The sequence below is a fragment of the Pinus tabuliformis genome, chromosome 8, assembly GCF_031772625.1.
Source record: "Pinus tabuliformis cultivar Carrire ecotype Pingquan chromosome 8, CPIR1, whole genome shotgun sequence".
Lineage (NCBI taxonomy): Eukaryota > Viridiplantae > Streptophyta > Pinopsida > Pinales > Pinaceae > Pinus > Pinus tabuliformis.
In genome coordinates, this window is record NC_142294.1 from 106421777 (window position 1) to 106493865 (window position 72089).

Consider the following 72089-nt stretch of genomic DNA (forward strand, 5'->3'; position numbering starts at 1 on the left):
GAGTTGGTAGAGTTGAAGTTGCAATTGAAGGAAATTTTGAATAAGGGATACATTAGGCCAAGTGTATCACCATGGAGCACACCAATATTGTTTGTGAAGAAGAAGGATGACACTCTTAGACTATGCATTGATTATAGGTAGTTGAACAAAGTGACAATCAAGAACAGGTATCTGTTACAGAGGATTGATGACTTGTTCGATTAGTTGAAGGGAGCAACAATGTTCTCAAAGACTAATCTGAGATCCTGATATCACTAGGTACACATCAAAGAGGAGGAAATTTACAAGATAGATTTTAGAACCAGGTATGGGCATTATGAGTTTGTTGTAGTTCCATTCGGTTTGACTAATTCTCCAACTACATTTATGTGCTTGATGAATAGTGTGTTGCGTCCATATTTGGATAAGTTTGTTATTGTGTTCATTGATGACATATTTCTATATTCTAAAAATGAGGAAGAACATGTTGAGCATTTAGCAACAGTGTGGAGGTTGCTGAGAGAGCATCAGTTGTATGCTAAGCTCAGCAAGTGCAGTTTCTTCCAAACTGAGGTACATTACTTGCGACATTTTTTCTCCAAGGAGGGAATTGCAGTAGATCCAAAAAAGATAAGGACCATCATGGAGTGGGTAGCTCCTAGAAATGTAGATGAGGTTAGATATTTCACGGGGTTGGAAGGCTATTACAGGAGGTTCATCAGGAACTTCTCACTGATTTATTATCCTGTCACATCCTTATAGAGAAAAGGGTAAAAAGTTTGAATGGACAGAGGAGTGTGAGGCTAGTTTTGAGCAGCTCAAGCAGTTGTTAACACATGCACCAGTGTTAAAGATTGTAGATCTGGACAAAGAGTTTATATTATGCACAAATGCTTACAAGAAAGGACTTTGTGGAGTCCTTATGCAGGATGGATAGGTAGTATGCTATGAGTCATGAAACCTAAATGAGTACGAGCATAACTACCCACACATGACCTTGAGTTGGCAACAATCATACATGCATTGAAGATGTGGAGGCACTATCTTATGGGAAGGAGGTTTGTGTTGATGAGAGATCACAGTGAGTTGTGGTATCTATTTAACCAACTGAACCTGAATGGTAGGCAGGCGCGGTGGTTGGCCATGATCTGTGAGTTTAATTTTGAGATCATGTATATCAAAGGTAAAGAGAATAGGGTAGAAAATGCTCTTAGCAGGTGGATACAAGTAAATCAATTAGTAGCTAGGAGCTCCTATGGGACATATTTATAGGATAGGATCTTACAAACAGGTCAACAAGATGTCAAGTATATGGATATTATGCACAGGTTGCAACAATGTACAGGTATATGTACATCTGGTGGTATAGATACATGTACAAGTAGTAGTACACGTACAGGTACAGGTACAAGTACAATATTGGTACAAGTACAGGTGTAGGTGCATAGGTTGTGGACTATTGCCTTACAACATATGGATTGGTTAGATTCAAAGAAAGGATATATGTGCCAGACAATAGTGAGCTCAAGAAGGTGATCTTGAGGGAGTTTCATGTGAAACCATATTCAGGTCACCCAAGCTATCAGAAGACATTGACTGCAATGAACAAATTTTATTATTCATCAAATCTAAAGAAGGATGTAGTAGAGTTTGTGGCTAGGTGTTTCGATTATCAGCGTGTGAAGGCAGAGTGTAAGCATCCAGGTGGGCTGCTACAGTCGATTGTGATTCCAGGATGGAAATGGGAGGTCAATTCCATGGACTTCATCACAGGTTTTCCGAGGACAATGAGACAACATGATTTCATCATGGTTATTGTGGAAAGGTTGACTAAGGTTACACACTTGATTCTAGTAAAGTATACATTCTCGGCTAGCAATGTAGCGTAGGCATTCATTAGGGATGTGGTTAGATTGCATGGTGTTCCAAAGAAGATTGTGTCAGATAGGGATGCAAAGTTCACTTCCAAGCTTTGGAAGGAGTTGTTTGCAGGTTTGGGCATATAGTTGGTATTCAATACAACTTATCATCCACAGACAGATGGACATGATGAGAGGATCAAAAGGGTATTGGAGGACATATTGAGGATTTACGTGATGCATCGATAGTAAAAGTGGGAAGAGTATCTCCCACTGGTAGAGTTCGCTTACAATAATGGGTATCAAGAATCTTTAAAGATGATTCTATTTGAGTCATTGTATAGGCGGAGTTTCAATACTCCCATTCGTTCGAGTGATCGAGTTAACAAGGTGTTGATTGGACCGGACATGGAACAGGGAATGCAAGTAATCAAGAAGAATCTGAAAAAGGCATAAAATAAGAAGAAGAGCTATGCAAATCAGATAAGGTTTTTCAAGGAGTTCCAGGTTGGGGAACATTTGTACTTGCACACCAAACCAAAGAAGATCTCCTTACGAATTGGATCATGTGCCAAGCTGGCACCATGATTTTGTGGATCCTTTAGTATTATTGAGAGGATTGGGCTAGTAGCTTATCAACTTGCACTGCCTCTGAAAATGAAATTCCATGATGTTTTCCATGGGTCATTGCTTAAGAAGTATGTTAAAGATGTTGATCATGTGATTGACTGGTCTATATTGCAGGTGGAACCAAATGGAGAATTCTAGCTGAAGACTCAATGTATATTGCAAAAAAAGGTGCTCATGCTCTGAAACCAAGCAATCAAGCAAGTTAAGGTGCAATGGAAGCACTTTGGGCCCAATGAAGCTACATGGGAGATGGTGATCACATGCGAGCCATGTATCCTTCGATTTTTTCTAGTTGAATCAAAGCAATTTTGGTATGGTGTTTTCGTATATGTCCTGGTATATGTTTTGGTACATGTTTTGGTGATGTTTGGTATATGTACATATGTATATGGATGTAAATACCGCCATGAGATATGTTATAAAGCTCCAATAAGCGGTATGGGTGTCATGTCATTATGATGTTATGTTTGTTATGGTTTCATGTTGGTTTGCTTCTCAACAGGCTGATCATTATAAATACTACAACGACCTAAGTTATAAAACCCCATCAGTAGTATGTTTTGCTTACAACAGTCTTGTGGTTATACGTGTTTTTGAACACCGAGGACGGTGTTCCCCCAATGGGGAGGATTCTGTAACAACCCTGGTGAAATTTCCATGTAATAAAAGTTAATAAAGGCAAAATAATAACCATGGTTGATGGGACACTTATTCCAAGCTGAATGTTGGGCAAGACATCCTAGTGTGGGTGTTCATTGGTTTATTAATGGCTAAGGAAATTGGCAAAGGCAATGAATAAGGCTTTGGAAAGTCAAAAAGACATTTTTGGCACATTATTTATGAAAATAATATAAATTAGGAGAAAATGGAGGTGAAAGGTCACAGGTTGCATGTGAGGAGGAAATTGAAGGAAAATAATGGAAAATGAAGAAAATAGAGGCCTAATTAATAAAAAGGCCTATGAGGATCAGTTTGTAACCTTTTGTCAGTTGAGTTTTGGAGCTCTCTCATTATTCTCTCTCTCTCAGTCTTGGAAACTTATAGTTTTCTTAGAGCACTCTTGGAGGGTGTGGCATACTTGGAGTTTTGGAACAAGAAGGTAAAGGAAGAGCACGAAAGCATAATAAGACATCGGAATCAGCAGCTACAACAAGTTTTTCTTGCAGGTACCGAGTTGTATGTATGTTTTGCTCATTATTTTTGGCATGCATGACATATGCATGTGGTTTATTGGTCATGATCAGTAATTGGCATGGAGGATTACCTGGATTGACAGTGGATTTTCCTAGCCTTTCCATTTACTAGATAACCATAGTGATTGTGGATTTATTTCCTGGTTTTGTTTTGGTTGGTTCTCATGTTTCCTTTAGCTTGGGTTGAGTTACTAGTTCCTAGAAGCCTTGGTTGGAACAACGCTCTAGAAACCTTGTAACAACTTGGGTTGAGTTACGAGTCCTGGAAGCCTTGGTTGGGCAAACGCTCTGAAAGCCCTAGGTGGGAGGAGTTACTAATCCTGGAAGACCTAGTTAGGCAAATGCTCTGGAAACTCAAAATAAGTTGTGGGTTCAGTTACTAGTCATGGGAGCCTTGGTTGGAACAAACACTTTGGAAGGCTTGGGTAGAGACCAATCTGATGATGGTTTTGTGATGTTCGACCTTGAGGTGGAATCACTGTTTGATGGGTTGAGGTGGATGGCATCTGGAAGCCTTGGATGGTTTTGGTTTGATGTGTTCTATGATATCCCACATTCATGCTTGGAATATGGCACATGGGTGAATGACTGAGGAAAGTTTTGGCTCAACCATTCTACGGTTGGGTGGAACATGGTAGTCCCATCTTGGGTTTGGATTTTGCATCATCAATATGAGGTTAATTCTCCTTGTATTTCTATGAGTATTATATTGGTTTATATGTGGATCATATGGTTGTGATTTCCTTGGTATTTTTGTTGCTATTATGATGGTCATGTATATGTTTTATGATAGTAGCTATGTATGACTCTCATCATGTTTTTACTTGTAAATGAATGAACAATGTATCTATTGCCTAATGGATAAAATGATAGCTAATGTATTAAGACATCAATGTCTCTTAACGATTCTCAGATGAGTATGAGACCCCTATGCTTAGAACTGTTGTTTACACATGTAGATTATATATTTGTGATATAATTGATGAAATGCCCATCATGGACAGTAGGGCTCCAGTTAAGGGCTTGTTCAAGTATTTGAATTTGCATCATTTTTTCATTTTATCTTTCTATTCTGAAGGTGTCATTCAATCCTAGGTAGTGACCTAGGCTCTAGGCCTGAAAAAGTGGCTCAAATATCGGGGATGCTAGCACAACACTAAGCAAAATAGTCCGTGACGTTGGCATGCCTTGTCATGAGAGCATCCATAGCTTTCTGAACGTTATCAAGCCCATAACATGGGAGCGTCTAGAGGCCAAGAGGTCTAAAGCCTCAATGGGACCTAGGGGTTAGTTACCAAAAGTGCTGGAATGGTTTTTAGGGGTCCTGTAGCTGATGTGGAAGATTTGTATTATGTGTTTCCATTTATTCCATTTCCTTAAGGTCACCTAGGAGGTTGAATCCAATCATAGTAGCCTCTCATCACATGTTTACCCCGATTGGTCGGTTACTTGGGTAGACGTGGGAGGAGGGTGTTACATTGGCTTTGGCTTGATAGCTCCAAGAACACCCACCACATAACCCGACCCCTGTCCCTAGAGTGTACACTTCCCATTGTTCTCAATTCCCACTTTGTGAAAATTACCCAAAATCTCAGACCATCAAGTTCATTGTTATTTTCCAAGTTGCAAAGTTCGTAATGTTGTCCCCATGTATTCCTCAAGGCCTCATTCAACTAATTTTTTGCCACCCACCCACCAATTTGTTTGAAAACCCAACACATTGAAGACATTAAACCTCTCACATGAACTTGCATGGTGGAGCAGTGCCACACCATCCCGCCTTAATATTCAAGCGGGTCAGTGGGGTGGCAGGAACCCTCCCCGAGACCCACATCCCATCGATCATCCACCCCCATTGGGGAAATAATAATAATAATAATTAAATATAAACTTCAACTTATACTCTCAACATATATTAAAAGTAATATGATGCACATGTTCAATTCATAACAAGGGAGTTGTCTTTAGTGCGACTTTTTGGACTTTCTAGTGCCGAAATGTAGCGGGAAAAATTGAGGTGAAATCTTGATTTGTGTTATTTAAACTGGTTTTTTGACTGTATATATGGATTCAACACCCTGAAAAACCCATAAGGCACTTTGATTGTGCAGGGATTACAATCAAGCTTGTGATTTCAATAAATTCTTGCGGGATTTTAGAGAAATTAGACACACAAAACCCATTGGAAAAGCTTCCAAAAAGTCTCAAGAAAGACAAGTCACATAACAAGTGTTGTAGGGCAATTTAGTCCTTGCCACTCAAGTTATAAATTATGTTATAGGAAAAATTACATAAAAAAATTATAACCTACATTGGTCAATGTTAGCTAAATTAATAGTGCATAATAGGCAAATGGAATCCTATAATGTTGCTTTGGGATGAACTAATAAATTGAAATGTAGTGGATAAATTAATTGCTTGCTTAGGCATATGGACTCACATAAATTTTGGTGGGTAGTAACCTCTAACAAGTTGACAATTAGAGTTTTACTCCTACATAAATGCTTAGGAAATAGTGCCAGAAGTGATTTTTGGTAAATATACTTATTTGCATCTTAATCCTATCCAATTTTTATGCAAGGACTTGCTTAAATTACACTGTGAAGAACTTGATGGTAAATATGTTATTTACTTTCTTCAAAGCTTAAGAATAAAAAATCGATACAGAAATACCTAAAAATAATGCATGAATATTGCAACCATATCTATAAATTATGACAAAATATTATGTAATTATCCATATAAAATATCTTGTGCAAAAGTTACAATGAGATCTTTAAATATATCTTTGTACTAAGTTTACAATAAAACCTTTAGATTATGATGTAATCAAATATTTAAAACTTAAATTTTTTAATAATATTGAAAAATAATACTTATTTTTTAAAATTAAACATTATAATAACTAATAACTTCGGAATCTAATATACTTTTATATTAAAAACCATTTCCCAACACACTTAAAAAACAACTTTAAAACATAAACATATGACTCTATCTTCGAAGTTCCCCCTCAAATATTTCTTAGAGGTCCAAACCTATTGGTATACGCAAAGCTAGATTCTCCTCTTTTAAAATATTCCTAAAATAATTAAACTTAATCTTAAAAAAATTCAAACCCTACTAGCATATGCTAAATGCTCTATCAAAAATATTCCCAAAATAATTACGTTCAAACCTCTAAAGAAATAGAGTTCGAAACCTCCTTGTATATGGTAAACTGAAATTCATGAACTTACTCTGATTTCAAGAATATTTGAAAATTTGTGATGATTTTGGAAATATTTCAGATAACGTTAAACAAATAACTTTTCACTGTTCCATAATATTGTGAAAATCTTCAATCAAGTCAAGCCTTCGCTCTATCCCAAATATTCCCAAAATAATTAAATTTAATTGGGAAGCACTAGAGTTTAAAGCCATATAACTCTTGCTTTTTTAATAACTTTTCACTGTTCCATAATATTTTGGAAATCTTCAATCAAGTCAGACCTTCGCTCTATCCCAAATATTCCCAAAATAATTAATTTAATTGGGAAGCACTAGAGTTTAAAGCCATATAACTCTATTGCTTTTTTCCATAAAAATTTTGGTAATATTTTGATATTAGTAATGAGAGATTTTGATCTGGGATAATATTTTGATAAAATTTTGTAGGTATTTTTGTAAATTTAAATTATAGTTGTCAAATTTTAAGATTTTGATTGCTTCAGGAAAAAAATTTGAAGGTGGTGGATCTATTTACACCATTCAAAAAATTTGATGGTGTTGGATCCATTTATACTCAAACTATATTAATACAAATTTCTTGAAATATTTTTGCCCAAATTCCAAACATATTTTTTTGGAATATTTTTGCCCAAATTCCAAACAAATTTTTTTGAATATTTTTGTCCAAATTCCAATCACTTTTGACTATCCAAACAATTTCTCCACCTAGATAGTCTAGACGAAATTTAAAACCCAACTGCATTGACATGAACTTACTCTGTTCCCTTGAAATTTTTGTTTGTGCTAAATCTATTTACACCATCCCAAACTTTGATGGTGCTAAATCTATACCAAACATGATTAATTATAAAGTTGTTAGAATCGAAGCGAAATTCCTAGTGGCTCGGTGCTCTGCGGCTCGAGGCTTTCTAGTGGCTCGGTGCTCTGCGGCTCGGTGCCTGCGGCTCTTCATAACTCTGCGGCTATTCCTTAACTCTGCGACTCTTCTCTCGCAAGTCTGCTGATTCCTCTACGGCTTTGGTTTTATATTTCTTCATCTCGGGCTCTTTACTTCAGAGATCTGCGGCTTGATTGGGACTTCGGTGGTTAGATCTGCGGCTCCCCATCACCAGAACGTAGATCTGCCAATTCCTCTGAGGCTCTTAGCGTAGGAGATTTGAAGCTAACGTAAGTCTGCGGCTCTTCGGTCGTTGATATTACAATTTAGTGAGATCTGCGGCTTGATTGGGACTTCGGTGGTTAGATCTGCGGCTATCACCAGAACGTAGATCTGCCAATTCCTCTGAGGCTCTTATTGTTACATTATCATACCAGAATGTAGATCGGCCTATTCCTCTGCAGCTCTTACTATTAGAGATTCCAGAAGTATTTCACAAGTCTCGGTGGGATTCCAGAAGTCTCGGTGGCTCAGATCTCCTATTTCCTCTTCCGCAGATCTCAGAAGTCTTGATAGTCTCAAATATTTCACGGCGAGGTTTTAGATCTGAGGCTAGATCTAGGCGGCTAATTTCTGCGGTCAGATCTAGATCTAATCTTATCTTCTGTCTTATTTATCTGCGGCTGCGTTCTACGAGCAAGTAAAATATGGCTCCGAGCTTCGCAAAAATAACTGGTGGCTCATCCGCCTCTGAAGGGCAATCTCCTGCCCATATCGTGAGTGAAGCCCCAGCTCCCACTATCCAAGTGGTCCAGGACTCACTCGATGAAGCTTTGAAGTTCTCCGAAAGTGCCCTAATTTGCCGGTTCAATGGTTTTTGGCCGCGGCTGATAGCACTCCACAATTGGATCTCGGAGGTATGGAAGCCTATCATTTCTGATGAAATTAATATCTACCCCTGTGCTAGAGGTTTCTTTATAGTAGATTTTGAAAATCCTGAAAGCAGACAATGTATTCTAGACTTCGGCCCTTGGTTTTGGGAAAAATCAGGCCTATTCATGAAGCCATGGAACCCATCATTCGATCCCTCTACAGCAATGATAACCTCAGCACCAGTTTGGGTGAGATTGCTAAGCTTACCCTTGCATCTCTGGAATCTCTCCTCGCTAAAAGCCATCGGAAATGCAATTGGGAAATTTTACTGCAGGTGCCCAGAAACAGAGGAATATGCCAGAACCACCTATGCACGCATCTGTGTGGAAATGGATTTCAGCGTCGGATTTCCAGCTGAAATAAACCTAACAAGTAAAGACTATGTGTGGAACCAGAAGCTTGATTATGAAAGTGTCCTCTTCAGGTGTCGATCGTGCTTTGAGATGGGGCATCTAGCCAAAAATTGCCCAAAAGCCTCGGAGAAAAATTTTGCTAGAAAAAACCACCACAGATCTACATGGTGGGAAGGAGCACAAAAAGAACACTACACTGTCATCAAAGAAGAAGAATATTCTAGAGAAAATGAGTCACAAGAAATCAAGGAAGAAGGAAGCAACTCTCAAAACAATCAAGGAGAAAGCCCGCCCCAACAAATCAACAGTTATGAGGATTTGAATACCGCAGAAAATAAATCTTCATTTAACAGCAAAGCAGATCTCCTAAACCAAACTTCTTCTCCGACTATTTTCAAAAGAACGAACACAATAGATCGCGAAGCTAAGACACCAATGTCCCAAGAACCAGAAGAGATGAAGGAGATGCAAGACAAAGGAAGTTGGAAGACCGTAGAGAAAAGAAAGAAAGCTACAACACCAATCTCGCCAAGAAAGACGAGGAGCCAGACAAGTAAAAATTAAGAAAATTGTAGGTCCGATAGACCAATTTGGTCTGAGTGGACGTTAACCGTCATCATCATCATCATCAATACAAAATTTCTTCAAATATTTTTGCCCAAATTCCAATCATACCACAGCAGTCCAAACAATTCCTTCACATGGGTAGTCTACGGAATTTAAAACCTAACTGCATTGACGTGAACTTACTCCGTTCCCTTGAGATCTCTCCAAATCACACCATATATGAACCATTTAGTCCATGGCCGCACAGTGACTTTTGAATGGAATTGTCTATAATTTGAATGTCCATTTCACTTTACGTTTTCTGCATCCGAGCAAGCTGTTGGTTTTGCATAATAGATAGTTACGTTTTGGGCACCACCTTTTGAACTCTGCATCCGACCAAGCTGTTGCTATTGCATAATAGTTAGTTAACTTATTGTCCAGCTCGTCTCAATGTCTCCACATTCAGAGATAGAGTTGGAAGAAGGGGGAAGTGGATGTGAGGATGAGCGGCTGGATTTATTTACGAACAGCAATGATGAAATCCTCGGTGAGATGCGAATCGCCAACAGAAATAGGAAAGAATGCAACGAAGAGAACGGTGCAGAAGGAAGATTTATGAATGTCAAAACATTTATGTCCAGTGGTCATATCTCAGGTGTTGCAGGCTCGATTGAAGTCCAGGTAAGCCATAACTACAACCCTCTGTGCATTAAATTTATGGTGTCTGCGATAACGAGGGAGGCAATATATGTATGTCTGAAACTGCCTGATTCCTTACAGGAAGGGGAGAGTGTGGGCATATGGAGAACGGTTGTTTTAGCTTATCAAACGCTGGGAGTGGTGTTTGGGGGTCTGGCCACTTCTCCACTGTACGTGTACCCGTCTATGAACTTGAAATCTCCAGATGAGGAAGATTATTTGGGTATTCTCAGCCTCATGTTTTGGACTCTTTCTATGATTGGGGTAGTCAAATATGTCTGTATAGCCCTCCGTGCAGATGACCGCGGTGAAGGTTTGCAGATCGATACCCACAAACCAATTAGTTGTATAGTCCAGAATGATATTTTCAAATGCTTTTTCTTTGCTACATTGTGTCTGTATTCCTCCATGCAATGAATGTGTAGTAACAAAAATGAGGGTACATGTATCTGTAATTTATTTATAATTGTATGTTTACTACTTTGCTTGTGTGTGAGTTCATTTTTATTGTTGATAGTGTTTAAATCAATTACTAACAGAGTCTTGTGATCATGGCTTTTAAATCTAGTTATTTCAAGAATTTTTATATTTTATTATTAGATGTTATGTTATTTGACTTTGTAAAAGTTTTTTTTTCACTTAATAAATCTTATGCCATCCGATTTTTTAGAAGGGTTTCCATCTTGTATCCTTTGAGATCTGATATTATTTGGCTTGGAATAATCAAGAGACAAGATTTAGTATCTTTGAGGGTTTCTTCAGGTTTCCCTGTACTCAAGTTAATTAGTTTGTCTTCGTGTTTGAGTTCAAGAATTTTAAAATTCCGAAAACGTTCATCCTTCAAAATTTAGGGAATTTTTATTTACCTCAAACTCTAACCAGTTTTCTGAAATCCTAGAAGATAGAACAGGAAGTTGAAGAAACTTCATCCTTCAAAACGTAGGGAATCTTTATTTACCTCAAACGCTAACCAGTTTTCTGAAGTCTTAGAAGATAGAATTTAAGGAGAAGGTTGAGATTGAAAATAATCAATAGGGAGTTAAGCATGTAAGACAGAAACCCAGTAGAAATTTGAAAATGCCAGAGCCAAATCAAATTAACCCCTCTCTCTCCATTTTTTTCAGTTTTTTCAGATTCAAAATGGTAGAGCCAAATCAAATTAACCACTCTTCCTCTCTCCAGTTTTTCATTTTTTTCAGATTCAAAATGATAGAGCCAAATCAAATTAACCCGTCGTCCTCTCTCCATTTTTTCAGATTTCAGATTGTGTGGTGATATGCAATAATTTATTCTGCAATTTGGGCTACTTTGGCATCTATTCTTGAAGCTTCAACCCCACTTCAATTAATCTTCTTGTCATGTATCTGTATTTTGTGGGTAATCCTTGTTGTATGACAATGTTTCTGTGCAAAGCAGGTGGAACATTTGCTGTATATTCATTGCTGTGCAGGCATGCCAATATTGGCCAACATTTTGGGAGGCATTTGGAATCGGACGCAAAACTTTCTCATTTTAGCAAAAGTAGTCACTCACCTTCAAATTTAGTGCAGTTTTTTGAAAGAAGCATGGTTGCAAGAAAGATTTTACTTTTTGTTGCAATGCTGGGCACATGTATGTTAATTGGAGATGGCATACTGACTCCTGCTATATCGGGTACGTTAAGCTGGACATGATGGCCTTGTGTCCTCTGATTATTTAAACGAGATCAAAAAATATTTATTCAATTTTCTGAGATTTCCGCCATGTTGTTTATTTTTACACTTGTTTTTTGGTCAGCAGTGCTTTCAGCGATGGATGGGTTAAGAAATGCTTATTCTTCTATTAGTCAAAGTAAGCTATACATATAAATATAAATATGATTCTCGCATTGCTTGTTTTTCAATGGAATTATTAAGATATGATTCTTATGTCTGTTTGATTTGCACTGGAATTGTTAAGATATGTTGGAACTGAGGAAAATGCTACTCCATGGGATTAAAATTGTGCAGCTGCAGTTGTAGCCTTATCAGCTGGAACTCTAATCATGTTGTTTCTTGTACAAAGATTTGGTACTTCACGAGTAAGCTTCCTCTTTTCTCCAATCATGCTGGCCTGGGTATTATCAACTCCATTGATAGGAGTTTACAACATCGTTATTCACTATCAAGGTGTTTTCAAGGCATTTTCCCCATACTACATTTTTCGATTCTTTTTAAAAAATGGGAAACAAGGCTGGTTGATGCTCAGTGGCGTTGTTTTATGCATAACAGGCATGTATTATGGCAATTCATGAAGCACTTAATCTTTCTTTTTGTTTGCTTCAAAATTTTGATGTATATATTGTGTATGCAGGTGCAGAAGCCATGTTTGCAGATCTTGGACATTTTAACAGGAGCTCTATTCAGGTTAAATGTTTGTTTTGGATTTCAGAATATATAACACATTGTGTTCACCTTTTCTTGTGGAATCCTTCTTATAACAGGTTATGTTCTTGACAGGTGGCCTTCTTATGCGCTGTTTATCCTTCCCTGATTATCACATACGCAGGACAAACAGCATATCTTATCAAGAATCCTAATAATCATACCGATGGATTTTACAAATTCATACCTAATGTTGTGTACTGGCCCATGTTTGTAGTTTCTACGCTTGCAGCTATTGTTGCAAGTCAAGCATTAATATCAGCTTCCTTTTCTGTGATCAAGCAATCTGTGGCTTTGGATTATTTTCCCCGTGTCAAACTGGTTCACACATCACAATATAAAGAAGGCCAAATTTACAGTCCTGAAATCAATTACATTCTCATGTTTCTTTGTCTGGCAGTAATTCTTGGCTTTCAGAGCGAAAATCAAATCGGGAATGCTTTTGGTATGAGTCATTTCTTTTATCTGTTTTATCTGTTTGGAGTGGGTAGAAAGAGTTATGAAAATAATAAACTTTCTCCCTTACTGCAGCTAATCCTTGTGCTGCAGGCGTTGTGGTGATCATGGTGATGCTAATTACAACAGTCTTATTGACACTGGTCATGATCATTGTTTGGAAGGCTCCTTTACTAGTTGCGCTCGTGTTCTTCTCTTGCTTTTCTATTATGGAAGGGATATATGTTTCTTTTGTGCTCATTAAAGTTCCACAGGGAGGTTGGCTTCCCTTTGCAGTATCTGTTATAATTTCTGTTATAATGTTTAGTTGGAATCTCGGCAGACAAAAAAAAAATGAGTATGAAATGACCAACAAGATGAGCTTGGGCAGTCTTGGTGCTCTTCTCTGACAAGGCAATTCAGCGGGTGCCAGGACTGTGTTTCTTCTATAGCAATACCATCCATGGTATCCCTCCTATTGTTGGTCATTATATAAAAAACGTACGCTCCTTGCATGAGATAATTGTATTAACAACCATAAGGTATCTCCCTGTTAAAACTGTATTGCCAGATGAAAGATTTCTTGTAAAAGGGCTGGGGTATAAAGGTGTTTACAGGTGTATTGCTCAGTATGGATACAACGATTCGTTGAATACTGAGGGTGATGAATTTATGAACCAAGTTACCGAGAGTCTGAACGTGTATATCAAGTTTAGAGCATGTGAGGAAGTAGATAAATCTATTGATGTCTCAGAGTTGGCTTCAGATGACTTCATGTCATCATTGCCAACTGTTCAAGAGAACATAAGAGACCTAGCAAATGCAAAAGAATCTGGGATAATTCATGTTCTAGGAAAAACAAGGTTCCAGATGAGAAAAAGCATTTGCTGGTTTGACAGGATTTTATTAGGAAGCATATATGAAGTCTTACACAGAAACTGCAGGTCTTCAATGGCAGTTTTGGAAATACCACCATCAAGTTCAGTTGAGATTGGCATGATTTATGAGATTTGAAAAAGGGAAACACACTTGTTTTAATGAATGCTGGATATCTGTTTAACTTTGGTTGCTTGTTTGCTTGAAGCGGCACCAAATGTCGGTTTAACTTTGATTGTTTGCTTGCTTGAAAGGGGCACCACCAAATGTGCCTCCCAGGGTGAATTTTATGGAACAATGCTGAAGGAACGCCATAAAATTAAGGTACTAGGTCGACTTCTTTCATTTATATGGCTATTCAAAGAGATTATATAATTATAACACAATAATGACTCCAGCATGTCGAGTTATCATCAGCGTCACGCTGACAAGAGTTGCCTCCACCCTTACCTCAAGCATTGCCGTGAGTATATTTTGTTTACTGGCTCCTGGTCATAGAGAACTGTACATGGAACTTTCTGAACATCAAAGTACCATGTAACTACCTATTACACAGTTGTAAATGTGTATTGGATATCTTCAGCCTTCCAGTAATATGTTCCATTTGGTATTGTAAAAAGGAATCCTCCACAAGAGCCTCTTAGTAGAGAGCCATCTCATGAACTTCATAGTTCATACTCATCTTAGGGCACATACAAATTTCGTGAAACACGTAGGTAGAGTGCACAAATTCTCTGGAACTTAGTCAATTTTCTTGGACAATATCCTTTACAAATTTGTTTAGAAGGGAAAAAATTCAAATTTAAAATCTGCACAGAATAACTTAATAGAATTCAAAATCAAATAGCCTCAAGGGATAGCTAGGTTGGTTCAACAATTTTCACTCAGGTGTAATTTCAAGGATGTGTTGAATCAGTTCGACAGAGTCCTGCAGGGTTACCAGAAGCTGACTGGCAGTTAATACAGCCCTTAATTTGAAAATTATGGGGAAAAGGGGAAAATCATCCGTCAGTAGTAAAGTACTAGCTTCCTCATTCTTACCTGTAGCTGTAAGTATCAAAGGGTGAGGAGAATTTTTTCATATTCTATATTCTATTTAAAATCTTTGACAATAGCTAGCTGACAGTTAATACTGCCCTCTACTTGAAAATTCTGGGAAATGGGGGAATCAGCGATTCAGGAGGCACTAGTAAGCTACTAGCTACCTCATTCTTAGCTGTAAGCATGAGAGGGAATTGTTTCATATGTTCTATATTATATTTTATGACGGAATTGTTTCATATATTCTATATTATATTTTGTCTTTGACAAAGAGTAAAAATCCCCTGTATTTGATTGCTAAAATTGAGTGGGGTTTTAATTAAGAAGAAAAAGATTAACAAAGAAAAATAAGTGCCAAAAGTAGCATTAAGGAAGACTAGGCATAATCCAAACAGAGGATTATTTTTTATATTGAAGAATCTACCATCTCTATGCAAAGCAAAATAAAGTTATTCTTGAACATGAACAAGCGAGGAAGTGAAATCAGTGAATTAACTGTATAATTTGCAACGAAGATCACCATGAAATCTGATGAGAAATTAAATATTCTACTAAATGACACTTGTACTGGATAACTAGGGCTTACTGAGAATGGTTCCCTGAACCCCGGTGAGAAATTGATTATAACTAAATAATAATCATAGAACAGCCTCCTGAACCTGAATGAGAAATTGATTAAGGTATACATATATATAGAGCAGTGAATCACAGAAACATTGTATCAGTGGTTCTTGAAAGTCAACAATGAGATTATTATGAACTAATATAGGGTTGGCGACGTTTGCTCATAACATATCGGCTTCACTTTTGCATGTTACAATATCAACAACCATTGCAAGTTAGCGACCTCATATTAAGAAACAAAATTACAATTTTGATTATAAATAACTTAGTAAACAAAGTTCACACATTGTAGTAGTTTGTAAGGGTAAATGAGATACCTGATTTAAGTATCTTATAAATTATATTAATTTTAGATAACTATAATTATTATACTTATATTAATAAATGTGATTAATATATATTAATCAGCTTATTTCCATTATATAACAAATTTTAATTTAACTTATAGCAATCTCTTTCAACCTCAATTGAATAAAACAGATAAAATTGACATCAAAATTAAGCCTAAATCATAATATGTAACGCTAGATGCCACGAAGTAGAGTGTGAAAGAAATGGGACAGCAAACTGCTTTGATTCCCCATGGCTATAATAAAATGCAGGACAGCAAACTGCTTTGATTCCCCTTCTCATGGCTTTAATCATTAATTCTTCACCATAAAAATTAAAAAAAAATACTTAAAAAAATTTCAACAGGACAGATGGCTATAGACATAAACATCATCATCACATATTTCACCTTCTTTAAGCCAATAATTGAATCATAAATTTCCCATATACCTATCTAGGTGGTCAAAGCACTGGAAGAAAAAGAAGAATCTATCATTCTCAACCCCTATGGTTTCTTGTCTCGATTGGTGGGGCCTATCAACTGTCATGTTGCTGGTCTGAAACTTAGCCACGATCATTGCCAAATATCGTTTTGGCAGAGTTGAGATCATTGCCAAATATTGTTTTGCCGGAGTTGAGAGCCGAAGGCTTAAAGCTGTCGACATCCCTTGTGGACTCTGAAATGGTTGAGATGGTTGTCGTCCCTCTGACGCGCTATTTGAGTTGCCTGGTGTTCGAACCGACATCAATTTGGCTTCGATTGCAAAGGTGAGATTACCATACTTGTGAGACGCAGGTATTGGAGCATGTATTGATAACATTGGAAAGGAGGTTGTCAATTACGTCGGCAGAAGGGGTTCCTTAGCTTCAACTGCAACTAATGGGGAAGCCGAGCAGAAATTCATCTTTATTCAACTCCTTCCACCAATGATGTAATTGAGAGAATGCCTATTTAACTATTTGATCAGTTTAGATTTAAATAAGGATTTAGCATGATGCTAGATACATCTTTCACATTTTTTTTTATGAATGAGTATTATCTAAATGTTTTGTATAGTTATTTAATTTAATTTTTAATTTTTAATTTTTAGAGTTTCAGATTTTTTTTATTTTACTTTATATGAGCAAAATTTCAACTTTGATGACGGAGGGACACATTACACATCATATTGGACTGTAGAATGAGCCTTTTGACTAAATGTAATCTTTAAAAAGACTGTGACAAGAGATTCCAAATATCAGCTTCCCAGAGAATACCATTTGCAAACAATGTTAAGTTGGTAAGCAAATCAAAGTTCATTTCAATGAAAAAAAAGGATCAACAAGTAAGCCTCTTGAACTCATCCAGGCTGATTTGTGTGGACCAACAAAGAAAAAGTTCAATGAAAAAAAAGGATCAACAAGTAAGCCTCTTGAACTCATCCAGGCTGATTTGTGTGGACCAACAAAGAAAAAGTCACCTCGTGGAGAAAAATACTTTATTTTATTCATTGATGATTTTTCTAGAATGTGTTGGATAAGTTTACTAAAGCATAAAGATGAAACATTTGAAAAGTTTAAAGCCTTCAAAGCTTTAGTTGAAAATGAATAAGATCGACAAATCAAATGTCTCAGATCTGATCGAGGGGGAGAATTCATATCAGATGATTTTTTTTTTTATTTTTTTTATTTTTGTAAATAACATGGAATTAAAAGACAGTTCTCTGTTGCCATAACTTCTCAACAAAATGGCGTAGTGGAAAGAATGAACAAAATAGTTCAACAAATGGCTCGAGCTATGCTTGATCAATCTAGAACTCCTGCCACCTTCTTGGGTGAAGCTGCATTTACTGTCGTGACTATTCTCAACAAAGCTAATGTTTAGGAAATAGTGATCAAACTCCATATGAACTTTGGTATGGTAAGCCTCCTACTGTAAAACACTTTAGAGTTTTTGGAAGCAAATGTTTCATAAAAAACATTGAGGAAAAACTTGGTAAGTTTAAACCCAGAGCAGAAGAAGGAATTCTTCTTGGTTATTCATCTAGAAGTAAAGGATACGAATGTTATAACAAGAGACTTCGAAAAATTATTGAATTTATTGATATAGTAATTGATAAATGATCCAGGTGGCTCCAAGAACGCACAGAACAAATAGCGTTGATGGAAACTCGAAAATCAAAGTGATCGGAATGCTTTCAAACCAAGACCAAAGCGTATATCTCATCATCCTGATCGCGGTAGTGTCAACGGTTTGTCAATCCGAGCTCATATGAGGGAGAATGAGTTAGTCAAAGTTTTGGTTGACTTTCGTTCACTGGGCAGGCTTAAGGAAGCAGCTATTTGGACAAAATCCGACCACCAGATTCCGGCCAACCTGGGCTGGATTCCAGGCAAATTTGTGGCCTGGTTAATTTGTCTCCTTTGGTCTTTTTTTTGAAATTTAAAAAATGACTATTAATTTTCTTTAAATAAAATATATATATATATAAAATGGTGGCAGGCCATGACTCCCGACACCGTTGTCGCACCCCCAAAATCATGTAACAAAATTTTTAATTTAAATGGCTCGGCAACCATTACCCCGCCAAGCCCTCCAAACAAACCACGAGAGATCACATATATTTGGGCGGTGGGCGGGTCCACCGGACCCACGCCCGACCCATTAAAACATTACCATAGACCGAGGGTGGCGGGGCTCGAACTCGCCCGGTTGCTGTGGCCGGCCCGCCTCCCGGGCACCCTCACACATAAACCTCCAAACCAATACACCAACCCATGTCACGGCCCATCAATTATTTAATGAGCCCATAAACATAACCAACATTCCATTCAATGCAATGAACCTCCACCAAATGCGCCAACCTTAATGCGCCATCAAAATAGCGCCCCCAATTAAATACATGTGTGCGGGAGTTAAGGGACGGGCCGCCCAATGCGGACCCAACCGCCACAAAAGAATGCATGCAGTTTTTAAAAAAACGATAAGGATATTAAAATGGAGGGGTCGAGGTTTGACCACCCGACCTCCTCCTTGTAATTCGACATTCACACCAATCCACCAAACGACTTCTTGGATTACTCCACCCAAAAAATTATATTAACCTTCATTTCATCAATGCGCCCAGGCAGGGAGGAGCAGGAGCGCGCACGGAAATCGAGGTGATATATTTTTTTATTAATTTATTGTAGGTGGACCCATGATTGAGCAAAATTCTCAAGAGGGTGAAATTTTTGCAATGTCCAAATTAGACAAACTTTATGTTGATCTTCCACCTCTCAACGACACAAACCCGATAGCGCAGTCAGTTTCCTGATCTGAGCAACAAATTTGCAAAGGCCCCGGAGGAGGGAAACTTTGAGGAATCTGGGGGGAATCTAAAAGATTTTTTGAGCCCCAGATTTTCATTTTCTCAGAATTCAGAAATTTGACAATCGATTTTGCACTATTCGACGCCACAAATCTGATGTTGTATTCAGATTTTCCATTTTCTCATTTCATTTTTCGGCCACTTTTCTAAGTGAAATGTAGGTGTTAGCATTCATGTGCGAGCAGTCATCATGCATGAGATTCGACGTTGTGAGATTGTTGGTACAGCTAGCTTCAGCAGTTTGACATCCTTTTCTTCAGATAGCCTCAGGATGTGAGGTATATGCAGTGTTCATATACTTCTTTTTGCTATGCATTGTGCTGCAGAGATCCCAGTTTGATGTTTGATGTGGGATCTTGTTTCTTACTCTGCTACATGATTCCTGCTTGATGTGATGTGGAATCATTTGTGAGATCTATTTGTTTGTCATGATTCATCATGTTTTGTTTGAGATCCCTTTGTCGTCTTGCTGATGGGATACTCATGTTGTCGTCATGTATGTTTTTATTGAGATCCCTTTTATGCCACGTTGGCAGGATGCTCATCGTGCATGAGTTTATGTTATACTGATAGGAGTCCTTTTTTACTGAGAGTTCTTGTAGCGAAACATCTCTTGGAGCCACTCCTGCTTGAGGGCATTTTCGTTATATGATAGCGACATTACCTCATATGTACATCATCACTATTGACAACACTTAATGCAGCGGCCTGCATCATCTTGACACCGGGGCCCGGAGACATAGTCCCCCCTCGACGAACTCCGTTATCAATAACTTATGTTTTCATGTGTTGATGAATGTCATGTTCCTCTTCTTTACATCATGCAGATGTATTATTTTCTTTTAAAAATGCAATTTAACACATCACGAATGTAAAAGGTCTTGGAAAGGTCCTTTGTCACACCTGGACCCGGATCAATGAAGCATGCAGAAATCTAGAACAGATAAAATCACCAAAGGATGATGATAATGAGGAAGACGGTGATTGATTTCCCGTATCAATTCAAAATGATATAGAGGAAGAAACCAATGAAGCATCATAAGAAGATACATCTGATAGGGAAAAGACTCCATCCAGTTTAAAAGAATCATCCAAAATCTCAAATTCTAAGAGAAAAAGGGTTTGGAGTACAGACAAGAAGAACTCTTGTAGGAAATTCCAGTTATCTAGCCTTACGATCCTCCATAAAACCACAAAATGTTAATGAAACTAGCAAAGATGAATGTTGGGTTAAGAGAATGAATGAAGAACTTGACCAAATTGAAAAGAATGATACTTGGGAACTAGTTCCTAGACCTCTTGATAAAAATGTTATAGGAACAAAATGGATATTCAAGAATAAATTGAATGAAAATGGAGAGGTAATTAGAAACAAAGCAAGACTTGTTTGTAAAGGCTATGCAGAACAGAAAGGTATAGACTTTGAAGAAACATTTACACATGTTTCCAGACTTGAAGCCATAAGAATGTTTCTTGCTCTTTCAAGTTTTTGGAAATTCAAAGTGTATCAAATGGATGTAAAATCTGCATTTCTTAATGGAGAGTTAGAAGAAGTTTATATTGAACAATCAGAAGGATTCATTCTAGGAAATGATGCAAATATTGTATGCAAGCTCAAAAAGGCTCTTTATGGACTGAAACAAGCTCCAAAGGTTTGGTATTATCACCTTGACAAATATCTACAACAACAAGGGTTAACAAAAGGGTCTGCAGACATCAACTTATACACCAAGATTGAGAATGATAAATTACTAATTATTGTTGTTTATGTTGACGATATCATCCTTGGCAGCAATGAAGAATCTATGAGTCAGAACTTTGCTTCGGTTATGCATCAAGAATTCGAAATATCCTTACTTGGTGAACTTACTTATTTTCTTGGTCTACAAGTACACCAAACAAAAGATGATATTTTTCTTTCACAAACTAAATATCTCAAGCAGATTTTGAAGAAGTATGGAATGGAAGATTCTAAACCAGTATGTACTCCAATGGTAATAGGATGCAGTCTCAGTTCAAACGATGAATCGCCTACAGTGAATCAACCAACATAAAGATCTATGATTGGAAATCTGCTCTATCTAACAGGTACCAGACCTGATATCATGCATGCAGTAGGAATTGTTGAAAGGTTCTAAGCAAATCCAAAGGAATCACATGTTCAGGTTCTAAAAAGAATATTCAAGTATCTTCAAGGAACTCAAGACTTTGGTCTATGGTATCCTAAAGATATAGATATTTCTCTTCATGCATATATAGATGCAGATTGGGCAAGAAATGTTGAGGATCGAAAACGCACTAATGAAGGTGCATTCTATATGGGATCACTGTTAGTGCTTTGGTTCAACAAGAAACAAAGTTCAATTGCCTTATCTACAGCGAAAGAGGAATATGTGGCTGCTGCATCTTACTGCACATAACTACTCTGGATGATGCAAACATTGTAAGATATTCAAATCACATGTTCTCCACCCATCTCCATTTAATGTGATAATACAAGTGCCATCAGTATTTCGAAAAATCTAGTCATGCACTCCAAGACAAAGCACATACTCATTAAGTACCATTTTCTACAAGAACAAGTGCTTGAACAAAAGGTTGAATTGGAGTATGTTCCCTCCAAAGAACATATTGTTGATATATTTACCAAACCTCTTCCCAGAGAAACATTTGAATATCTCAGAAAAAAGATGGGTGTAGTTTCTGCATCATCATACTGTTAAATCCAGTTTTCAGAAGAAGGTTCCTATATGCATGTTTCATGAAGGATAGTCGCATATATATGCGAGTTTCTGTGGCTACAGGAACTTATATGTTTTTTTGATAGAAAAAGTAGTGGGTAGGACAGGTTTAGGGGGAGCATTAGCCTTCACAAACATTCTGCATTGTTGGCATTATGGTTGTTGATTTCAGTTATGGTTTCAGATATTCTTTGTTGCATAGGTCATGTAAAGATCTAGGGTGTAATATTTCTCCTTCTATATTAGTCCTCTTTTGAATGAGTCCAGTTGGGCATATGATGTAATTTGTATCCCCACTATGCATGGGAAGGATGATGTAATAATTTCTATATTTTAGTCATGTATAAACATTTGGTGTATCTCCACTTGGTTGGGTGATTGGTGTATGTTTGGGTCATTGATGATAGGAAGGTCATACTCACATGGTTGAGTTATAGATTCATGTTATTCTTTTGAAAAATATCTCTGCAGACTCTGCATGTACTTAGGGGGGCATGGACAACATAATGTATTTGAATATCTTGATCCACCCTTTTCCCCTAATGACAAAGGGGGAGAGTATTTTGGTGTTGCTTGATATCTCAATCAAGTTCTACAGGTTGAAATAATCAACACAAATATGGTTGCCATCAAGTCCAAAGGGGGAGTTTGTTGGCATTATGATACAGGGGTTGTCCTTAATGGCAACTCACTCACGGGTCTATTCAGATTTGATAAAAGACAGCGTACATTATAACAGGTCAATTCAGAAGTAACAGGGCATTGATATAGAAGAATAGGAAGTTGGAAGAAAGGTCTATTGATGAGAATCAAGAAGTTGAAGGAAGAGGATGTTTTAAGATAGTTTAAGTTATATACACAAGTTCACCTTGTCAAAGTAACATATACACGCAGGTTCACAGAACAAAAAGAGTGTATATGTATGTACGCACTTTCACAAGAGGAAAAGCGCATATGGGTTCGAAAATCAAGGAAATTCAAGATTAAATAATACTAAGGGTCAATACCATGGTATTAGCCCACAATATTGAGCGAAGTAACCACTATTTGATCCCGTCCAAGAATACCATAGGTTCTAAGTGTTGTTTTGGTCTGAGGCATTGAGAAAGGCCAAAAACTATATAAGGAGGAGAAGATCAAAGGGCCAAGTGTGCAAGCAAAAGGGTTTCTCAGGAATACTTCTATCTGAAGTACATTTTATGTTGCAGGGGCTATGATTATGAAATAATCTAAAATATTGTGTGCACCTTGAATTCAATGTTGGATCAAGATCATGAGACCTGAAATGAGTTATCATTGAATGATCTGACATTGGTTGGGCTAGATCTGATTTCTTACACATGCTTTATTCTTTAAATGTCATGATATGGGTATGTCTAAAATCTAGAATAGCAGTGAAGTTGTAAGTTGGTATTTGTAGATATATACGATGTTTCTCCTTGGTGAAGGCGCGTATACACATTAGTTCGAAGCTTCCAAGTAGCGTATAGAAAATAAAATCCTGTTATTCAAAAATGAGTGATCTATCTAATCAGTGTTGTTGGTTACTGCTGTCTTTCAATGATGTCTTCTTAGATCTGAAAGTAGAACTGAATGCATAAAGAGATTGTGTTTGATTGATTGATTGATTAAGTGAGGAGGGTGATCTTTGTTGCTAACAGTCTAGATCGCTGTAATTTGACAGTAGATGTTCAGAATATTACTGGTTGGTACAAATTTAATTCAGAAGTTTTATGTTTCAATAGTTTTGGAGGTATATGCAGGTTTGGTTAAAGGAAGTAGCGTATACACGCAAGTTGGGTTCATTAAAGTAGCATATGCATTCTGATTCTTGAGGTTGCAGCAGGTTCTAAATGATGATGCAAGTTTCTGTGTTCAGCATAGTGTTCTGGTGACAGTGATATGATTGTTCAGATTGACTGATTGTTGGTTGATGTAGTTATTATTATAAAGTTTGAGCTTCAAAGTTTCTCATAGTTCCAGTGTGAAAATTTGATGAAACGAGGCCTTCATATTGTGTTGTTGTGTATCAGGAGCATCCAGTCTGAAAATTAATGAAACGTGGTCCCTGGAGGAAGAGAGAACGTCGTAGCCTTCTGTAGTTCGGCATCTACGTACTAGTAAACATATCGGCTAATACAAGAGCTAGGGGGTTGTATCTCCCTTCCAGTTGAAGCTGAAGAATGAGAGAAGGTTGTAGGCTTCCACAGGTGGGTGCATGTGTACTTGTATGAATTTGCACTAGTACAAGATTGTAAACATATTTTCTTTATATTAAAGAAAAGACAGAGAAGACAGCAGTAGGTGGTTTTTCTCCCGCATTGAGCTTCTACCTTAAATCTTGGTGTTCATGTGTGTTGCTTATGTGTGATGGTTTATTATGTTATTTTTGCACATAGTTACTGTATAATAAAGTACTGATGCACTAATTAAAGATCAACACATGATGAATTAACTAAATTATAAGTTCTCTGGGTATACGCTGGTTTCTTTAATCACAGTTGTGTGCACACACAAGTTCACTTCACTGAAGTAGCCTATATAAATCTGATTGGGAAATGAAAGTTTATTGAATTGTAAAACTGATTTACCTGCCCCCCCCCCCCCCCCAATATTATTTCCAACATTAGTAAGAACCAATAAAAAAGATCAGGGGGTTGGAGTTCCCTTCCAGTGGGTCCTGGAGAATGAGAGAAGGTTGTAGCCTTCTATAAGTGGGTTCTTGTGTACTGGTCAAAGTCTGTGCCAATACAGAGAAGACAACAACAGTGGTTTTCTGTAGTGGCCGTACTAAATTAAGAGTCATTACTGAACTGTGAAACTGTAAAGATTGCTGAAACTGTCTGAAATGGTATTAATAGATTTGACGAAGTACTTACCTGATCTGCTACGGCTGTTGCGATGAGGATGCTGCAGAACTTCTCCAGCGCTCTCGTTACCGAATGACCAAAACCACCCAGCCAAATCGAGTATACCTAGATACTCAATCCAGTATGCTTCTCAACCGATGCATATCGTTCCCCCGTGCCCAGAGACTTCAAAACAAGTAAGGCTCAATAGTTCCGAATTATAAGCGGTATGGATAAATTTCCTCTCCTTCTTCCTTCAACAGCACTCTCCTTCTTCCTTCAATAGAACCCGGTTCAGTTTTTTCCACTCACAGAAAATACAACCTTCCCCATCCACAGGCAAAGAACACCCCCCCCCCCTTTGAAATCCTCCTTCCTCCCTTTAAATAGCAGAGGTTCCTCCCTCTCTACGCATTTGTTCACTGCCTTTATGAAAGGATAAGATTTTGTTAGGCGGTGACTGCTTTGTCATGATATTTGCCTTTAATTGAATCAGATCCTCACAACATCGAATGGTGTCACTTTAATTATGACAGTTGGTACTTTAATTTAAATAGTATAAGACCATGATGATTTTAAATATTACATATTATTTTATGTTTTATAAAATATCAAGTTTAATCATAAGGTTTATGGGTTTAGTTTTATTAGTACACATTTTGGGTTATATATGTAAACATATGAATAAACTCAACTATATTTCTTACTGAGTGTATATTTCTTCTATTTACGAGAATTAGGTATTTAATTTACACCTTTGATAATTAATTCATTTATCTTATATTTAGACATTCTCCATGAATAGTCGATATATAGCCGATGTATATATATATATATACTAGTGCAATGTATATGATGCATGCATATGTAGCTATCATATGTATGCCTCACATGCATGCTAATATTGCTATGTTGTTCGGGCATGAATATAATTCCTTTCTATCTTTCCCATTCTCGTCTTGTAGATATGCCTAGCTAACTAAAATATGCTTATTTATGTAAGTCTTAACTAAACGCAATTACTTGGATGAATGCACATGGAAAATAATAAATGACATAAGATTTGTTGAATTTTTTTTACAAACATCAAGCAGCCACTCCTTGTCCTTCGTGGAATCATAGCTTTTACTTGCTTGCATGGGTTGAACTTGAGAGAACCTTTTTGAAACTATAACCACTATGATGCCAAATAGAGAGCTCGTAGTTAGTCAACAAAAGTGTATGCTACTATGCAGGTATTCAATACTGGGAAATTGGAATTGATTTTAAGGAGCTTTTGTAGTTTGAATCAAAGGACGAAGGGTGTTGACATATTGAAGGTAGGTATGAGTGTAATGAAGAGGCTTTATTTATAGGTGCTTTCCTTACTCTCTGATTGAGGGTTCATCCTTTTTTTTGTGTTTAAAGCTCGACTTTGTATTATTGCTTGGGAAAATTACATTAAATATGACTCTGTGTTATTGGCAGCCCTGAAGGGAAACTGACCCAATACCTCATATTGAGTTTCTTCAGATTACAAGTGTTCTTTCTGATGAGTTTTTCAAACAAAATGAAAGAGTGGCTAAGATGCCTATTACTATGCCTTAGATTGTCTATCACCTGATATAGATGTATCACCTATTGTTCCAGCACTAAAGGGCTTCTTTGATAAATGCGCTAAATGCAGCTATCAGCGAGCTGAACTTTAAAACTATTGTGGAAATTCTTATGGGGACATCATTTATTATCCTTATTTTGCTTGAGGTGAATTGCTTTTGCTAAAACTGATAAGTACCTACTCCTCATTCTTTGTACCAGACTCTCTTAAAATAAGACTCAGTTTTGAATTGTAAGAATCACTGTGATGGCTTCGATATTTACTTCTATTTTTAGACAGGATTATTTCTTAGTGTGAGCTTACCATTAATTGGAAACCCAGCTCTTGCAATTTAAAAGAATATATGTTGCATATATAAAGGGCATAGAAGTGTGTACTAGACCAAATTGGAGTTTTACGATCTACTGATTAGATGTATTTGGAAATGACTTCTATTCCTTAATCTTAGTGTCATGTGCTGAAAAGTATACACAATATTTCCTAAATTATGCACTGTATAAGGTCATACATGCAGTTTTGTGCTTCTGTACTTCAATTCGAAATCCCTGTTTTTAAATAAACTAATCCCAAGTATACCTAAGGTGAAACTGAATGGTCCATTGAGCAAATTTTGACTATCTTGAGGTGGCATGAAGAAATCAGTATATATATATATATATATATATAGAGAGAGAGAGAGAGAGAGAGAGTCTACAGTTCCATGCGAAAGGTCTTGACTGCCTCCCTAGGGATTTAAGATGTAGTATGGGCCATATCTATATGTTTCATATCTGAAAACTGAGAATAATGGAAGGAGAATGAAGAAATATAACAGATTCCTTCAATATTCACCTGAATATATCGGCTATCTGATATATCAGAAAGCAAGAACAAATTTGATTGGGAAACTATATCGAAGAATACAAATGTAGAAGATTGTAGATTAAAAAGAGAAAGGGACTCAAATACCAAGGATGCTGTGAATTGGGATGCAGTCAGATATGCTGATCTTGAAGATACTGCAGATGCCATCAAGGACCGAGGGATGAACAATGTTCTTGCAGGGAGAATAAAACGGTTTCTTGAGATGCTTCACACAGACATTGGCAGCATTGACCTAGAGTGGTTGAAGGATATTCCACCTGATGATGCAAACTGGCCTTTCCTGCCGATGATGATATGGACTCCTTGATGCTGTGAATTCCTTGATGATATGGACTTCCTGATGATGATAATATGGACGAGATTAACTCCTTGAAGAGTTGAACGAAAAGGAGTTGACTTATTCTCTAGAGATAAGTACTTTCTTGAATATTTTGATATTATGCTTTTAATTATTATTAGTCTCTTGTAATTGTAAATTTTGCTTGGATGGATTCGTTTTTACTATTATTTATGCTCCAGTAACAAACAAGTGGTAATGATGTTTATATTCTTACAAACTTCTAGATATTCATTTTGTTTAGTCATCCTCCTTTATAATTACTAGGGGACTCACTCCTCAACCTGTCTTCTTCTATCTTGCATAGAAACCACAAGTTGTTGAATGGTTAGAATCTGCTCTTGCCTTTTATAATCAATGGTGCTCTGTAATGATATATTCTTCACTGTTGGATTGATGCAATTTAGGAACATCTTTAACAATTGTTTGAAGGCTAGTTCTGTTGTTACATGCCTACCTCATACATGAACAGAACCATCACATAAACCTTAAACCTCACACATTCTACTGCTGGTGCATTTGATTACAGTTAATACAGTCTTTTGTTATTGGCTCCTGTAGTTAATGTTCGGGACATTTCAATCTCTAAGATATTTTGCTGAGATGTGATGATAATTCTACTCTACTACAACCACGTAGATATTCCTCCTTGATAATTGAGTTTGTATAAAGTTCCTCTATGAGACCTTTCTTCAAGTTCGTATGAAAACTTCTGTAGGTGTTTTCTTAATAGTTTTTACTTCAGAAAATATATATATACTGTGGACAAATAACATTCAATGAGGCCTCTAAAGAGTCACATATAATATCTTCCTTACTCAAAATTACCCCAGCTGTTATACATAATTTAGCCATATTATTATCACAATACCACAGTAAAAGATGTAGGATTCCCTCCTGTATATTCTCTTAGTTTCTAATAAATTTCTGAGTTTTGTGTGAAGGTTACAGTGATCCCTTTTTGCACATCAGTTGTTATCTGTTAGCTGTAGGTAAACAGTTTTCCACTATACTTCCAGTTAAATGATAACAGAACCAGCCAATTGAGCTCAAGCGGTTATATATACCATTCACAATTATTCAACAAGGAATACACTGCTATTAAACACCATGTGATGAGGAACTAACTCAGAATTGCAAACAGCCATTAACTCATTCATATAGAGGCATAAAAATAACTGGTATAATGCATAGAACTTAAGTTCGGACCCTGGAATGTGCGCTGGCAAAAGATCTGGAAACAGTAGTTCACTTGGCATGAATATCAACTCCTTGGTAGTGAAACAGTCAATAGGATCGGATACTACGCAACATTCAGACCTAATTTAGCAATAAGATAAGTGATGAATACAACCTGAGCAAAGGTTCCATGAGCATAAATTCAACCCATAGGGCCAAGGTATTGAAAGAGTACTACCATTTAAACATAGAGCAATGTTCGGTGTATTATTGTTAAAGGAAATGTTGAGTTCAAAATATGTTCCCCAAATGTGTTGCATACCATACTTTGAGCTAGGTATTTCAATCAATTTATATATAAAAGAACACAACAAATAACAGTATTGTTAAAAAGAAGGAATTGAGATTTGTCTTTGCTAATGACTGTCCATATGATGCATTTTGTTACCAAGTAAGACAATAACCCAGTTAGTTGTTACTGGAGCAAACACATACAGATCAATGAAAGTTTGGAACATAACGATATGTGCTCGTAAGATCAAATATCAAGTGTCAGTTAGCAATTTAAAGTCATGAGTTTTATGCACAAACAATACACGAAAGAATGATTATATTGTAAATATGAAAGCTAATGACATGAATAGATTATGGCAAGGTATGTTATACTTTAGATGACATGTATGAAATATACATAAGCTATGTGTTTTTGAAAATATTAATGCACATGTTATAAATGCATGGACAAGTGTTTATGATTGCAGATAAAATCTGTTACCAAAATGACCACGTGATGACAGAAACTTCAGAACAATTAAGGCTCAAAGAGATTCCATGATAGGGTATTAACCCTGATTCTACTGGGAGGGGTGGAGGTGTTGCCCACCGTTTATCCTCTAAAACCTGGGGTCATGGGAGGATTGTGCGAGTCACGCTCCCCTAGACGTGTGATGATGATTGCCGGATGCCTACTGGGAAATCAGGTCGATATAGTCGACGCTGCCATCCTTAGAGTTTATGCATGGTTAGGTCAGTATAGCTGACGCCATGGCATACTCCAATAGAGGACGGATAGGATGGGAGCGGAAGAGATTAGGAAGGATAGGATGATTTTAGAATAGCTTGGGAACCTGGTTTGGGCAAGGCATGACCATTAAAATTAGAAATCTATCAGCGTTCAAAATCACAAATTTTAAAGTGTCCTCACGATCATAAATGAAAATTCAATCACATCATACAATCCTTACATACCCTAAAGGAATTATCAATATATTTTATAAACCCTTAACTTCGGGACGAAGTTCTTTTGAAGGAGGGGTGTATGTAACAACCCATCTCAAATCACGAACAACACAGCAATATTAGCATGCATGTGAGGCATACATATGATAGCTACATATGCATGCATCATATACATTGCACTAGTATATATATATATATATATATATATATATATATAGAAAGATGCAAGAAGACAACAAGATACTTGACAATGCAGGCTCTGCAACGGCGATGGCGGAACCCTAGCTCGGGAACTACAGGTCTCGTTCAGCTGGCGCACTAGTCGACAATGGATGCTGACATTTGGGCCCTCCATGGTTTTACAGTTGGGGCCACTGCCATAGGGTAGGGCTGACCACCTGCCGCTCGTCAGTTAACTTATGCTCGTGCTTCTCGGCTTGGTATCTTGGCGTATACTGCCTTCTCCCCCGTGGTTTCCTCCCTGCTCGCCAACACCTGACGCTGACCTCCGATATTTGTTGCCGCCGACCCGGTATCGAACCCACCAAGCGCTGACCTCCGTTTCCCGCATCCGACGGACCCGGTCTCGAACCCTACTGTGCTCCCACCGACAGTTAATATGGTTGAGGAGGACCTGTTAGATTATGGGGAGGACCCCATACCCAACCAAGAAATTTGGGCTCATTCCACCAGACCGTCGATGATAACGCGAAGCGTTGCTCTTGGGGTAACGGCTGGCACTACCTCACGGCCTCAGCACCAGCTGCCAACTGGGAAAGGCAAGGGGCCGGAATATCCTCCCCCGAACGCCGCACTTGATTGCCCACCCCTCTCTCCGGCGACTCTTCAGCTTTTGGGTTCATGTTTCCCTGCGTCGCCATCACTGGACGCTCCTCTCCATCAACCTTTACGACCTCCCCTCCCTCCGCCCCCGTCCCCTCCCCCTCCATCTAGCTCTCACTCCCTCTCGGTCTCATTTATGCCGCTGAGCCAGCGAATGCCCCCCCCTACTTCCGGCCCGAACCTGCAGGGTACCGGTTCCTCGCTCCCTCGCTCCCCTATTCGTTCTGGTTGCTTTACTCCGCCATTCCCTGCTCAATCGGTACATTCTGCTAAGCAAAGCTCCACGGACCCGTGTCGCAAGTTACTCAGCGAGACCCTCTCGAGTAAACGCTCGGAGAAGGTTACAAAAGGAAGATGCCTTAAAGCTAATAATTCTGGTTTCAAGGTAAACTTCGGGCCTAAAGCTCCGCTTCCTGACATTATGGATGCCGCGCGAAAGGTTCTTGTTGGCCGTGTTCGAGGACGAAATTATACGGCGGAGAGGCTTAAGTCGTGGGTGGAGGAGATATGGGGACCGTTGCTTAAAGAATTACCCGAGGTGATGGTTCTTACCAGAGGATGGTTCGCCCTGCACTTCTGCCACCATCAATTCGCTGAATGGATTCTGGGCCAATATTGGCACATTGAGCTTATGCCTGTATTCCTTAAACGCTGGGATCCCTTATTTGATCCTGAGCGCGAACTACTTGGGGCTGGCCCTATCTGGGTGCGCTTACCAGGCTTGCCATGGCAATTCTGGAGTCCCTACGCATTCAAAAAGATAGGAGACACCCTAGGCACCTACCTGGAGCATGATCGCTCATACGAGAAGACGGGCAAACGATCCATGGCTCGAATTTTGGTTCACATGGATACTAGACCGGGACTGGAGGAGATTATCGAAATCTATCACAACCATGTCACCAGGAAGCAGATACTGGACTATGAAGGAGTACCCTTCCGTTGCCGCAGATGCCACAAGACCGGTCATCTCTATAAGGATTGCCCATTGGTTACAGGGGGGGTCAAGGAGAGCATGCATAGTCCCAGAAAACAGCCTCCTGTCACTCCAAAGGCAGATGCCAATACTACGGAGGGTGACCCGAGGCAGCAGGAGACGCCAACAAAGGGGTCGGGCGAAGGGGGGAAGAAGAGAACATCCAGGAAATTTGCTGTGCCTTCAACTGAGCCGCCGCGTACCAGATCCAAGACAGCTGAAGCCGCAGCAAAGCCGATGGAGACGGCATCTTCACATTCGGGTGATAACTCCATTCCTATTTTTCAACCTTCTATTTCGAATGAATTGCAATCCATAATGCACCCTGCATTCAGAACTTCCCTTTCTGAGAGTGTCGCCTTACCCACCATCCATTGCCCCATCGATCCCCCCCCCCCCTACTTTCTCAACTACCCCCCCTTCCTATATCCTGAAGACTGGTGTCCCGGATTCCCCTTCCTCCCCGATGGTATCAGGTGGGCACCATTATCTTTTGAGATCCAGAACTCGGCCTAAAATATTAGGACTGGGATCCTCCCCCGGTCAGCTGCGTAAACAAAAGCGAGGCCGGCCATCCCAAATTTCTTCTGCAAAATTATCTGCGATGGCAGATGTGGCTTCGGGTCGACAGATCACTATTGAAAGGGCACTTAGAGCGAATGAGCCCCAGAACTGGGTGACCCCATGATTTGCCTCTCCTTCAACTGCAGGGGTTTAGCCAGCCCTAAAAAACGATTGGCTCTCAAGAGACTGGTACTTGATTCCAGATGTGATATCATTTTTCTTCAGGAAACCCTATGCTCCTCTGAACTAGCAGTTCGATGTTTACACTCTATTCTCCCTGGATGGTTCCTTCATGGGTTGGATGCCTGTGGTAGATCTGGTGGTCTACTCATTGGTATCAATCCTAGAATACACAGACCTCTTTCGGTATGGGGAGGAAGAGGATTCCTTGGCATGGACATCACTATGGGTGAATTGGGCTTACCCATCAGAATTCTCAACATCTATGGACCCAATCAGAACAGGCTCGACTTTTGGCAAAAATTTCTTTCAGAAGGACATATTACACAGAGCACTATTATAGGGGGTGATTTTAATTTCTCGTTGGGATCTGGTGAGACATGGGGGATATCTTCACAAGGGGATCCTATCGCGGAACAAATGTCCATGCTCCTCGATGCCCAGCATCTTGTGGACATCCCCATGAATAAAAAAATTCCTACTTGGCACAATCAGCGTACTGGAGAGGCTGCCCTAGGAAGGAGGCTGGACAGGTTCATGATGCATGAGGCATTGATACAGAAATTCCCATTATATAGACAGTGGGTCAGCAACGGGGGTCTGTCTGATCATCACCCCATCTTACTTCAGATTAGTGGCAACACACCAAAGCCGCGCTCCCCCTACAAATTCTTTGCTGGCCACCTTCAAGACCCAGAATACATCAAGTTGGTCTCGGATTTCTGGGCCTCACAGCCCCAGTTGAGAGAAGGGAGGAAAGCATCGGACTTCTGTGACAGGCTTAAAAAGCTCAACAAAATGTCAGAAACCTGGGCTCGTCTGAAGCGAAGCAGAGAGAATCAGAACCTGAAGGATAAGGAAGATAGAATAGGCCAATTAACAGACGAAAGGGGAACAGGTTATCAATCGGATGAAACAAAAGCTGAACTCTGCCATCTGATTGAGGAAAAATCGAAGATCTTGAAGGAAAGAGAAGAACTCTGGCGTCTGAAGAGCCGGGCCATCTGGCTTAAAGCAGGGGACAACAATACAAAATTTTTTCATAATATTGCCAATGGCAGAAAGGCCGCTAACACTATATGGCAGCTTCCAATGGAGCCTGATGGTTGGGCAACCACTCATCAACAGCTGGCTAGACTGGGGATCACACATTTCAAGGGACTCTATACGGCCCCAAATTCAGTAAACCTTCCAGAGATTATCAGACTTGCTGGCAAGTTTCCAAGGTTCGTGTTACAGGAGGACATTGAGGATCTCTGCCAACCAGTCAGTGAACAAGAGCTTGAAAGCACGCTTAAGTGGTTCAAAAAGGATAAGAGCCCGGGACCAGACGGATGGCCTGTGGAATTCTACCTGGCTTTCTATGAGATGATGAAGGATGACCTATTGGCGGTGGTGGAGGAAAGCAGGATCACGGGTCACATTCACCCACCGATGAACCAGACCTTTATAGCCTTGATCCCCAAATCTGACGAGCCCACATCCTTCAATGACTTTCGGCCTATATCCCTCTGCAACTGTCTCTATAAAATCATAGCCAAAATCATTGCCAACCGCATAAAGCCATTACTATCCTCGCATATCTCGGCAGAGCAATTTGCCTTCCTCAGGAACCGACATATTCAAGAGGCTATTGGCACTGCCCAAGAAGCCTTACACTCTATCAAGCTAAAGAACCTGAAAGGCATCTCCTTAAAAATTGACCTTGCCAAGGCATTTGATAAAGTTAATTGGTTATATTTGAAGATGATACTTACTCATCTAGGATTCCCTCATATTCTCATTAATTGGATCATGGGCTGTGTTACTTCGGTATCATTTGCTATACTTATCAATGGTGCGGCTTCGGAACGTTTTCATATCTCCAGGGGGATCAGGCAAGGTTGCCCTCTATCCCCATTACTTTTTCTCATTGTTATGGAAGGACTGAGCAGGCTTATAGCGGAAGCTAGAAGGACGGGAGACATATGTGGTCTCAAAATAACGGAGCAGTTTGTCCTAACCCACCTATTGTTTGTGGATGATATATTAATCTTCCTGAATGGCAGTATCAGGGACACCGTCGCCCTTAATGACATCCTACTCCTCTTTTGTAAAGCCACGGGTATGGAAATAAACGAGCAGAAGTCCACCAGGTCCATGATGCATTGCTCACAGTAGGAAGCTCTACTAGCTGGACAGTTTTTCCCATTCTTAGAATGCCAGTTGATGGATGGCATCAAATATCTGGGATTTAGATTGAAGCCGGATGGGTATAAAATTACTCACTGGTATTGGCTTATTAACAAAATTGAAAGAAGGATAACAGGTTGGCAGCATCGACTATTGTCAAAAGCTGGCAGACTCCTACTGATCAAGACAGTCCTGGAGGCCACCCCTGTTTATTGGATGTCTCTGACTTGGATCCCTAAAGGCATTTTGAACAGGATTCAACAAATATGTTCCCGCTTTCTTTGGAATGGAAACAAAAAAGGAAGGATTTTTGCTTGGACCAGATGGTCTACCATTGCATTGCCAAAGCATTGGGGTGGTTGGGGTATAAAGTCCCTACAGGAATTTGCACTTGCCCTCGCAGCCAAACAGGGCTGGTCCCTCACCAAGATGGACAGTCTATGGGCTAATGTTATTCATCACAAATACATATGGCCATCCTGCTTCACGGAATGGCTTCGCAGACCTTCTTGGAATCAGCAGGGTATATCAGCGATCTGGCATGCCACTCTCAAGGCGATGCCCCTTATTAGAGATAATCTACTCTGGAGGGTGGGCAATGGGGCTCAGGTTCGTATTGGACTTGACCCTTGGCCTGGATCAGGGAATGCTCACATACTGCCCAGAGATCTGATCCAACACCTCAATCACAGGGGCATCAAATATTTAGCACAGATCGGAGATCGGGAGCGCTCCAATATATTTACTCAAGCTTGGATTAATGTCGGGCACGGACAGATCCTGGAGGCATGGAAAGAACAGTGGAATGGATATATACGAGCTCTAATTGAATCTCATATCAAACTTCGGGAGGATGAAGATCAGCTTATTTGGGCCCCTGCTAAATCCGGGACATACTCACCCAAACTGGGTTATATCAGGCTTATGGAAGCCAGAAAACCTGCAAACCTGCTAGGCTGGTGGAAAATTGTGTGGAAGCTCCAAGTGAAGCCCCGAAACAGGCTTCTCCTGTGGAATATAATCGCAAATAAATTACCTACAGGGGATGCCCTCAAGAAGCGGGCCATAGCAGGACCATCTTGGTGCGTACTTTGCCAAAGTAATGAAGAATCTTCGAATCACCTTTTCCTCCACTGTGAGACAACAAAAGGAATCTGGCAACAGGTCGCACAGGTACTGAATATCAGAACGAATTGGCAGGGCGAGGACATACCGACTGCCTGGACAAATTGGTGGGGTGCGGTTGCCACAGAAAAGGCCTTAAATCTCCCAGCAGTGATTTCGAGTTTCATATGGCAGAGCAGGAACGCTTTTATTTTTGAGAACTGTAGAGTCAACAATCAGCTACTCTCGGCATCCATTTGTGCTGCCTACAATGAAATTCCTTTTGAGAGCATACCTACCCGTCCTAGAATTATTCAGCCTGAACACATTAATAAGGATATGCCTTGGGCATATTTCGACGGGGCAGCTCCGCCACAAGGATGTGGTGGGGGGATTGCTTTCTTCCTATCTGATACTCATTATTTCCACCTGAGACTGGGTCTGGGGTCGGGCTCAAATAACTTTGCAGAACTTATCACTTTGAGACACCTTCTTTATTTTGCCCTTACTAAACATTGCAGACAAATTCAAATTTTTGGGGACTCAAAGATTGTGATCGATTGGACAAACAATAAATCTATCTATCATGCATATTCTTTGAAACATATCTTGGAAGAAATTGTTTTTCTAAAAACACATTTTGACCAGATCACTGTTTCTCATATCTACAGGGAAAGAAATGCGCTTGCTGACCAGCTTTCGAAAGAGGCGGCGGATCGGCCTCTAGGAGACTGGCTGATCGAAGAACACACACCAGCTGGGATACACAGGTTCTATCATCGTCCCTACATCGACGGCCTACTGATGGGGGGCCCTCCCCCTCACTAGTTTTTGCAGCTGCTACTTGGGAGCTTCTTTTTGTATAGCAGGAATCTTCTTTAATCGGGTATATAATTGTATGGACATATGGATGTACATATTCCTGTATGGCCTTGGGCTTTATTTTTGAGATTTTTGGGGACTCTGTATCTACTGGTGATATACAGCTCATGTATTCACCTAGACTCACTCTGGATATTTATATCTAGTTTCTACTTTGTAACGTGGCTCTGGCCACTCTACAGCATATGCCTCGGCATCTACAACATGTAATATCTATTAACAACTTTTTAATAGAAATTACGAACTCTATTTTCCACGGAAAAAAAAAAATATATATATATATATATATATATATATACATCGGCTATATATCGACTATTCATGGAGAATGTCTAAATATAAGATAAATGAATTAATTATCAAATGTGTAAATTAAATACCTAATTCTCGTAAATAGAAGAAATATACACTCAGTAAGAAATATAGTTGAGTTTATTCATATGTTTACATATATAACCCAAAATGTGTACTAATAAAACTAAACCCATAAACCTTATGATTAAACTTGATATTTTATAAAACATAAAATAATATGTAATATTTAAAATCATCATGGTCTTATACTATTTAAATTAAAGTACCAACTGTCATAATTAAAGTGACACCATTCGATGTTGTGAGGATCTGATTCAATTAAAGGCAAATATCATGACAAAGCAGTCACCGCCTAACAAAATCTTATCCTTTCATAAAGGCGGTGAACAGATGCGTAGAGAGGGAGGAACCTCTGCTATTTAAAGGGAGGAAGGAGGATTTCAAAGGGGGGGTGTTCTTTGCCTGTGGATGGGGAAGGTTGTATTTTCTGTGAGTGGAAAAAACTGAACCGGGTGCTGTTGAAGGAAGAAGGAGAGTGCTGTTGAAGGAAGAAGGAGAGGAAATTTATCCATACCGCTTATAATTCGGAACTATTGAGCCTTACTTGTTTTGAAGTCTCTGGGCACGGGGGAACGGTATGCATCGGTTGAGAAGCATACTGGATTGAGTATCTAGGTATACTTGATTTGGCTGGGTGGTTTTGGTCATTCGGTAACGAGAGCGCTGGAGAAGTTCTGCAGCATCCTCATCGCAACAGTCGTAGCAGATCAGGTAAGTACTTCGTCAAATCTATTAATACCATTTCAGACAGTTTCAGCAATCTTTACAATTTCACAGTTCAGTAATGACTCTTAATTTAGTACGGCCACTACATTTTCTCCAACATTAGGTTTCCACTTAAAAATCCTAGTGTTCTCATGTGTTGTTGTGTTGCTTATGTGTGATGGTTTATTCTACTCTTTACTGTATACTATATGTCTAATGAAACTAATAATGCATTGGTTAAAGATAAATATTTGATGGAACTTACAAAGAATTGAGTAATTGGATATACGTTGTTTTCTTTCACTAAATTCGCATACATAAGCATGTTGCATAGAGAACAGTGATGTATAGAAATAAGAATAAGTAAATGAAAATTTAAAGTGAGTTTAAAACACTGATTCACCCCCCCGCCCCTCATTATTTTTCCTGACAAAGTGTGACATAATTTTTTCCATGCTTCTTAAGCTTCCTATAGAAATAAGAATAAGTAAATGAAAATTTAAAGTGAATTTAAAACACTGATTCACCCCCCCGCCCCTCATTATTTTTCTTGACAAAGTGTGACATAATTTTTTCCATGCTTCTTAAGCTTCCTAGTTCATAACAGATCGCATGCCTATTCCAACTAAGAACTCTACCAAGTCCCTCTTTTCAAGCATATCTACATACCAAAAAATATTCATTTGGATCATGTTCTTAATAATTGATGCAATAATAAGAAATTTCTTTAACTACTAGAAGTTTTCTTCACATTTTGGTGTCCACTCAATTTAATTCCCTTCTTTTATAAATATGTAATGGGATGGGCATATCCCCAAGGGTTAGCTCAATTGGTCTATTCTAAACATGAAGTTCTTTGATATTGTTGCTAGTTGTTCTTTGATATGATGGGTTCGACTCTGTTTGATACCCTTGGGGTGAGGCCCCATAATTAGGGTTGATAGTTTACGAATTTTACCATCCATGAAATGTGGGAAAGTACCATGGGGTTTCTCGTGCTTTCATTCCAGTGAAAAAAAATGTAATGGGTTGGGAAACCTTAGATTATCATTCTATGATTTCTTTGTAGTGTCCAGCAAACCCTAGGAATGAACTTACCTCAGATACATTCTTAGGTCTAGGCCATCCCCTGATATCTTTAACCCTCTCTAGATATACTATTATTTTTCCTCAAAGATGATGCGTCTCACATAATGAGATTGGTATTGATAAAATGAACACTTTCTTTTAATGTACAATTGATTATCCCTTAACACTTGCAATAATAAGCTCAAATCCTCTTCATGCTCCTCATTTAAATTTGAATAAATAAGATATCATGTATGAATACAATGAAAAAAGTATCCACATACTTTATAAATATTCCATCGATTAAGCATATGAAGGTAGTTAGTGCATTTGTCAATCTAAATAGCACCACTACAAGTTTATAGTGTCCATAATTAGTTCTGAAAGTCATCATCCTCTTCTTCTTCTTTTATTTTTATTTTAATTTTTATGCTAAAAAAACCATAATTTTTATTAAAGGATAATAAAAATTACATTTTGTAGACACATTGAAAGTGTATGCAAGTACTAATCAAAATAAGATCCAAAAAATGAACCATAAACAGAGCCCAAAAACATTGCATCAGTCAGAGTGAGAATCGACCATAATGACACATAAGAGGTATAGAAAAAACAAGTTGAGAGTCTGAAAATATAAATATGTATGAAATATGATCTACTAGGAAATAAAGTTTGAGCACTAAAATAAGCTCAAATATCATCGAAAGAAAAAAAAATAAAAATAAAAATAAATTAATGATGAGTTCCCTGGATGAGGAGGCACATGCTCCATCATGAAGTGAAGATCATATGTAAAAAAAGATCCATCTCGAACTTCACAAATTTGCCAAAACCCCAGAGCCAGAGTTAAATTTATTTTCGACAATCGGCTTGCTTCCAAGTTTTGCTCCTTGAATATGGGGTGACATAAGAAAGAGCTAAATGAGGATTTTATCATAAAAACATGATCCAAAATAGGTGAAAGAAATATTTTTTTGCAAGCCTACACTCCGTTAATCAAATTCACCATAAGCAATGAATCACCAATTAATTGTATATCTGTAATCCCTTGAGGATAAAGCCATGGTTGCATTAAACACCCAAGGCATCAGAGGCCCCATAAAAAATTCCCATGGAAAAGACTAATCTAGATTTTCGAGCACAATAATTCGAACTTTGTGTACTTCCTTTACTTGAGGGAAATGATGCAGTATGGCCATTGATTTAGCCGCAAACAACTATGGGGAGGAAGCTTCAATGTGAAAAATAACATGATTATGGGATATCCAAATCCCCCAACAGTTGATCAAAGGAAACACTTTAAATATATGAGGAGATGGGAAAGTCAACCATTGTTACCAGGCTTGTTAAATAGATAACCCCGCCCATGAACCAATTTGACCCTCAACAGATTTGTGGAGTGACCAAATAAACTGACCAAAAGGCTAGTCAAGAAATAGATAAGTGATCGATTCATTTGTCACTTTGCAAAGAGAACACCAACTAGGGCCCTCAGAGAAATGTTTACATAGAACATCCCATGTCAAAATTGTCTTACTCAAGATGCACCACATAAAGAGATTTGCTTTATGGGAGCAGTGAGATTTCCATACAGACTTTCACCACCATCAAGGTGTAACAGGATTGAGATTTGATGATATGGAGGCATAAACTGTGTTTGGTGAATAAAATCTAGATGGAGACATCAATTGCACCGTTTCATCATCTCTATCAATAATTCTAATATGACCACGACATAGAGCCCCAAAGAAAATTTTCCACGCACCATAATATTCAACTGGGATGCCCAGATAAGCACAAGATTTCCAACCTTTAAACCAAATAGTGGTAGAAATTTTATCAGAGTTGTAACAACCTTATGTTAAAAATCCATGTAATAAAGCCTATAAAGGAAAAATAATAACCGAGGTCATGGGATACATATTCTAAGATGAATGTTGGGAAAAACATAGTGACGTGGATCACTTGTGATTAGTTAATGGCTATGGAAATTGGCAAAGACAATGGAAAAGGCTTTGGAAAGGCAAAGTGGCATTAATTGGCATTTTATTTATGAAAATAATGGAAAATAGGAGAAAAAGAAGGTGAAAGGTCACAAGTTTCATGTGATGAGGAAAATGACGGAAAATAATGGGAAATGAAGAAAATAAAGGCCTCATTGATAAAAAGGATTTTGAGGATCAGTTCACAGTTTTTGTTAATTCAATCTTTTGTCAGTTTTAGCTTGGAGCTCTCTCTCTTTTATTCTCTCTCATACTCTTGGACACTTAGAGTTTTCTTGGAGCACTCTTGGAGGAGTGTGGCTTACTTTGGATTTGGAGCAAGAAGGCAAAGGAAAAGCAAGAAAGCACAAGAGGAAAATGGGATCAGTAGCTACAACAGGTTTACTTTGTAGGTACCCAGTTGCATGTACGATTCCCTTGCCAGTTTTGACATGCATGGTATATGCATGAGGTTGTTTGGTTATGATCTATCATTAGCATGGAGGATTGCCTAGATTGACAGTGATTTTTCTTAGCCTTTCCACTTCCTGGATAGCCATGTTTTTGTGGGATTTCCCCATTTATTTTATGATTGGTGCTCATGTTCCATATGGTTGTGGGTTGACTTACTAGTTCCTAGAAGCTTGGTCCGACAAATGCTCTTGAAACCCTATAACAACTTGGGTTGAGTTACTAGTCTTGGAAGCCTTGGTTGGACAAACGCTCTCAAACCCTTGGTGGGTTGAGTTACTAGTTCTGGAAGCCTTAGTTGCACAAACGCTTTGGAGCTCGATGGCAGTTGTGTGTTGAGTTACTAGTCCTAGAAGTCGGGTTAGAACAAACTCTCTAGAGCCCTGGAAAGCTTGGATGGACACTGATATCATGATGGTTAGTGATGTCTGACCATGAGGTCGAATCATTGGTTGAGGGTTGAGGTGGTTTGGCCTCTAGAAGCTTTGGTTTGGTTTTCTTGGTTTATTCCATGAGATCCTACATTCATGCTTGGAATATGGCGCGGGGGTGATTGGCTGAAAGACATATTTGGCTTTGCCCAATCTATGGTTGAGTGGTACGTGGAAGTCCCTAACTTGCTTGGCTTTTACATATGTTAATAAGATATATTTCCCTCTTGTATTTTATGATCAAATGTACTTGACATTATGTGAGTTTTAATGGTTTTTCTATCATTGATATTTCTCTGGTTATATGTTGATTATAAGCATGGTTTATGACATACTTGAGTTATGATTGTCATCATGTTTTGATTAGTGAATGAATTGTTAATGAATGTAAGAAACGTGTTTTTATGACCTGTACATTACATTTCCATGATGTGTTTGGAAAAATGCTTGTCATGGTTAGGATGAGTCAGCTCAACTCTTTGTTCAAGTTTTACACTAGAGGCCTTGTCCTCTTTTTATTTATCATTTCTGAGAATTTCATTAATTTTTGGGCAGAGGCCTGATTCTTAAGCCTGAAAAAAGTGGATAAGGATTTGGGGTCATTGGCACAGAACTGCCTGAAAAAGACTGCAGTTGCATGGATTCCCTTGTTATGGGAGTGACTAGAGGGTTACAGTCACATGGAGGGATTGTCATGGGAGCGACTGGGGGTATAGCTCAGTCAAAAAGAAATTCAACTCAGGGGTTGGGCACCTGGGGTTATTGGTGTGAAAAAATGGTTACCCGATTCCTACTGTAGCAAACTGATAATATTTCACCTACTTGTTAAATTACTTGAACAAGTTACTTGCAACTTTTTATGGAAAATACTAAAATACATACACTACAGCCTACACAAAATAAAATATTGTAGAAAATAAATACTGCACTGGAGAGAAATAAACAGGCACATCAACACAATTATTTTTGGACAATGTCCCTGGAAGAACCCAATGTGGGAAAAAAGGTGCAATAGCTGAGGGTTTTTAATTTTTATGTAGCAGTAAATCTGAGTACAAATCGTTGGATGCCCAAACTGGCATCTGACACTGATTTGGGAGATCTGACACTGATCAGGGGCTGTCTGGATGGCCTCACACAACCTCTGCGCAACTTCTATGTCAATCCTATGCAAATTTGCATCACACTAATGGGGCTTTGTGTCACCTTCTATGTTGATCTCTTATTGTCTCGAAATTCCACCTTCTGGCCCTCCAGTCTCACACGCTAGCTTCTGGCACTGGATATCGACTCTCCCAGCTAGATTTCGAACTCCCTTTGAAGCTTTGCATTGCCTCTGCGTGGCACTATGCTGCCTCACTGAAATGATCTATGCCCTCTCTGCTTTACACTCTCTGGATCAGGAAAACTCTCCTTCGGACTACTATTCATGCCCCTCACTACAAGAAGATCATTCGATCTCACTCCGAAAACTCAATGCTTCTACTCTTGAGAAATTCGTGAGAACAAAGTATTTCTCGTACATAGATTGATTGTATGGGCTTTTACCGGATATCTCACCTTCCAAAGGAAAGATGAATCCAGAGGCTACCTGGCCCGATTACAAACTATGCCTGAAGAAATAAGATGTAAACACTTTCTGAATAATAGATCTGATGATCAACAGCTCTGATACCATGTAGAAATTTTGAATAATATGACACTTATTCACAGAGATTATCCCGATTATACACTATTGCGGAATACATTCATAATACATAACCTCCTCTGCGTTGATCATCAATTTAGCAGCATCAAAAACAATGAAACATCAATTGCATGCACACATTAACACAGTATGTAACCCGGGGAAAGCTTACAGCTGAAAACCCCACACTATCTGTATATTAATGATTGAGAACATGTAACAATACATAGTACAATACTCCTCACAAGTATCCAGCACTATCTCCACCTGTTACACACAAAACTAGCTCAGATCCGAACAAGTCACAGGTTCAAATCTCCTTCGCTGCTTTGCCTGCCTCCACTACACAATACCAAGTGAAAATCATCCACACTGAAAATCACGTGAGCACAGGCTATTTCACTAGGCATATACTGTGCAATCCTCATGGGCATACTCAATCCATTGATTGTGCAAGATCTCATGCACAACTATAGTCACAACTGATAGCAATCTCAACCTCTAACACCTGTCTCCATTGAACTGTACATGCACTGAGTTAACTGATGCATTCTTCAGTTGCATTATGAGTTAATAATTAGTGAATTAGTTAAACAATTAATTCATACAACTCATCATTAGTCTATTTTCATTTAGACTAATTACAACTAGTTTAACCAAGTCAAACTGAACACAACTCCACATCCAACTCCACCAAACTCAACTACTTGAGTTCTAACTGAAGTCCTGCATGCAATAGCTCAAGTGACTCACAAAGAAAACGTCTTTCCTTCTGACAGCTGCATGTGCCACATCTGTAGCTCAAACTAAAGTGCTCCAAGAGGATAAGATAATGTTTATATTCTAAATATTATTATGAGACAATAATATTTGACTTTCCTATTTTTAGCCTGGCAATCTAAAAATAAACTTTGATCACTCCGCTGTGAACCAGAATAGAAGTCCATCTATTTTTCCCAACATGACCAATCATCCATAAACAACATCCTACAACTCATAGACCATGATCCATATGTCTAAAAATAGACTTTGCGCCATAATTTGCCTGCGGGCCCACTTAGTGAAGGCGACTTCTTTCCACTAAGCTCCATCATCTTGTTGCATTCTCAACACGAGGTTCATGCATCAGTTGGCTACAAGGAAGGAATATGAGTTTTGGCTCAAGATTTCAAGCCTGTAAACACGTAAACAGTTCCAAATCCTATTTTGCAGCAGTGACTTTGCTATTGTTCCAGGATACCCACAAGAGATATGCACAACAGTCTTATCCTCTGTTTTGACCTATGATATGTGCAAAATTAGAGATCCAAGTACCTAAGATGATAGGGTTACACTCAAATCATGTACATATTTTGTAATTATTGCTACCATACTTTAAGGAGCTTATATCTATTGTCTTTTTCCTATATATTACATGAAAAATATGGAAAAAAGGTTGGTTTTTGGAAACAATAGTCAATTTTTGTGTGTTTTGAAGGCTTGTTCATTTCAGTTTGCCAAGATCAGTAGATTATGACTAGTGATATAAATATTCCTGCGATAGTAAGTCTTAGTATGTATTCTATGCATGTTTTATTGTTTCTTATTTTATAATCTCATGCAAATATATGTCTTTTGATTATTTGAATAAGAATAATTAATTCTAGATTAATCATTGGTTTGATGCTTTGACTTGATATTTTCAAATATTCTAATTTTGATCTTCTAAACCTACTCTAGGATTCACTATGTATGCCCTATTGTAGTGGATCGTTCTCCTACTTTCTCCTCCATCTATAGCGATGAAAAAGGTCTAGGATTTTCTATCCACCTTCCCTTTATCAATCTCGATCAAACAACCAGTTATCTTGGTAAATTAATCTAAACCCTATTTTCTTAAATCCATCTCCCAATGGACTATCTCCCTCATGCCCAACCAAATCGAACCTCAACACAACTCAACTGAAGATCTAGCCATTGTGTGAAAGTATAATCAATTACTAAATTTAGTGGTTAGGTTGTCAGAGAGAGCCCTCTCTGGATTGAAGAGGCTAGCCTTCAATTTGTAAGATTGGTTTGAATGGTTACCCTAGGAATTTCTCTCCGACATCAAAGAGGACATTTCTAAGTGATAACATCTTGGCGACCATACTGGGGAACATGAAATCATATCTTCCCCAGAACTATTTTAATGATCAGATCTACTTTCTGAGGGCGAACAAAAGGTTCGATAACAACATTGCCTTTTATTTTTGCTCTAGTGACTCCACATTGTAAATTTTGAGATTATTTCATTGGAAATTCTGGCATATAGAAGGATTCATACAAGGAGCCATCTAGATCCAAATCCACCAAAATTCTTGACAAGCCTAGAAAAACTCTTCAAGAAAAGGAAGTCTGCAAAAGAAACAGCTACTGTTTTTTTAGAGAAGTCTTTTTCTCTACCTAAAGAGATAAAATCTGTTGAAGACATTCAATTTGATCTAAAATTTGAGCGTTCAGATCCCTAGTTGCAGCATCTGGGAAACGGACGACTGGCTCTCAGTCCAAGTTTGTCAAAAAACTAGGAAGTATTCCCACGGTGACATTGTCGGTGGAAGAAACATGCAGAACAGCACTGAATCTCGCCGAAAGAGGCCTCATCGATCAGTTCACAGGGTTATGGCCATCCCCGAAAGCTGTTGAGGAATGGGTAAGGCGAAACCGGACACCCCTGGTCAGAGAAGGTATAAAAAGTCATTTCGTTGGCTAAGGTTTCTTTGTGTTTGTGTTCGAAAACGCGGAGGATAGAACTCTGATATTTAGAAACGGACCATACTTCATGGGTCCTCAAGGGCTCTATCTAAACAAATGGTCGCCTGACTTTGATCCAGCTCAGGATGTGCCCACGGCGGTACCTGTTTGGGTACGCCTTCCACATCTCCCCCTCCACTGCTGGAGTCAAAACTCGCTGCAATCCATAGGTAACGCTCTTGGCAGATACATAGATCAGGCGCCGAGGAAGGATCAATACTCCTGTGCCCGCATATGCGTTGAGGTCAATCTTGAAGTTGGTTTACCTGAAGCCATCAAACTTTCAGTAGCGGACTGGACCCATATCCAAGAGCTTGATTATGAGCAGCTGCCTTTTAAGTGCCGACACTGCCATGATTATGGGCACTTTGCAAGATATTGCAAGAAAAAAAATGAGGAAACTGCAGAGAAAGAAAAAGGAGAGCAATGGAAACAGGTAAAGAAACTAGCAAACAACAGGCAGAACAACAAAAACAAAGGCAAGGAGACAGGAAACAAAGCAGGGCAAGAAAATGGAAGCACTCAAAACGCTGGAAGCAAGGAAACCATCAGCATAGAGGAGGACAAAAATCCTTTTGAATCTCTCATTCCATCCTCAGATCCTCCAGAGGCAGAAAGGGAAGAACCTCCCCAACAGAACAACACCGAACCATCAGATCCAGGTAACACCTCAAATCCGAACCCATGCAATATTTCATCCCCCTCATATGCTGATATAATCAAACAAAAGAAGAAGAATGTCGAAAACGAGGGCTCATCGGATGAAGAGACCCTAGAAAGGACATCAAAGCGAGCTAGAAGGAAATCAAACAGAGAAACTAGGGAGGAAGAATCAGAAAGACAAAAAACCCTAGGAAGCCAAGCCACCATAGAAATGACTCTCGGAAGGAACACCAGACCAAGGGTCCCTAAGGGAGGTGGACCTACCCCAACAAGTCATAAATGATGCAATTAGTCTCTTGGAACTGCAGGGGTCTGGGGAATCCCACTAAGGCAGAGGCAATTAGAGATTTACTGAAGATGGAAACCGCAAACATACTCATGCTCCAAGAGACAAAAATAGAAGGGGAAACCCTTCTTAACACAAGCAATACAAGATGGAAATTTTTCAGGAAAGGTAGTCAGCGCAAGAGGTTCGGCGGGAGGAATAGGCACATTCTGGTCCAAAAACTTCTTCTCTTTAGAAAATTCCCATGTGAATCAGCATTGGATATACACAGAACTGCGCCACATAACAAATAATTTTAAGCTAGCCTGTTTAATATGTATGTACCTGTGCATTATGATGAGAAGAAAGATTGCTGGAAAACTCTCTTGGATTATTTGGAATTGCATAATCCTTTGAATATAGTCATAGGAGGAGATCTGAATATAATCTTAGACCCCAAAGAAAAGAGAGGAGGGACCAATTTGAGAGATCCCTTCCTCACCACAGTGGAAAATCTCATCCAACAATGGGACTTAGTAGATTTCAAACCAGTAAAAGGAGAATACACCTGGACTAACAATAGAACAGGGGAACACCACATATCAGCAAGGCTGGACAGATTTCTCACCAGCAGTTCTATTATGCTGAATAAAAGAATTGTTTTCTCTAAGATTCTTCCGAAATTAACCTCACATCATAAACCAATCTTATTATGTCTAAAGGAAGAAGAAGATCTCGGCCCTCTTCCATTTCGTTTCAGTCCTCTTTGGGCAGAAAGGGAAGGGTTCCAAGAAACGGTCCAAACTGCATGGAGAATAGAAGTATCAGGTTCCCCAAGTTACGTTTGGGAACAAAAAATGAAAAATACAAAGAATGCATTAAAAGAATGGATAAAGAAAGTCACAGTGACTCTCACTAGCTAGAGAAAAGATGCAGTCAACCAGTTGGAAGATCTCCAACTGGAAATGGAAGAGAAAGATATCTCATCTATGGATCTAGATATTGAAAAAATTGCACAAAGGAATACATACAACTCTTTTACAATCGAGGAAGAATACTGGCGCATCAAGTCACGCAGCTTGTGGCTCAAAGCTGGGTACAGAAATACTAAGTATTTTCACAGACAATACAGGGCTCGTCTGTCGAGAAATCACATTGCAGAAATCATCACAGCTAGGGGTCAGGTATGCAGAGGATTTGATCAAATCAAGGAGGCCGCTGTGAATCACTTCCAAAACCTTCTCAGCGCAGATAAGGACGGGAGTGAGGAAGATGTTGAAGAATTCCTCACAAATATTCCACAGCTTGTCAGCACAGAGGAAAATAACATTCTTTTGAGCCCCGTCACAGAGGAGGAGATTGCAAACATTGTCTGGTCCATGGAGCCAGACAAAGCACCTGGGCCAGATGGATTTTCAATCCACTTTTACAGAAAATGTTGGGACCTAGTTAAAACCGATCTCATCAGAATGGTTCACGGTTTCATGAGGAAGGCAAAGATTGGAGGAGGCATAAATTCTACCTTCCTTGCCCTAATTCCAAAGGAAGCAAGCCCAAGCTCTTTTAACAGATACAGGCCAATCTCCCTATGTAACTCGTCCTATAAGATTGTGGCCAAATTATTGGCAAATAGAATCAAACCCCTTCTGCAAAAATTAGTATCTCCTACCCAAGGGGGATTTGTGAAAGGAAGACACATTTTGGACAATGTCTTTCAAGTCCAGGAAGCTCTACACTCCAGCCACACATGCAAAGAACAAGGTATGCTCATAAAACTTGATATGTGTAATGCATTTGACAGAGTGAATCGTTCTTATTTGTACAGGGTACTCTCATCATTTGGCTTCAGTCAGGACTTCATTAATCTTATCAAGGCATGCCTGGAGAAGATTTGGATTGCGCCCATGATAAACAGTAGACCTGCTAACTTCTTTATGGCCACCAGGGGCTTGAGACAGGGCTGACCCCTCTCTCCATTTCTCTACATTCTGATGGCAGATTCCCTGAGCAGAAAACTGACCCTGGAAAAAAAAAAGGGGTGTCTACCAGGGATCAGAATTGTGAAAGGCATAGACCCGGTGAATCATGCCCTTTTCACCGATGATTCACTATTGCTTGGAGGGGCCTCTCCAAGAATAGCTAAATCCTTCAAAATCATACTTCAGAAATATTGCAGCATATCAGGAGCACTGGTAAGTGAGAGGAAAAGTGTCGTGTATGGGTGGAACACAGAGCAACACAAGATTGAGACAATTGCAAACGAGTTGGGGTACACAGGACATGCAGATTGGGAAAAAATAAAATATCTGGGTCTTCCAATAACACTGGGATCCAACAGGAATCAACTGTGGGAGGAAGTTATCTCAAAATTCAAAAGGAAGATCACTGCGTGGGGAGGCTTTTGGCTAACCACAGGGGGCAAACTGACACTCATCAAATCAGTCCTCTTTGCTCTACCCACGTTCCAAGCGTCTCTCATGCTGGCTCCAAAACATATTTCAGATCAAATTTCCAGACTCATGCGCAATTTCTTATGGAACGGTGGGAGAGGAAATGCAAATAGATTTCATTTAGTAAGCTGGGATATGGTGAAACGCCCGCTGGCAGAAGGTGGACTTCAAATCCGCGACCCAGTCCACGCAAATTTAGCTTTGGGCTGTAAGCTGTTATGGCAGCTCCACACAGAGCCGTCTCATCCAGTGAGCCAGATCTTCAAACTAAAATACCTAAATAATCAGTCATTAAAAACATACAATATGGAGAAATCCCCAAAAGGAACGCAGGTCTGGAAGCTGTGTAACAGAAGCATCGACTTTTTCAGATCCCACTTGTATCGAATCACTGGTAATGGTAAAATACAAAGCTCTGGAGAGACAGTGTTATGGGACATTGCCCTCTAGCAGAAAACCACGAGATTGCAGAAGTAAGAGTCTGGCTACAGTCTAAAGGTATAAGGAAAATAGAGGATATCTCCAGTTGGGACAGAAAATGGAACTGGCGATGTTGGACTTTCCTCAGAATTCCAGAACATTTAAACGCTCAATTAGACGCTCTTCAAGCCACAATCTCTGATTTTGCCCCAGTTCACAAAGAAGACGAAGATGTTTGGGCTCGGGTAAGACTGGGGAATACACAGCTAGCCAAGGATATTATCAGATGCAGAGCAAAAAGGATTCACCACACCCAGAATCCGTGTGGAAGCAGAATTGGGACAGCTTCGGCATACCCAAAATCAACTTCTTTTTTTGGACATTGTTCCACAACAAAATTTTGACAGGAGATAATTTGTGTAAAAGGAACATAGCTGGACCACATAGATGCGTCCTCTGCAAAAGAGACTCGGAAACAACAAATCATCTGTTTTTAGCCTGCGAATTTGCAAAGGCGGTCTGGTCCTTCTTTCTCACCGGGCTGAGTGTGCCTCCTCCAACTCAAAACACGATTGACACCATGTTCTCCTCTTGGAATGACAGATATCCCTACAGCATAGTCAGCAACTCACTTTGGCAAAAGGTGTGGATAGTTGTACCAAAGTATGTTTGCTGGAAACTTTGGTTAGCTCGGAATGAAACAATATTTAACAACACAGAATTGCCCGCAGCAAAAGTGGCGGAATAGGCAAAGAACCTCCTCTTGGAAACATTGAACCACTCCTATGTCAAAGACGAAAACTCCTTGCGAACCGAAGAGAGGGTGTGGTTGGATGCTTATACAGGAAAGGCTAACCTACCAGCACCCAATCGCTCAATGCACAAAGGAAAATGGCAGATTCGAGAATCAGAGGACAGCTTCCAGCAATGGTGGAAATCACAGGCCAAGTGCACCATTTTTTTCGATGGAGCCTCAAAAGGCAATCCAGGGAGGTCCGGAGCAGGAGGAGCGATATTCTTCCAAGACGGGAAAAAAGAAGACTTCAGTTGGGGTCTTGGAATGAAAACCAACAATCAAGCTGAAATTCTCAGCCTTTTGAAAGCCTGCCAAATGGCCAGAAAAGGAAATCCAGAAGAAATTCTAATCTTTGGTGACTCTGAACTGCTGATTAAAACGATGGTAGACAAGAAAAGACTCAAGGACCCGGTGCTAAACAAACAACTTTCAAGAGTGACCAAAATACTGAAAGAATTTCAATCAGTCCAATTTTTCCACATCCTCAGAGGATTAAACAAGGAAGCAGACAGATTGGCGAATATTGGATGCACTTTACAGGGAGGAATGATCAGCATAAATGCAGAAACAACGACCATGGATATCATCCCTTAAGCAGAAAGAAAGTCAATGTAAATTCTGAATACTGTAATGGTTGATTAAGCTCTGCCCAACCTGTTATCTATCAATAAAACATAATTGTTTCAGTTAAAAAAAAAAAATGTATTGACACTTTTAGTCATTTAAATAAAGTGGCAAACCCTTGGTATGATAAATGTTAATATTATTAATTCATACTTGTTTTTTTGGTATGATAAAGGTTAATATTATCCCATTGGTCATGTTATGATATGTTAATATTATTAATTCATACTTGTTTTTTTGGTATGATAAAGGTTAATATTATCAATTCATATTTGTTTTAGGTGTAATCATATATTCTGATTATTATTATATTGTTTTTGTCATTTTGAGGTAAAGTTGTTGAGATTATTTTATTTTTAAAGAAATTGTTAAATCAAGATATTTTTAATTAATTGAATCTTAATTTAATATATAGGTGAGAATTATTTTTTTCTCAGTTTGTTAAAACTATATTTAAATATAAATTTATTTACCTGATTATATTTAAATATAAAATTATTTAATAATTTTTTTGGCTTAAAGAAATAATGTTTATAACTTTATTCTCCTTATCGGAACTAAATTGAACTCCAGAATGGAGAGGCCCCAGAATGGCTAAATTGTCTACAGTGCTAGTGTACATCAGTTAGTTATTGTCTCATTTGTTGACAAAATCTTCAGAGATCATAGCTGAAGCGTGAATGTTGTTGTTACAGTGAAGGCAATGATGACAATGAGTTCTCGGACGATAGAGACCGGCGCGATCATGGGGACGAGGGTAAGTCTTTTATGACAGCGACTTCTTGGAAGATAGAGACAGGCGCGATCATAGGGACGAGGTTAAATCTTTTATGCTGTTTGCTGACGCTGTAATTTAGTGTGGAATCGCTGGATCAGCGCTGTTGAAGACCCTGAGAGATTAGCTTCTCATCTGCAAGTAATTTTCAGAATTCCTTTAATTTTGACCCTTCTACTTACTCTCATACTCTTTCCAGTGCCTTGCAGAAGCGTAGAGGGACGAATAAAGACCTAGTAATGGAGAATTAATCCTTTGATCACATTTTGGGGTGGATGAAACGGCTGAACCCACAAATTGACGGAGTCACCGGCAAAAATTCAAAAATTCAATGCAATGTCTATGTGATTCCGAATTCTTGGCTGGTTTTTTAAGTAGAATTAAAAAAATCACAGAGTTAAAATAACTTATGAAACAGATTGCTTTTTCATTTGGTTGATGTATAAGGTTTTTACTATAAGCTTTACCAAAATTTACCATAAATATATTCAATCAATAAATAAATTATTCCAAGAGCTAGTTACAAAATATCTACATAATTTTCTCCATCTTTAAAAGTCTCAAAATATCAATATAACTTTCCCTATTGTCTTCGAAATATTGCATAAAAATCGCAATTGTCAATTGTCTTCAAAAATATTGCATCAAAAATCCCAATGGTCTTTGAAAATATTACATAAAAAATCCCAAGCAAAATACAATGATCCTTACCCTGTAAAACGATCAGAGAACTAGGGTTTGGGTCCGATAATATCTCAGTGGATCCCCCTCCCATTAATGGATTCCTGCAACAGGCAGCGGGCTGTGACTTCCAGCATGTCAGAGTTGTTAATGAAGGGATTGGAACTGAAGTCAGTTCCCGTTTACAGCGCTCTGTTTGCCGCGTGGCCAGGCCGCACGCAGCCCAACAGGATCTTCGTTTATTCTGGAACATCACATTGAGCCACGGATCAGGGTAAAAAATACCTGGAGCTGGGATATTCTTGCAGGACTGGTTCCTGGCTCGATGGTGGACCCGAAGCCCAGGATTCGCCGAGCATTTTCCGTGGCGGTTTACAGGTAACGATTAGGGTATTTTCCGTTTTTCTCAGGTTGAAAATGATGGTGTGAATGCCACAGAATAAGCAAGGCAGTGTGCATGTTTTTGGTTAGGGTTTTGTGAAGAATGAAGGCCTGCAATAGAGAAAAGATAATAAGATGCGGGTGCTTCTTTGCCACCCTGCAAGATTCTAGTTGCAGGGGTGAAGTAGAATGGATGGTTTTGTCCTGATTGCGAAAGGATGGGGGAAAACCAGAAATCGGAGCAGGCAAACAGGGAACTGGACTATGCCAGCTGTATCACCTGTGCCGTGTCGGTGACAGAGTGAGAAACAAATAATATATAATTTCTCACTTTTATAAATTTTATAATAAATATATAATTTTTAAAATGTAAACTAGGAAGCTAAAGAGAATTTGTCATTTTTATAATAATTTTTTTTAATATATAATTAAAAATATTTTATTTTAAATTATATTTTTAAAATATTTATTATAGTAGTATTCTCTTTAACTTTTTTATTAATCAAAATTACAATAAATTTAAAATATTTATTTAATACAAATATAAAACATAAATTAAATTAAATTAAATAACTTTTTGCTTTTTCATATTCTTTATTATTATTAAAATTTAATCAAATTAATTTAATTTTCATAAACAATTAATCACCACCAATAACCTAAACCAATAATTAAAATTATAAAATAATCGATCGCAAGGAATAAGTAATTTTTAATCATTTATGGAAGTAAAGTTTTATTATTCAATATAGGTTTTTAAAATATAAAAATGTGGTTAAAATTAATCATTTTTTAAATAAAAATTTAAATACTTGTAAATAAAAAAATTAATAGCAGTGTTGGGTGTAGTTTTTGATAGTGTATTGTGAAGTTATTTTTTGTTAGAAGAGAATTTGGTTGGGTTAGCGTATCGAAAATATCATTGTCGGTCTCTTTCCCATATGTTAATGTAGTTAGAGTGGATCGGTTTGGCGATTAACAACGTCATTAACAACGTCTTTACACCTTGTTTTAGAGGTTGGGTTCAGCTCACCAAGGTATGGATTCTCGGCGTCAAGAAATAAAGAAGGAATACAGAAAAGTTGAAGGACCAATACAATAAGCTTCAATGAAAGGTTTAGTTTATCAAATCCGAATCAAAGGTACGAGCACTCACGTATGTGGAATCTGCCAACTGAAATTCTTCTATAATTTAATCGAAACTCCTATCAAGAAGTCGACCCACCCACATTGTTGCTAAGAAGCGAGAGTACAGATGCAAAAGAGAGGGTCCAGCAAGCCCTAACCCCAAACAGATGAAGCAAGCCCTAATTATGACAGCTCTGACAAGTGCATACGTTCCTTCTCACCCTCTTTTGTTAAATTTTGCTTCTTTAAAATAGAACTAACAACATTGCTCGAAAACAATAAAAAATAGTTGGAAAATAGAATAATCTCGCTTGAGAATGAACTCCAAGGGAAAGGTAGGATTCAAGAAATAGAACACAGTAAACAATCAATGATGAAAGAAAATGACGCCTTGAAAAGCAAGATTAAAAATCTAAAAGAACACCTAAATAATAGCCCGGCTCTAAATAACGCAGAGAGTAAACCCATAAAAGAGGAAATTAACAAATTTATTGAACTCAACCATGAGAGCCATAAAAGAGCCTTACACCTTATAATTGTTGGTATAGAAGAACAAAACAATGAGGATACATTAGAAATAGTAAAAGAACAATTAAAAACAAAATCTCAAATTCAAACAACTTAAATCACAGAAGCAATTAGGGTGGGAAAGTTAATTGAGAATAAATATAGACTAATATGTATTAAGGTAAGCTGCAATGACCACAAATTAGATATACTCAAGAAATCCCCGAGCATAAAGGGAATCATGATCTTTATAAATGAAGATCTTATTCTAGAAGACTAAGCTAAACTCAGGAAAGAAATCCAAAAGGTCAAGGAGGCGAGAAAAGAAGGGAAATGGGCTATCATTAGGAATAGAAAAGTTATTATTCGAGATAGAGTCCAAACTACAAATGATAAATAGAGATTACGATCACTCGGGATCCTCTTCTGGAACTGTTATGGTTTTCCATGGCGTAAATGTCTTATGTTAAGTTGGATCCTGAGTGATATTGACCTTATTTTTCTAGTTGAGACTTGGGAACATGATGAATCTAGGGTTCCTCACCTTGATGGATTCATTCTTTGGTCTGCTTGGAATAAGAAATCCTCTCGAAGGGGGCTTGGTGGTTACATTAAGAACATTGTTTCTTCTCACATCCAGCTTCATACTATCAACCCCTTCAATCAATATATTTGGATCGAAATCTCTGATTTTTCCTCCAATAGGATTTTTATTGCAATCTGCTATTTCGCCCCTATCAACTCTACCTCCTATAGGAAAAACAACCTAGATAAGAATTGTCCTTTCACTACCTTTTAAAAATACATTCATAACCTAAGGAACGAAGGTAATATCCTTTTGCTTGAGGGCTTCAATGCTAGAACTGCTACAAACCAAGCTATTATGTTAAGTAACCACTCTAACCCTGACCCCTTGTGGCTTGACGAAGATGATGTCATAGCTACTAGACTCAAGAGAACCTTTGAAGACAGAACTAAGAACTTATTTGGCACCGAGCTCCTCAAACTTTGTAGCTCCCATGACTTGATTATCTGTAATGGTATTAGCAAGTGGCCTTCCTCTGGCCAGATGACTTGTTTACATGGGTTGGGCAGTAGTGTTGTGGACTATGTGATTTCAGACACCCATGTCCTTAACCATATTACCAACTTTGAGCTTCTTAACGATTTCGAGTCTGACTCTAACCACCGGCCTTTGTATTTAACCCTCAATCTAGTTATGCATACCAGCCACATGCAGGATACCAGTGAAATCCAAAGACACACTCGTTTCAATCAGAATAATACAGACCTTTTCTTAAAGGAGTTAAATATAGATTTAAGTTCCCTGACTTATAATAACAATATTGATCAAATTTATCACAATTTTACTACTACCCTTTCCACTACCATTAACAAGTTCTCTACTGAGGTTTCATATAAGAAGATCAATAGAACTTCCAACCCTTGGTATGACAAGGACTGCAAGAGTGCCAGGAAAACTATCCGTGACGCTCCTAACAAAACTGTAAAGCTCCAAAATATTAGTATATACAAATCCCTCATTAAAGAGAAGAAGCAGTCTTATATTAATAAGAGACAAGAGCATCTTCTTCACCTCTCTAAAGTTGTGCCCAGAAAATTTTGGCAGAAGGTGCTTGTTCGTAAATTTAAAGATAATCATTTGATCCCCTTAGAAAAGTGGGAAATCTATCTTAAGAAGTTGTATGACTCCCCGACACCATGGACAACATCGTTAGCACTCCTATTAAGGAAGATATATTTTCTCTTGAGGACATTGAGTCTGGGATTAATAAGCTCGCTAGGGAGAAAGCTAAAGACATTGAAGGATACCAAGCTGAGATCTTAAAGCTGGGAAGATCTATCCTCATTCCTCATCTTCATAAGCTTCTCAATTTGGTTGTAAAGCATGGCTTCCCTAAGCCTTGGATGCAAAGCCTTATTGTGCCTATCTTCAAAAATGGGGACAAAACTGTTCCTGCTAATTACAGGACCATTATGATTAGCCACATCTTAGCTAAGCTTTATGGTCTCATTTTGGAAAAGAAGATTAGCCATTGGCTTGAAAGCCACAGTAAAAGAGCTAAAGGGCAAGCTGGTTTTAAGAGATACCACTCTACTATCGACCATCTCGTCAATCTCAGGATCCTTGCCAAGGAATGTCGCAATAGTAAAGCTAATCTATTTTGTTGCTTTGTGGACTTTAGAAAATCCTTTGACATTGTTCCTCGGGAAAAGCTTTGGAAAAGGCTTGATGAGATCACGATTCCTCTTGAGTTGAATATTGTTTTGATTCGCCTCTACGAGACAGTGGTTGCCAAGATTAAAGCCACCGAAGGTTGGTCGAAATATATTAAATGCAGTATCAGGGGTTAAGCAACGGTATCCCCTTTCCCCTACCCTTTTTGGTATCTACATCGATAAGTTAGAGGAGTGTCTGGAAATCGCAGGTTGCAAAGGTACTAAACTCGTTTGTATTACCATCACTCTTCTCCTCTACGCCAATGATATCGTTCTTCTTGTTAGAAGCCATAAAGACCTGGAAAAGCAACTTAAGACTCTTCATGGCTATTGCTCCAAGATGGGTATGATGGTTAATACCGACAAGACTAAAATCGTGGTAATTAAATCCAAAAAGACCACCCATGGAAATTTTGTTTATGATGACAATTGCTTGGAACAGGTATCTTCTTATAAATATTTGGGTATTGACATCCCTTATTAACTTAATTAGAACTACAACATTGGGAAAAGGATTATTGCAGGCTAGAAAGCTTATTATGCACTTGAAAACAATTGTAAGGTTGTCAATCATTTTATTTGGAGTAAAAAACAGTTCCTCTTTGAGACCCTCGTCACCCATGTTGTCCTATATGGTTGTGAAGTCTAGAGTTGCAGTATATCCAGAGAGTCTTAGAGAATGATTGAGATGATCCAAAAGCAATTCATAACCTACAACCTCCAGATCAAGGGAAATACCCCCTATCCTATCCTCCTGATCGAAGTTGGCCTCTCCCCTATTGAAAGCAGGCTATGTTTAAATATCTAATGTATAATAAGAAGCTTTACAACATGGAATCCAAGAGGCTTCCTAAAATTGCTTCTAACTTTAGTCAAAACCACTAGCTTTGTCTCAAGCATGGGTGGCATAAGGATGCCAGTCTTGGCTCAACCATTGGGGGATAAATGAGGAGATCATCTTGGGAAGCACAAATAGTGTCAAAGATACTATCAACTCTAAATTTAAGTATAAGTTATCGGATGATAAATAGTTGGAGGGTAAAAGGAAGCTAAGATATTATAAGGAGGTGATCAACCCCACCCTGGAGAACCAAAATTATCTTTCTATTTTGACCAGCTCGAAGAAAAAGATGAACATCGCTAAGATTAGAACTAACTCTCATGAACTTCGGAGTGAAACCGGGTGGTGGTCTACTCCCAAGACTCCCTGGGATGATAGAATTTTCCAGCTTTGTGATACTAAGAAAGTGGAGGATGAAAAGCACTTTCTTTTAGATTGTTCGGCCCTTGCTCACATCCGCTCTCATTTCTTTAGCATTTGTCACACTTCTGATCTTCTTGACTTACTTAGTCAACCCAACTATAATGATCTTGGTGTGCTTCTTTCCCTTCTTTTTAAGCAGAGAAATAAGATTCTAAAGTATTACAATTAGGTTCTCCTTCTTAAAGTCCAATAGACCGCATTCGTCGTCAATATTAATATATAATTCAATAAAAAAATTGTGATTCATATTATTTTGTAAAATAAATAATAGTGATAATTACATTAAATTTATATTATTATAAAATTTATAAAAATCAAATTAATATTGTTTTCCAATTATACTTTATATAATTTAATATTTTTATAAAATTTATTTTTTTTAATTAATAATGTATTAAAATATAATTAAATAGTTTATTTTTTTAATTTTTTATCTATTAGACTAACCTAAGTACCCACGGGGATTTGAACCGGTGACCTATCACAAGGAGTGCCTAACAGCGCACCCATTCACCGTCAATCCAAAGCCCCGTGGGCAGTTATTTTTTTAATTAATAATGTATTAAAATATAATTAAATTGGGTGGGAGTTATGTAATTCATATAATTGTTTTTTTAATAAATTTTAATTTTAATTTTAAAAAATATTGCAACCCATCCAAATCAACTATTTTCCACATTTTCGCATAAATTTTACTTCGTTAGAGACTAAACCCATCCCTGCAACCAAAAATCAATATATGATCATTAATAAACATCTAATGTCCAGAAGTAAATAGACTTTAGACTTATAGGTGTTAAGTAGGTAGAAACACGAGTGAGGCTTATCAGTGTTAAGTAGGTAGAAACACATGAGTGAGGCAGTGATTGCGGTGGTTACCACTGATCCAGCTTCACCAGTTACATGATGATGCTAAAAACATAATTCTAAACAATGAAATGTAATTAAAATTATCGTGAAGAGAAGCAGTCACGCCTTTCATTCATAGCTAACTTTTTCCAATGAATTAATTGACTTTAGTGGTCAGGGACAGATTAATTAAAAAATCCACGCAAATTAAATTATAATGCTGCTTAATTTGGTTTTCATTATAAATGAAATGATATTTTAAGGTTTACGAGACTAAAAATAGATTATGAGATCATTAGTTCTTTGTTTTTCGTTTTTTGCAATTCAATCCTTTTCCGATTCAAATTGATGATGAGCTGGCCCAACCTTCCAACAATCCCCTCACTAAAAAGACAATGCCAAGACACTGATGCTAACATGTTCTCATAACTTTCTCTGATGTCTTTGAATGCATGATATGAAATGTGTGAACCACCGATGGAATGAGTGGTGCATCACACGACTTTTGTTGGCATTTGATATTGTTTTTCCACAACAACAAAAAAAGGTCTGGGTTATGTCACGAAGATCTGATGTTTATTCCCACCATGTAGATCCCCTGAATCAACTATTTAGAATCATCATTTAGGTATTTATATAGCCATGTTACTCTTTAGATTATCAAAGTTTTTGGGCTAATGTAGAGTGATAGTGAATAGGGAGGGCAAAGGAAAGAACATTCTGGGTACCGGGGGAGGAGGTTATGTTGCCAGTCACACTACTTTACAGTTGTGTTGGGTGGCTACAAGGTTTTTGTTGTTATTGATAATCTGGATAACTCTTAAGAAGAAGTCATTAGAAGAGTTGCTAAGCTTGCTAGCGAATATGGGGCAATTTCACCTTCAATAACGTTTTTCTTTTTAATAATTCTCATAGCTTATTTGATGAATCTTTAAGATCGATTTATTGCTATATGTTTGATTCCATAGCTATCTAAGCCAATGTGAGTTTGCATGTATCATTTCCTGACATCACTATTGATTATTGGGCTAACCCCAACCTGGCCTTTCTATTGAGGGGCGAATTAGTTAGCTTTATCATTTGCTCTCCTTCCCACCTCTAGAGAGTGCCATGGGTCATGAGATAACACGTGAGATAGTTGTGAACACAAAATCATGAACTTGTAAAATGTTAGTAACATGGGAAGAACATGGCCACCTAACACGTTTTGAGCCCTAAACTTTACTAACTCAAAATCAAATGAAAAAATGGTGGCCTAACTCATTTCCATAATTGTTGAAATGGTTTTTTTGTATCTACTAGTCTATTTGTAATTGAAATTTCATATGATGGTATTTATCGTCAAATGTGATCTCCGTTTTAGAAACAATTTTCAATTTGTTCCTTTGTTGGAAATAGGATGCAGACGCAGTCACGATTACTATGATTTTGTCTTCTATTAATGGAGGAAGAACTATTGTCTAACCAATATCCATTAATCAAACATGCTCATAAAGATGTATATCCATTAGCCAGACACGCTCATGAATTAGATGTATATTGTGGTAGCAAGTTCTGGTTAAATTGTTATGATTATCAATGGATATAGTGGTCATGGCAAAACCTTTTTTAAGTCCAGAAACTTACAGAAAGCATCACTGCAAACTAGCTGAATTCAGAAGTTTATTCTTCAATGGACTTTATTTCTCTGCATGGTCTTTGTCTGTGTATGATTGTAAGAGACACAAATTGGAAACCAATTCAACTATATTATTAATGATGGTGTCAAAGAATGATGTACATAGTATACATATAAATACATAATGAAATTGTTGATTCAGTTTTCGACTCTTCTTGGACTTCAATAACTAATCATTATAACACACACTAACCCAAACTATAATCTCGGGGATTAGGTGTCTAACATTCCCCCCCTTAATCCAAAGGGATGTATCAAAGTCTAAGAATGACAGTTAAAAATGCAAAAAGGTGTCACAACCAATGTTTGAATAAGCTCTCTAGTGGTTTTTAAGAGAAAACCACAAACGATACAAAATATGGGAGAATGCATGGTATCAACCAATGATGGTTTAAGGATCACCATCAACTCTGGAACTATCAAAGCAATTCCTCAAACAAACCAACTTTGGAACTATCAAAACAGTTCCTGGAACAATTCCTATTATGGCACCTTTTGTTAGTGGTGTTGAATTTCCACAATCTTGGATCTAGGTTAGAGTCTTAAAATCACTGACGCTGCCAAACCAAGAATCTCAACCAGAAATACTTTTCACAGTGGAAAAATCTAAAGCAGTGAATCACATATGCACAAGTATACACAATTTTTAACAAAATATTGTACAAATATGTAAACCCAATCTTTGTTATATTAAACCAAATCTGAATAATACAACAACCTATGGTATACAAGATATAATGACAAACATGCTGCACAGACTCTATGTTGTATCTTGTCCTACCAGTCCTTCGCTTTTGTACTACTCACTAGTTTCCCCTTTGTCCTTCAAAGGACAACACATCAAGACTCTAGGAGAGCTACCACCTAACACTATTGGATGTCACTTATGTTTCATGTACACAGGCTGATCCAATCTGCTCTCTAGGATGGTGAATTCCTGCGCTCCAACCTACCTTCTAGTATCCTCTTTCGTCCATCAAACCGCTACTCATAAGGCTCCAAACTTCACCCAATCTTCATCTAACTTCGTCACTTCAAGATAACTTGTATAGTGCTACTTTGGTAGCCAACACACTGCCCTCCACGAGATCAATGGCTCCCAATCCTCCACTGCAAGTTCTGCTCCTAGGATGGACTTTTGACCTCCAAAACAATTCCTCCAAATGGAACCCATAGGCCACTAACGAAACTGATCCAAAATAGGTCACAAACTATGACCCAACACAAGGTTACGTTGCTCCAATTCTGTTGTGTTACTATTGTTCCATACTGTGACTTGTTAGGGCATCCAACATGCTACAACAACCCTCAATCATACACCAAAACGACCCTTAATCACTGCTACCTCATCAAGGAAGGGTCCTCCCAACGTATGTTGATGTTCTGGGCACTTTGCAACCCAAAAACCTCCCACGTTGTCCCTATTTTAGGTTGGTAAGTCCCGCGGCCTACCACAATTCCTTGCTTTCACCTACAGCCAACCCAAAATAGACTTCCCTCACCTCTTTTCGTTGCCCAACAAACCTGCGTCCAACCCTCTCTTATTCAGCCTCCATGCAAGAGTAATTTTCCCTTCAAACAGTCCCTAGAAGGCTCCACGTTGCCTTCTCTTCCTCGTTGAAGTAGCCCTAGTCCTGCGGCCCTAACAAAATTTCCCTTGCTCCCTAGACCAAATTCCTTAGGCTCCTTTAATGAGCTCTTGTGTTGCACAAATGGATGGTCTAAATGACCTCCACTCACCTTCTATTTATACACAAATAGAAGGGCTCCACGAATTAATGAAGGGTATAGTCATTTGGACAAAATTTTCCTCAAGCCTACATGACTTGACTGTCCAAACATTAATGAAAACTTCAAAAAATCATAACTTCATTCCTAGAGCTCTGATTTCAATGATCTTCAAAGCGTTGGAATCGGCACGCCAAGCTCTATCACCACAAATTTTCTCATGCTCAAATTATTCATGGTTTTGGCCCAAATCCTAAAGGGTGTGAAACCCCAACTTTGGATTCCAAGCCCACAAGGGACCCTTGTGATGTTTTTCCCTCCAAACCCTGAACCCTAGGGCTTAGAGTACCTCCCAAGCTACTCAAAAATCAACAAGTGGAAGTGCTCCTTCATAAATCTCTGCATGCCAAAGACATGCAATCATGCTCTCATGGAGCATAAATCAAAACAACTCTATTTACAACTCTGAATTTGATTTTTGAACTCAGACTCTAGACTGTAGCAGTAAACTCTTATTATCTTTTTCTCAAGCTTGCTTGACAAATATTCCAACTTGTAGTAGATCGTCAATTCCATCAATTCCCCCCTTGTCAGATACAGGGTGAGAAGATGAAGTACTCTTCACTACAAGACTAGTCAATACTCTCGAACATATCCTGTGGTATGACATGTAAATCTTCTTGGAAGTTTTAGACCAATCCCAAGAAGCAATTCATCCAAAATTAATTTTCTCTCTTGCATTAGTCTTATGCTTGAAACATATGTTTGAATGATGATTCTTCTTTCCACAATGTTCACAAGGATGAAGATCATAACAATGATCTTTCTCATGTCCAACTCTGTCACAATATTGGCATCTAACAATTTGTTGTGGGACAACATCATCTAGAAATCCAACACTATGAAACTGTATAGGTTTTGAAAAATCAGGAACATGAAAAAATACATCTTTATCATATCCCACACCAGTTTTGTTTTTGTTGTGCATGATTTCTTCCCAAGGTCTTATAAATGTTTTGGGAACTGCAGGTTTCACATCTGTATGCAAATGACCCTTACATATCTTTGCCTTGTTGGAGCACTGAACATGACTTTCATCTGCATCCAAATTTTCTCTTGAAATGGTATGATCCATCTCTAATTGTTGATGGAATTCAAATTCAAACAAGCAGTTGTTCTGAACAAAAACTAGTTCAGAATCACAATTTTTCTTTTGAAGTTCGTCTCGTTGTAACTGCGACTCAAGTTCCAAAATCTCAATCTTACTTTGAGCATTTTGCAAACATATTCAGATGTCATTGAGTGTATCCTTGCTAATTTGAATTGTGTCATGAACAATAATTGGTATTAGAGTGTTCAATAGCTCTAGTAATCCCTCAAGTCTGGCCATTTTCTTAAAAACTTGCAATCAACTTTAAAAAACGGGTGTCAGCTACCACTGAAAATGCTCTCATTTATAATACAATTTCAAGTAGCTTCAACAAAGAGAGGTTACGGAGGACAAAAAAAAGTGAAACTATTGCAAACAAAATTATGTCCTCTTCTCGCTTAGTATGACAACTTCCAAAATTATCTTCACAAGGATTTGAACTTGTGACCTTTAATATACCATGTAACTATATGAGCTTTTCTAACCACAATGCCTTCTTTACAAGTTCAATTTCATCCTACATTCATGCATCCCAAATACTCTAATTCTCTGTCCATAAATAGTCAAACCATTTCTTCTTAGCAATCAATAAACCTTAGACTGACAAAACAAAAATTTAAATTTGTCCAACTTTTAATGTCAGTTCTCTACCAATTATAACACACCACATCTACTTACTAAGGTTTCATTGCGTATTCAACAAAGTATTTGAAGGGTAATTCATTTTAACGACTCCATCCTTCAAAGATATCATTGTTCATCCTTTAAAATGCAATGACAAGCTTTCAAATAAGCTTTTGAGTGCATCTAAAATTTCAATTTCTCACTAGGATTATTTTGAACTCCTTTAGCATTTGTGGCCTTCTTCCAAGCAGTGGCGGAGCTTGCACACTTCTAGTTCAAACTGAACTATTGACTTCCTTGTCGGGTACTCTGTCCTTGGATCCACACATAGGTCTGTGATTCTACTGCGAGATCTCCTCCTTGCACGAACAACAAGTAGACAACAGAGTTCTGGTATTTTGGTGGTAAAATCTTGCCGCACAAAAGGAACCAAGATTTTCTTGGGATATGGAGTTGGTTGTCTTTGAAGGATAATCACAGATAAACTATAATTGAAAGGGATAATGCTAACAGAGAAAGGTTATCAAACTCGAGTCTAATAAAGCAAGATTTGTCTCTCTTTGGAATTAGATTGTTGCCTTCGGGAGTTATTTAAGTGTAGCCACAATAAGATATTGTGGGATAGGTTATCGAGATAAGGAAGATGCATGGGCAGTGAATGGGTTGATTTGGAAACACGAAAGATTTCAATATTTTGGCAGTTATTGCAAAGAAATTTTGATTTAAAATGTTTGCGTCGAGAAGGAATAATGCTCCTCAGTCCAGGCCTCAGTGTTTTCCATGCAACATTTCCAGGAACATTGTCTTGTCTGTAGCATTGTGCAAGATTTTCTTTAAATTTTACTCGCCACTCAACAACATCGAGACAAGCAAGAAACGAAGAACAATTATGCCCAATGTTTCTAATTTCATTGTGCAAGAAACTAAAAAGAGTTATCTCCATGTACAACGCATTGCATAGTAATGAATTAAGCAAAATTGAGGTATTCGACAATGCAATCCATACAGTGCACAATTCAATCTATACAACATAGAAACTTTTTTTCTTAATTCACTGCACGAAAAATGTAATGGAAAAATAATAGTTTTATTGCTTTATCGACTGTAGACATGCCCCGAAAATGTGACAATGTCCAGTGGATATTGATAGCTACATTGAAATGATACATTAGGTTTTAATGCAATCCTCTATCCATACAGAACTAAAACCCTTGCTGCTCATCACAGAATGTCGGTCTCCTCCAATTCAGAGTAATGAATGAACAAACACATGTCATGCAATTGCTAGTAACAAGCCAACTTTCTTAAAACGTGCACTGCTTCAATGTTTATTGACGGGCTTTACAGGGCAGAAATTGATTTGCAAAACTCTCTGCTTCAATCAAACCATGTCAAGGCACTCCTCTCCACGTCAGTGAACCACATGTCGTTTGACAGTGTGTCTTCCACACTCGTCAGTCACTTTTCTCTCTGGTTTGTTCAATTCTTTTCTCTCAATGTCGTAGAGGTCTTGTGAAAGAAATAGGTCGCAAATTACAGTTGATTCGACAACAACGTCCTAACAAACACCAACACTTCCCCACACTTCAAATTCAGTTTAAAACACATGCATGGCATAAGCTCCACACAGTGAGGCAACAATGACAGTACACCAAGAAAGGAGGAGTGCTCAAGAATGCCACAGAAATAGTGGCTCAACTCAAGCAACAGGGTGGATGAACCACGACTCTGATACCACTGTAGGAGACACAAATTGGAAACCAATTCAACTATATTATTAATGATGGTGTCAAAGAATGATGTACATAGTGTACATATAAATACATAATGAAATCGTTGATTCAGTTTCCGGGTCTTTTTGGACTTCAATAACTAATCACCATAACACACACTAACCCAAACTATAATCCCAAGGATTAGGTGTCTAACAATTACTAACTGCACAAATACCAGGTTATAGTTTTTCAATCTTTTGTTGATGTCCATCCTCTACTTCATGGACGTTAATAATGTGTGTTCTATTTATGGTGTTGTAAAGTGTTGTTCTTTGCAACCTTTGAATAGATTAATTCATATCATAGTGAACATATTGCTTCATTATTCTCAAACATTTCTGTATATTAGTCCCCTCACAAAGGTACCATTACACTAAAGGGGGGAGAATTATAGCGTATTATGGTGTGTCATAAATATACTATATTTACTTGCTTGAGTTCTCAAAACTTGCAGATGCAGTTGATTTTCTATGGGGCATACTGTTCTGTCTTTCCTTTCTAGAGGTAGGTTAAAATGCCAGATAAAGGGAAATACTAGCACAACCACACTAAACGATGGTTTGTGTAGGCAAATAGGAATCGAAGAGACAGTTGACCCAATAGAAATGTACGCTGACTTGCAGAAGATGTAAGCACACTTGAAGTGTTGTGCTACAATTCAAAGTGGTGTTGAACGAAAGCAATTCTGTGAAAAACTCTTACAGCAAGAAAGCACTAAGAAAATGATGAAACCCCTCTGGAAAACTAATTCAGAACACTGACCTGTCTCTACAGCTTGTAAAAGAATGGGGAAGAGTTCGCGCTTCACTGAGTTCATTGGCTGAAAAGGGAATATGAAAAGTACTTAAACATCTATTAGCCTTTTGGACGAGAATGAAATAAAGCCTACCTCAAACATTTCTGTATATTAGTCCCCTCACAAAGGTACCGTTACACTAAAGGGGGGAGAATTATAGTGTATTATGGTGTGTCATAAATACCATCCTATACAGCATCATCATTTCCCAACATTCTTATTTTTGAACCCTTGAGGCTTCTTATAAAATTGTTTTTCCCATTACCAAGTTTCAATGGTTGGAAGCTTTACTGATTCAGTTTCTTTGTTCTTAGTGTTTGATAGCAGAGAGTTTCAATTTCTATGTGTTTCTATGAATTTCATGGAGAAGGATTGTTAGACCAGATGAGTTAGGTTGAGTGGCCTTATGGTGAGCTTTTGAAAATGCATTGTGTGGTTTTTTCAGAAGTTAAGTTAGTTGTAGGAAATGTAATGTAATGTAATGTAATCGTAATATATTGTGTTGCAGTGTACATTATGGATTTGATGTTTCCAGTTGTAGAAGGAAAAATGGATACATATGAAGCAACAAGGATTGTGTTCACAAGGATTCAGAGCATAGAACCAGAGAATGTGTCCAAGATCATTGGGTATTTGCTTCTTCAAGACCTGGGAGATCAAGAAATGATTCGCTTGGCATTTGGGCCTAATACACTCTTACAGTCCATGATTTCCAAGGCCAAGACAGAGCTTGGTTTATCATCTCCGTCCCCTCTTCAGTCACCTCTGCGCTACACTCAGTTTTCTAATTTGTTGTCTCGCTCATTCTCTTCTCCAGCACCCAATGGCTTTCATGGGGGAACTCACATTCCACATGAGCAACAACAGGATTCAGCATTGTTCGCCCATCATGAAGTCTTGAATCCAAACCGTTTTGTAACTGATGAGCACAACGACTTTATCAATTTGAGCCGCCAGCAAAGCTTACCCAGTGATCACAAATTTTCAGACTATCATGACCAGTTACTGAACCTCAGGGATGATTGTTAGCTCCAAGATCATCTCTTCTATCCCACTGAGAATCTTGATTCCTACAGCCTACCAAATGATAGTCATGTCTATATAGAGATGCTCTCTTTCTTGAATGGAAGCAAGACAGGATTGAATCACAGGCGATCTTATTCCATGACAGACGTTTCTGTAAGCTGTGAGCCAGTTTCTTGGAAACCATGCCTGTATTTTGCCAGGGGATATTGCAAGCATGGCTCCAGCTGCCGTTTTACTCACAGTTATTCACGCTCTGACAACGTCTCAAGTTCAATTCCCTTGGATCCCCACTTCGAAGAAGCTTTCTCTGTGGAATCATTGGAGAGATTAGAGTTAGAACTTCAAGAATTATTGAGAGGAAGACGGGCCCCTGTTTCCATTGCTTCCCTACCTCAACTCTATTACGAGAGATTTGGGAAAACCCTGCAAGCCGAGGGATACTTGACTGAGAGCCAGAGGCATGGGAAAGCAGGATACAGCTTGACAAATCTACTAGCACGCTTGAAGAATGCAGTAAGCCACATTGATAGGCCTCATGGTCAGCACGTCATTGTTTTAGCAGAGGATGCTAACAGGTTCACAACTTATAGGCCAAGTGAACGAGATCCCTACTATTTGAGTGGTGGCAGCTCTGGATCTCGTCAAATTTACATGACATTTCCTTCTGAAAGCACCTTCACGGAGGAGGATGTTTCCAACTATTTCAGGTATGTAGTATCAGTTTCTATTATATTATCCAGTGCGGCTTTCTTGGTGTAGGTCCCGGGCATAAAAATATCTTTAAAAAATCTATTGTTGCCCCTTTCAGGATATACGGACCTGTAGAGGATGTGAGAATTCCATACCAACAGAAGCGTATGTTTGGATTTACAAGCCTGAAACTACTATCCACCAAGGTTTACAGGTCTCAAGATGATTAAAAGATGATTGTTTCTAGGTTGAAATTTAAAACACAGGAAAGTAGGACTGCAGAGCGGATTGTACCTGGGTTTGGAGCTGCAGAGCGGAATTGCAGAGTGGAGGAATTGCAGAGCGGGAGGCGCCAGCTCGAGGAGGAAGGTGAGTGAGCAGCCGCGGGATCGCACCTCCTCAATTCGAATTGTAACCGGCAATAACTCTCCGCGGCTGCCATTCCAACTCGTCCCCGATCTGTCAAGGGATGTCAGGATTTCCAGCTGTGATCAGATCCATTGTCAGGGAATGGCAGGATTGCCAGGGGAGGGTGGCGGAGTTAGGGGAGGGTGGTGGAGGGCGAAGGGATTGCCGGCGGCCGGAGCCAGACGATTTTCCGGGCGGTGACGGAAAACGGCCATTCCTCTGCCTAGGTAAACTACTCCTTTCTTTAATGTTTATTTTGAAGATAATAGTTTAAATTTTAGACTACTCTGCAACTAATTCGAAGTCAAACGCATATAAAATGCGTTATACTACCGTTGTCGGTAGCAGGATAATAAAATAATAAATAGAAATTCAAAATGTTTTGTAAAAGTAGTTAATATATTTATTTAATTGTAATACAGTGACACCACTTTTCATTTTTTAATTCTTATGTAGTAAAATTTATGATAAGATCAATGACTTTTGAGTTCTTTTATTGTATATATATATATATTTATGTCATTGACCATGAGAATATGTTTGTTCACGATTAATTTGAATGTGCCTAGGGAGCCGTGAGTTCTATAGTCAATTTCCAATTTCCTTGGTCGAATTGTGTGGCACGCCTAATGTGCCTAGGGAGTTGTGATGTATAGTCAATTTCCAATTTACTTGGTTGAATTATGTGGCATGGTTTCCCATCTCTTCATTCCTTTTTGTATTTACGGCTTCTCAAAGTTTGGCGTTTTGTGGACCGTTAGGAATTATAGCCTTTTAAAATTATTGCACACTTTTCCAAACATGTACCTCTTTATTATGAAGTATTTAAAGCTCTCATATAATATTTTTGCATTGTCGTTTCGTGGACCGTTAAGAATTTAGCCTTTTAAAAATATTTCACACTTTTCTAATAATATTATATTGTATTGTGAAGTATTTAGGCTCTCATATAATATTTTTGCATTCTCATTCTCTTTTGGTAAATATTATTATTCTTATTGTCTTTTAAAAATATTTCACACTTTTCTAATAATATTATATTGTGAAGTATTTAGGCTCTCATATAATATTTTTGCATTCTCATTCTCTTTTGGTAATATTATTATTCTTATTGTCGGTGGGTAAATAATATATTGGTTTTTTAAAAATTCATATTAGTTTAGGTTTAAAAAATTATAATTTAATATTGCAGATTGAAATTTATTGTTTTTTAACAATAATTTAATTTATTTATTTTTAATTTGATTGATCTAATTGGTTTATGTTTTATTTTGTAATGATAATCAGAGTATAGAGATCACATCACCAAAGAAAGGTTGCAGGTTTATGGAATTCATCCTTCAGCATAAATGTTTGATGAAGCGCGCCCCCACAATAGTTCCCTTCCTATTCCTATTCATTTATGCCCTCTTCCACTTGGTCGATCAATCAATCAATTCAAGCACGCTTGTGTGTTTTAGATTTAGTAGAATTTATAGCCATGTCTTGTGGGCGTCTAAATCCCAAAGCTACAATTTACACCAAAATTTCAAATGGTCATTTATAAATCTTTACAAAATAACAATTTTATCATTTTCTCCTCTGATTGATGAATCCTTGTGCACGTGCCAAAGAAAGAGAACACGAGAAGCTTCACTGAACCCATGATGGCATAATCATACCTATTTAAAAAAGTAAAGACACATATCTAGGAAAACGATAAACAAAGCCACAAGTACTCTGCAGCGTTAACTCCATTGTAATGGATGTCAAATGCACTGTACCATCCACCCATTAATCTGTCACACAATCCAACAAACCAGTCGGCTAAATAATATGACATTACATTTGTCCAACAAATGTTGAAGAGTATTATACCTCGAGAACACTATTATATTTTAACTCTCCTCTTGCACTTCAATGCATGGGAACAAAAGCAAAGTTTATTTTTATAAGAAGAGAAACCATGGTAGCAGGAAAGGTTCCAGAAATAGAGAGAGTTTTCGCGTGAAATTTGGCTTTGTACAAAGTCAAGTCTATGGACATGAACTCGTGTACTCCACTGTATCAATCACAGTCAATTAACTTTATAGTTATCAAAGCCAACCCAAAGCTCATAAATCTGCAAGGTTTATAGATAATCAATCAGTGATAATGATAGTAGTGAATCTCACAAAGATTTGATGTATGTCCCCTCTCACTCAATCAAGTCTACAACCACTAATTAAAAGGGGCTTTGTCAACTATATTTTATATTTTGGTGTTATTTGTATGAAGCTAAACATCATTTTCAAATTTATAATTCAATTTAAAGCTTTAATTTTTTTTTTGAAACATTTAAGTTTTGCAAACCCCACCATTCAAACTTTATAATTTTAATCTAGTACTTATAAAAAAAAATTTAAAAAAAAAAAAACCAACTTTAACAATATTATGAAAGCATTTGGACGAATCCCTTATTTTCTTTAACTAATGAGATTTTATGATAATTAATTTAAATGTGTTTTTTCAATAATACAAAGTAATTTAAGACATGTTCGAGAAGAAAACAAAGTTGACCATGAAGAAGAAAAAGTTTGAATTTTACCAATATAACTTCCAATGTGGGTGTATGGAACTTTCGTGAAAAGTTTAAATAATTATTTCTATGTGGCAATGCAGAAAATGCTAATTTACAAAATTTAATAATACATTTAATTATAATTGAAATTAATATAATTATATTGCATCTTAAAAATTCAAAGCTTTATGTTTTATTGTTTTAGGGGACTAGCTGATATGTAATACTTGTTTGTAAAATAAATTCACTCTT

General features: G+C 38.1%; 2 protein-coding genes across 2 annotated transcripts; both read left to right on the forward strand.

Moving 5' to 3' along the window:
- The first annotated feature begins 9983 nt into the window (after window positions 1-9983).
- Window positions 9984-14154, forward strand: LOC149234349 (putative potassium transporter 17). Its single transcript, XM_089461153.1, is given in 9 exon segments — window positions 9984-10285; window positions 10385-10616; window positions 11720-11956; window positions 12083-12133; window positions 12292-12552; window positions 12635-12687; window positions 12781-13150; window positions 13255-13534; window positions 13536-14154. Coding segments are annotated over 9 exon segments (2334 nt in total). The 5' UTR covers window positions 9984-10054.
- A 35144-nt stretch (window positions 14155-49298) lies between these two features.
- LOC149234350 (uncharacterized) lies at window positions 49299-50207 on the forward strand. Its single transcript, XM_089368247.1, has one exon. It carries the CDS (start codon window positions 49299-49301, stop codon window positions 50205-50207), a length of 909 nt encoding a protein of 302 aa, XP_089224373.1.
- Window positions 50208-72089: the final 21882 nt, after the last annotated feature.

Coding starts and splice junctions, on each gene's coding strand:
- LOC149234350 (XM_089368247.1), top strand. CDS start 49,299: ATGGCAGATTCCCTGAGCAGAAAACTGACCCTGGAAAAAAAAAAGGGG.